The 61,615-nt window shown below is 39.8% G+C and overlaps 1 protein-coding gene across 5 annotated transcripts; it reads left to right on the forward strand.

The window, feature by feature from the left end:
* The first annotated feature begins 14,531 nt into the window (after positions 1 to 14,531).
* On the forward strand, positions 14,532 to 59,394 carry GRAMD2B (GRAM domain containing 2B). Of its 5 annotated transcripts, none has more exons than XR_011736393.1 (14): positions 14,532 to 14,726; positions 39,995 to 40,117; positions 42,265 to 42,352; positions 42,665 to 42,731; positions 43,699 to 43,802; positions 47,969 to 48,064; positions 49,031 to 49,102; positions 49,219 to 49,299; positions 49,990 to 50,101; positions 51,816 to 51,938; positions 52,132 to 52,219; positions 52,624 to 52,725; positions 54,463 to 58,040; positions 58,167 to 59,394. XR_011736393.1 is itself a non-coding variant. In XM_065861556.2 (14 exons), the coding sequence occupies exons 1-14, from the start codon at positions 14,602 to 14,604 to the stop codon at positions 58,206 to 58,208; spliced, it is 1,317 nt and encodes a 438-aa protein (XP_065717628.1). In that variant the 5' UTR covers positions 14,532 to 14,601; the 3' UTR covers positions 58,209 to 59,394. The 5 variants fall into 5 exon arrangements, 4 of the variants coding, with proteins under 4 accessions (XP_065717628.1, XP_065717629.1, XP_071658071.1 ...); XM_065861556.2 differs by having other exon boundaries at positions 54,463 to 54,556; XM_065861557.2 differs by lacking the exon at positions 14,532 to 14,726 and adding an exon at positions 27,540 to 27,711 and having other exon boundaries at positions 54,463 to 54,556.
* The last annotated feature ends 2,221 nt before the right edge of the window (positions 59,395 to 61,615 follow it).

Raw genomic sequence — 61,615 nt, forward strand, 5'->3', positions numbered from 1 at the left:
CACAAGCACATCCAGTTGTTACCATAAGAGCAAAAGACACAGGGGATTAGAAGGTATTTTCAATTCTGAAATATCTGAATAACTACTTTCCTCAGGAAAATAATCAAAAGGATACCAAATATTCTGTTCTTCAGTTGTGGTAGGATTGTAAGCTCCTACAATCTGAAAAGCTGCTTTCAAAGTGTCCCTGTGTAATTTCGGGTAGCACAAACAGGCACACACAAACACACAAAATCCCAAATAATCAAAATATTTAGAACTGTATAAGTGCACTTGCTTCAAAAAACCCACCTTTTTTACTTACTGAAAAAATCTTTTTTTTCCTCAAGTATTTGTACCCATCAGCTCTCAAAGCAACTGCTCTGCATGCTTTCAGGAGGTAAACTATTAAATATATGCTTTTCAATATAATCCCACCAGAAAATTAATTTGCTATTAGAGCTTAGCCCGCATGCAAGCCAGGAATTCCAGATAGGCCTTCAAGTACATGACAAACTAAATACATTCTTTATATCTCTAACATAACACTTAAGATCAAGTTAAATCACAAAACAAATCAGATGAGTGTCATGCATATATAATCTGTCTTTTCATCAGCCAGATAGTTAAAAAGCCCACCAAAGTGGTTCAGATTGATTTGAGAGCTTCTTCTCCCTCCACAGATGTTATATACTGATAGATTACAGACTGAAAAATGCTCTTTTTCAAATTGTTGCTATAATTCACTGACAAACATGTACATTTCTCCTGATGAATACAGCAGTTGCTCGTGTCAATGTTTTACATAAATTTCTAAATATTGCCAACACATTATGCTTTCAACCAAACCTGTGAAAAACTCAGAGAAGGGCAAAAAATACACTAATAGTCAGATTAAGAAAATACATAGCAAAGTTTTTGTTACCCTAAACACTCTTGCTGTGGTTGAGGTCAAAGGAACCATGCCAAGACATACTTAATGTCCACTAAAATTATGCTTGGTCCAATATCTGTGTCACTGAACCATGAAATTTAGTGCTTATGACAACACAGAATTCCAGCACATTAAATTATTTTAGGCTGTGCAGTGCTGTTTCTCTAGACCACATGGCTTGTTTTTATAAGCAAAGGTATAAAATGTTTAAGGTAAATACAATGCAAATACAGGCAGTAGTAATTCTAGCAATCTAGAGCCCTGACTATGGACTGTGTGGTTGTTTGTATGCAAGAGGCAGAGCTGCTCCCTACCTAGAGGAGAAACTGGGCAGAAAAATTCCATCTCCAGATCAGGAGATGAAGTTACACAGTGAAAAAGTCTTCAAAAGGCAGGGCTCCATAAACAGAGAGATGTAGATGAAGTAAAGGTAATCTAGAACACTTCAGCATATTTTATGGTGCAGGTGATATTTCTGATCCCTCTTCCATCTGTCCCCTTTGAGAAAGTGTAATTTATAAAATGTTGTTCAGAGATTTTTCGTTCCAAAGATACTAAAAGCAAGTTTGGGAATTTTTTTTTTTTTTATTTGTTTTGCTATGGGGCAAAGGGCTTTTTAAAATGCACAAAAGCTAAACCAAGAAATCACAGAAAATTTTTTTCCCCATAAATAATTCTAGTGCAAAGTTTCCATCAAATTTTCAGAATTCAAGATGCATACTCAGTTCCATGTGTAATTTCAAGTACTCAATGAGCAGCACTGCTTGCTAATATCAACCAGCATTGTAGGTAATTCTACATCAGCTTTAGGACCATGTCATCTCCTTCTCTGGCTTCAAGTGGACCTGTATTCAGCTACAAAAACTAAGTGTTTCCAGTGGAATATAGTTGTGAGATTGTTATGCAAGTTTACAGGCAGAGAATCAGTCTGTCAACATGTTCTACTACTACCATACTGCATCTTTTTGCATGATGTGGAACTAGGAAGGAAGGAAGTAATAACCAAAATAAACACATCTGTGTATAGGAAGACATCTAACATGGACATCCCACGTGTAAGAGGTGAAGAGCCTCACACTATTAGGTCTATTGCTACAGGAGAAAGAGCAACACAAGTCAGGCCACTCAGTTGCTCCCAGATACCTCTCAGCTCCATAAAGCAGGCTCTACATATCCTGTTCACATTTCTGTGCACCATCCTAGCACATGAAGCACTGTAATCAATGAGACTCCTCCAAATGCAAGCTTGGCAACAGCCTTCACACCGACTTTGATCCACTGTCAGATTATTGCATTATGTGTGTCTGCAAGCTTATACCATACAACACACAGTCTGGATTAGCATTCGTCTTTTTAACAAGTGTATTCCAGAAAGCAGACAAGCTAAGCATTACACAGTTATCATGAAGGGTTTGTGAATGAGCATAAATTCTCCAGCATACACAAAAACAATTATTTCTAAATTCAGACGCCAGAGCCAAACATCCTTTGATTACATTTTTTCCCCATCATATACAGGACATATTCAACTTCCATATTTCGCAAATAAATCAGATTAGGATCCATCAGGTGTCACTCTCCATAATTGACTTCAGATACATAATTTCATATATCAAACACCTAATATTTTAAAGCTCTGGCATATGAATTGGATCAAGAGAAATATACTCCCAGAGGACTGGGGAGGAGGGCAAAAAAAGCACAAGACAACTAAACCCTGCAAGCTGAAGAAGCTAAAGCAGAGCACAGACTCAGCAGTTCTGCAGCTAACTAGCCTTCTCAGAACTCTAAACTTTCCCAAGTGTTTGCTTTCCCTGCTTCCCTTTTTTTCTGAAGGCTTGAGCAATTAATTCACAGAAATTAGTTACTATTCACCACAACCACTACACAACGTACAATTTATTCACCCTAAGTTTTACAGCTTCCCTTATTATTAACAAACCACAAACATCCATATCACAAATGAGCTACAGCTGATATAGGAGGATCTCACTAATATTCACTTATCCCAGGTGGACACATGTTCTACCCTCAGATGCAGAAAATACTACATTGTCACAGAATGTAAACAATGTTGAATAAAAGGCAGCATAATAAACACACTTTTTCTACAGAGAAAAAAATATATATTACTTCCTTCAATTTGTAAATTTATTATTTTCTATGATTTTTGCTTTAAAACTAGCAAATAACTCAAGAGAAGTAACCTACCAAGCACCTGTTTTGACCTCTGGCTGCTTTCAGATCTCAGCTTTCTCATTTGTTCCATCATTCTTGGCTCAACCCCTTAGAGTAGCTTTAACTTCTGTTCTTGCAAAAATAAGCTGTATTTAGGCATTATTTTATGTGAGTCAGCAGGACTAATGGATCACAGTCACAAAAGTGTTCTTTGGAAGGAAGACCTCTGCTGAAAAGCTGTGTTAACTATTAATAAGTGCATTGCCAAGATAACGGCATTCTCAAATAGGGAATATCTAAAGGATGCTCCTTAACGGAAATGTTATCAGAATAGGTTTTAGAACAACTAAATTAATTATTAAATCGCAGAATGATTGGGATTGGAAGGGACCTCTGGAGATCATCTAGTCCAACCCACCTGCTAAAACAGGTTCACCCAGAGCAGACTGCTCAAAAATGTGTCCAGATGAGTTTTGAATGTCTCCAGAAAACGAGACTCCACAGCCCTTCTGAGCAGCCTGTTCCAGTGCTCTGACACCCTCAAAGTGAACAGGTTTCTCCTCAAATTCAGATGGAACCTCCTGTGCTTCAGTCTGTGCCCATTGCCCCTCATCCCATTGTTGGGCACCACTGAAAGGAATCTGGTCCATCCTCTTGACACCCACCCTTGAGATAAACATTGATGAGATCCCCTCTCAGCTTCTCTTCTCCAGGCTGAACAGACCCAGCTCTCTCAGTCTCTCTTCATAAGAAAGATGCTCCAGACCCCTCATCATCTTTGTATCCCACAGCTGGACACCCTCCAGTAATTCTTTGTCCTTCTTAAACTGGGGAGCCCAGAACTGGACACACTTCTTCAGATGTGGCCTCACCAAGGCAGAGTAGAGTGGGAGGATAACCTCCCTCGACCTGCTGTCGACACTCTTCTGTTAAGAAGGACCCCACATATATCCTGAACTCACTCCAGGCTGAGGAAAATCCATGCGCTAGGTTTTTTGCAGCACCGTTTTCAAAACCAACTGCCGCCTATCGCTTGTATGAGCCACCATCCCGAGCAGACGGGAGGCAGCAGCGGCTGCAGTAGCAGGAGCGGGGTCCCGGGCCGCGGCAGCAGGGAGCGGAACCCCCGGCAGGCACGCACTAGGTGGTGCTGTTCCTCCGGATAGGTGGCACATTTGGATTTTTTTTGGTTTTTTAACCCCAAAAACCATACGAATAGGAAAATATTCAAGTGGGGTGGGGGGAAGCGTGGCTTAAAAAAAAAACAAAACAAAACAAAAAAAAGCTTCAAAAGAATATTTTATCAGTTTTGCCCTTAACACCTGTGTGAGTGGTACTGGCTCCACCACATCCTTTTCTTGAGGAAACATTAGATCAGAAAATTAAACATTGTCCTGGTGTTACTAGCATGGAGAAGTATTTTCTCATTTGTAACTGTTGTTCGCTAAAATAATTCAAGGCCTACACTGCTCTAGTAATAATGTATATTATTCAACCAAATACTAAATTATTCCATGGGAGAGTCTTCTTATTTTATTAATTAAAAAACAGACAGACAAACAAACAAACAAAAACACTCAACATGTTTTAAAATAATTTACACAGAAAATATAATCTGCATTGTAGGGGGAAAAAAGAATTAGATTGTGAGGAAAAATAATTTAGATTGTAGGAAACAAAACCTGACCTTTTGTTTCATGAACTTTTTGCAGATTATACAGTGCTAAATGTCACAAGTTCACTACACAGAAAGAGAAAGACTGTTTTTTATAGATGGCCTATTCCATTTTGTCTTCACTTCAAAGTAATAGCCTATGCCTGTTCATAACCCTTGAGGGCATATAGGTGAATGGGTGAAGGGAGGGGTAGGAAAGATAGTATTTTCATAAAATTTTGGTGTAAAAATGGCAGCTGAACCACAAAAAAGAGGTAATTTTCTCCTGAGAGGAAAATAAAAAAAAATCTATATACGTACCCACACACAAAAACGAGCGTTACGAGGGGAGTGACAACCAGTTGAGTCACAGGGAAACTACTGAAGCAGGGGGGCAGAGAAGTGTGGAAAGTACTAAGCTGATGAAGCACAGCAAACTGTATCAGAAAAGATTCACAATAAAAAACAGTGGAGATTTAATCCTTAACAGTTTCAACAGGATTTAGAAAATAGGTGTCGTATTGCTGCAGGCCTAAATGAAGTTAGAGAAGTATTCATGACAGTAAATGCAGATGGTCAGTGAAGAATCACTTTACAATCTACCTTTCCTAGCTTCTAAGGGAAAGCTCAAAAAGTTAGGCTGAACATATGACAGGCAAAGAACAAACCCAGTGCTTGACTGAATAACAATAAACAGCAATCTCCTGATGAAAACTGCTATTATACATTGACAGTTACCATCACACCTCAAGAACCTACTACAAAACAGTTAGTTTTAACAGAATTGTTAAAGACACAGGATTCCAATTACATCATAATGGTTGAGGTAAAACCAAACTTCTTAAACTAAGCAATGATTCTGATTATAAACCAAACTTGATTCCAAGTATGACTGCAGAGGTTTAATTTAATCTTTTAAATACAAAACTCACAAAAATGTTAAAGATTACCAACAAAACTAGTAAGGCAGATAAAAACCCCTATTTATGATATTTTCTGTCTTTCCATAACACAAATAATTTACTGCCAGATTAGGTCACTCAGAAAGCAAATTAATACGTAATCTTTATTCTCATTTCAAATTGCTAGATGTCAAAAAGCCTAGTAGTATTGTTTCCAGTTTTTCTGGAACACTGGTCTATGTCTCCTCGTTAAGCATAAACTGACTTTTTTTCACTTATGGTACTAGTATATTATCAATAACAAATTGATAGCTGGGCATAGTGAACTAACCTACAAATCTATACTTAGGTTTAAATATGAAAGATTTTTCTGGACAGATCCACAAATTTTTTTGGCTTCTTATGCTATTAACTTACTAGGTAGCTTGTTACTTTTTTTCACTATAGAAAGTATTTTTCGATACAGAATAATACAGTAATGGTCTGGACAGAAATTCTAATTCCTCTAACTCTAAATTATAGCCTATGTAACCACTGGAAACTAAAAAATGCTTGCTGCATAATGCCAGATCTAGTACAGATTTTAAAAGCGCTTCTTTATATTTTCAAATGTTTCTGCATATACTAATGATTAGTACAAATGTCTGTCCTGCAAGTTGCCAACTTAGTTTCATGAATCTGTTTTATATTTTGTTCAGTCTCATTCAAGGATCAGGAAGAACTACCATAAGAATATTAAAACAGATATCTAAAGAAGGCTGCTAAAAACCTAGGCCCAGTCACCACCATCTGAGGACTGCATGAAGAGATGAGCGGACAAAAACTACCATGGTTCAGCTCCTTTACACGATGCTATTTACCGCAAGTTGAGCCACATAGTAGCTTTACGTAATTCATTTGAAGTATTACAGACCCCAAGGACACATTCCTATACTGCTGGTCAAACTGAGGAGCTGAAGCTTTGAAGGCTCCCCCTGCCTCACTTTCTGAATGACATGGGTGTCCTGAATGGGTTTTTCAAACACTCAGCATTAATTGGTTAACAGAGACTAGATCAAAATCACTCGCATTTCTTTAACCTTCTCCAAAAATCCTCACATCTTCAAGTTTCACTTAATGAAATTGTAAAAACAGGTGTACTGTTATTCAGCTCTCAAGGGTGGCATCAACTGCATTAGGTGCTGTTTGTACACTGTTTTAAGCTCCTCATTAGAACATGCACAAAGGTATTTTAAACTAATGAGGCACTACTGGTATAACCTATTGCTGCATAATTGCCATTTCTTTCTGAGTAGCTGATGCAGCGCGAACTGGTAAATCCTGGCACAGCAATCAGTTTTCATTGAAGTGCACTTTTCAATAAATCTTCCTGTTAGGCTGCTGAGTGCATGCCTACTAGCTTCAGACAAAAATATTTTTTAAAAAAGAAAAGAAAAAGGAAAAGAAAATAAGAAAAAGAAAGTTACACACATGTGACAAACATGTTGCCCATTTGCTCACGAGTGGTGCAGCCCGTCCTGCCTTCCCTGCTGGCTCAGCACACAGCCAGGCCTGCTGGCCGGGCACACGCAGCAGCACAAAGGCTTTACAGATACAGAGGTGGCAAAGTCCAGCTCACCCCACCCGTGTTTTTCAGCAGCACCTTCAATGGCACCCTCTGTTCAGGTATTTCGCTGGCTTCTCTCACGCTAGAAGAAAAAACATCTCTGGACAGACAGACTGGTCCACAAACTCGTGTCCTTGCAGTTGTGCTCTCGCAGGCAGGAGGGACCCATGGACTCGGTCCACTTGGCAAATGCAGCAACTAATGCTCTAGGCAGGATAGGTGGATACAGCAACTCACACACAACACATAAGAGTGTCTTGAAATGAAAGAAGTTAAGCAAATCAAGGGAGAAACAAAAGCAAAACCAACCCAATAAATATTCAGTATGCAAAACAGGAAGTTTGCTTCTGAAAACAGTTTGTTTCTGAACAATGTAATTTCTATGTTTTTCTTTGCCTTTCAAGAAGGAAAAACACGAGGCTTATGTGATTTAAATCATGTACGTAGCTAAATAAAATAAAATCTTCAAGGGAAAAAAGCTGCATCTAAACCTTAGTTCCCTTATTGCATGGACAAAGTTACTTGTAATTGCCATACCTGGCAAAAAAAGTCTTGCTTTCAGCAGTTGCACAGAAAAAGACAGAAGATTAAAACAGATGGATGGATAAGCAGAGACAGAAATTTATCTCTGAAAAGATATTCAAAAGGAAACCTTTTTTTTTAGGAAAAAAAATAGTATTTTTATTTAACTTTCAGGAAGCAGTCTACTGTGCAATCACATGATTAAACTTGTCTCTCCAACACTTCCTCCTATTGTTTGTGTTAAATATTATAAAAATATATGGTAAGAGGTAGGAAGGGAATGTAATATCTAGGCCCATATTTTGATCAGGACTACATCAGAGCAGTAAGTTGCCACTTTTCTTAAAAAGTACAGAAAAACAGGGTTGAAGTCCTTAAACTTGCTGATCTGTTTACTCTTCCTGAGGAAATCAAAGTAATCAAATCCCTGATTTGTTCAGACTATCTTTATTGATCACTATAAGCAAGTTTCTGTCAAGTGAGGTTTTTTTCCACACTTCCTACCTACAAATAAAGTTCACTGTTGCAGCACAGGGCTGTCTGACAGTAATCTGATCACATCTGATGAAGCTTCTGTTCACCTCAGTGGGGTTTTTGCATAATGTCTCAAACACCCCACTTTAACAATACGTTACACTGACATATTCCAGCTGGCCTCGTTGGAGTTTTATTCCTATTACCACCTTGTTGTTTTACTGACAACTCTATTACCAGCTTCTATGTCACCAACATTATTACTATCTATCTTGTGCATCTTCCCAGTGCTGCTACACTAGCTAAACTTTGCTGGAATTTCCTATTTTATTCACTGATGCCTTTCGCCATGCGGCCCTTGAGAGGGGGTGTCATTGCACAGCCAGCAATGGTATTTTACACTGTGCAGACCAGTACTTCATTTGCCAAGCAAAATGATTGGTAAAGCAGAGGTCTGGGTAGAAGACAGCTAGTATAAGCTTGCCTCAGAGAGATGACATCACTGTCGGTAAGCAGAAATTTTCAACATTTCACAATGCTGTTCACTGAATTTATTTCTTCCTTTCATGTCAGCAACCACCAGCTTGGTAAGATATTGTCACTCATTCTTAAAAACACTTTACTCCAGGCTTGGCTGTAATCCTCACTGTTACCACAGTGTTACCACAGAAAGTTTGAAAACACAACCTTGACAAACTTAACAGATTCAAATGCATAAATAAAACTTTTTTTCTTTTTTTAATTATCTTCTTATACTACTCACATAACAGAAACAAAATCAATTCACTTTTTTTTAATGCTTGGACAAATAGTACTGCTGGCCTCTAGATATCACTTCAAGAACGAGAAATGTAGCAATTTACAAAGCTGATATTTTTATCTTTTTAAAGCATATCCTGCAAACATCCATAAGGCAAAGAACGGGCAAATTCACTCAAATAAGTAGCACCCTGCAAAAATCAGATGTTACTAGCCTATTTGCTTTGCATGCTTATATTCTCTTTTTTACTACCACAAAGTCTATACTCTCATTCTCACCCAAACCACCCAGGCCAGGCATTATTAAAAGCTGGAGTTCTTCAATCAACCAGATTATGTACGTTTTTGTTGTTATTAACAACCCCAAATCTCTCACACCGGGAAAAAAACTCAGACACTTTTTCTCTTATATTTCTTTATTGGGTTCTGGTGCTCAAGCACTAAAGCTGTACATACACCAAATTTTTAGACTTCAGGCTTTCCTACTGCTACAAGAAAATTTTACAAAACCCTGTCTTCCAAGTCAGAGTTGCCTTTCATAACATGACCACATTACACTCTCATCTCCACCCCCATGGCTTTCTTCCAAGTTCATTGTGTGGGAGTTTGTTTTTCAAAAAACTCTTTTCCTGCCTGGAAGCAGAAGCTCCCAAACAGAGATAAGCCTGAATACTCCAAGTGGGTAAGTCTCATTTATGAGACTCCAGAAGCTGAGCATAAGGGAGCGTCAGATGGAGGGACGTGAGCATTCATACACTGGAGTAAGCACAACAACATCTATTGAGGTGACCACCATGCCAGGGACCAAAAAAGACATTGTTTTAAATGCATGTTCCTGCAAAAAGATTACTGAAGAGAAAAACAGTCACTGGCTTCCACACCATTCACTTCATTTGTATATACCTCTAGGTATCATTCTTCCTTGCTACATTTTCATCTACCTCTCACTGGACCTGACCAGTTGAGGCAGTTTTCTGTCCCTTTGCTTCATAAACGTTTTTGTGATTCTACCATTCTGCTTTCATCCAGCACTCAGAGCAGCAAAGAAGGAGCCACAGCAACCCTTGGTATCTGCCTGTAGCATCCACATACTCAACAAACTACAGGTGTAAGTTTTAGCAGAAACAGGCACAACTCAAAACTCAGTGCATACAGACCGAGTGTATCTCACGGTTGCAGACTAAGCATAGCGTGGAACGGACCCAACACAAGTTCCAGAGGAAAACCAAGAAATCTAAGATTAGAAAAGGAACAGAATATAGGAACCTAGATATAAAACTCAACTAAAAACACCTGAACTAGTTTTTACACAGGCTTGGTCCAGGCAACAAAAAAGAAAACAAAAACAGGTGGCAATCCTAACCACGAAAAACGTCAGATATGAATCAGAGCAGATGCTTCTTTATATACCACAGAAAACAAAAATTGTGCAAGCCAAACACATAAAGCAAGAACTCAGTACTTTAGGCTACTAGTTAAATGTTGCTGCTCCCCCTCAATTTTTCTAGGATCATACAGACCTGTGAATTCTGAGGCTCAGAACAAACAGATTAAACCCTCACTTATCCATGACCCTGCTCTTTGTTATGAAAACTATGAGCTTTTGTGGTTGCACTCCAGCCAAGACATAAACCTTCTAAGATTGTCCATAAAAACGTTCAAACATTCACCACCATCTCAAATCACTTGTATGACATTCTGCCGCAAGTACAATGGATGTTTTATTGTTGATTTGATTCATTCTTGGGTAATAATAAAACTGAATGTTTTCTCCAGAATGTATTTCCAGCCATCTCTTTACCTTCTTTTTTGTTTTTATAAAGTCTCCCATTATTATCAATTCAACTTGCAATCTTTATGCAGTTTCTTAGCAGTTACCTATCACAAGGCACAAAGGCTTTCCTAGCATAAATGAAACTTCTCACTCTGAATACCCAGAGTTCATCAATTTTTTCTTCCTATCAATAACATGAGATCATTTTAGTAAAGACATATGGACTTAAAATACGTGCAACACAACTTCATTCCTAATATATTTCCCAGTATCTCTTTCCTCAGAATTCAGGAATTGAGAATGCAAAAATAAACCACCAATTTTTTTCCTGGAGTAACTCACTTTGAAAACAAATTCACAGTAATCACGAGGATAAAAAAGAACTGTAAACTTTTCAGAACAATTTCTAACCTTTCAGTTGGTGATTGCAGATCGATAATAAAACTGTATGAGGTTCAAGGACACCTACAACTTTTTTTTTCCCTCTGTCTGCCTAACAGAAACAATTGCAAAAGTGCTAGCCTCCATAAGATATAGTCCAGCAGGTAAGCGATAACAGAGTGTCAGTGACAAAGGTCAGAATTAAAGGGCATAGTTTGATATCTGAGAAAAATAAGGATACACTTGGCCAAAAATGCATATGGAGTTGAAGTAAAATAGATTACAGGAAGAGAAACAAGATATAGAGAGAAAAAACTATTTTAATTATATGGGATAGGAAGAGACAGTAAAAAAAAAAATGTATTCAAGCTTACAAGCCACAGAGCTACCAATTTCTTTAGAAGATGAAGAACAATTCTCTGGGGAGAAGTCTGTGTACAGCAGATAGCCACACCATCAGGAGTATCAGCTTCTCCCCACACCTGATCCACTGCACCAGAAAAAGATATTGGTGTCTGTTAACTACTGCTAAGAGATCTGAAGCAAGGAGCCCAGTAAGTACTGCTACCACATGCCTCTATAGGCAAAATTTCTGTAAGTATCTAAATCTCCCCTGGAAATTGTATGGATATCTGAAACTGGAAAGACAGGGAGTGATTGCTGTAAATATTTGCATCGTGATTATAAACTTCAAGGTTGGTATATGCTTGCATCAAAATAGGGCAATCCCAAGGCTGATCAGACAGCTTAGATCCCCTTCCAACAAGAATGACATTAATTTGGGTCTTACATTACTATTTTACACAGGCACCATCAGGTCAGCCCTTTTGGGCTCCTAACTGCAATCTAGCACCTCCTTCTTTTTCAGCCTCAAAACAATCTCCAGGACATCTCGACATCACAGTTGTGTAGTCACTAGAAATGAATAGTAAACTCAGTTTGTCTGATCCCTTGGGCACATAATGACATCTATATCACCACTGTAACTCTCTGCTCCCACCAGAAACGCATCCTGTAGGCCTGCTCCTCTTCTCTCCATCAATTCAGGCAGTTACTGCTGCAACAGTCAAGAAAGGTGAGTCCTCTTAACAAGCAGCAGCAGTAAGAGTCTCAGGGCACCCTCACACAAGCCTCTTTTGCCACACATGACCATACATAACACCAGTGTCACTGCAACAAAGTTCACGTGGTGGCCTTGGCAGTGAGAGGTTTAAGGTTGGACTTGATGATCTTAAAGGTCTTTTCCAACCAAAATGATTCTATGTAGTCAGGCCCGAGCTATTCCTAAACTAGCTCAGTAATACCAGCTGTGTAGCCACAGGAGCATTTAACTCACCAGCTAAGTACCTGGCCTGGTTAGTGTAGCACTAGCATGGGCAAGCTTAGAAGCCCTTCAGTCCAGGCACACACGACGTGGTCACATAACTGAGAGCTAGAAAGCGTAGATGTACCGTGTGGTAGTGTGTGGCAACATACAGTAGTTTAGAGGGGGCCATGGTACTCTGTAAGTGAATGTCACTGCTTTGTGGACAACAGCAAAGATGCCTGAACTTGAAGGAAGGAAATCGTGTCATGGTTGCTACTCGCTAAAAATGTTCCTGCAATTACCCATTAAGGGAAAAATCAAATTACCTTCTCTCTGTACCTAATCTTTAACATACCAGAGGAACACAGTTGACATTCTGACTTTTAATGAAGGGTTTTCTTTACATTTTACTATACAAATAGATTGTTTTCAAATATAAATATTTCATATTAATGATTTACAAGCTCATTATGTCACTTAAATTTTCTAATCAGTTTTAGGGATGTTTGTTTCTTTAACAACAATAAAGACTTCCTATGCTAAGTGCATAGACATGAACAACACAACAGAGCCACGGCCAATTCTCCTTGTGACTAGAGGAGGAAAATAGCTTTTGTTTACTGTATTTTTGAAGGTTATATAGCCTGTTTTATGGAGAAGGAATAAAGTACAGAGACTTTGCCTAGACAGCCCGCCCTGTGTTTGTAGTCTATGATCACACAGGGTCAAGTAGAATCAAAGTAAGAAAAAAGCCCAGTCTATCTCAATTTCCAAGCAGCTTAAATACTGCTCCTAAGTACAAGTGCTCAATTTCTTCCATTTCACAAGGAATACCTAATATGATAAGGAGTGTGTATTTCCTTTTCAGTCTTTTAACTTTCAAGACTTCTCATGTTTATTCAGAATATTCTCTTCATGGAAATTGCTGTTTCATCTCTATCTTTGCTTCTCAGCTATTATGCTTATCCTGTATTTTAACAGTTACTGTTTCTGCTGTTGTTCCTGACATTTATAGATTTCATTACAGTTTGCTTACTACTGATCACAAAATAAATTTTATATTTAAATAAGCAAAGATGAGTTGTTTAGTCAGGCCAAGAAACCAGAGAGCCCCCCCCACAAAAAAAAGCAAACAGCAACCAACCAAAAAATCATGAAGAAACAAACTCATCACAGTTTGATTAGATGTCTTTGAGCTCACAAGTAAAACATGGGAACAGTCCAAATGCATTTATATGCCTTCACAATCTATTAATAGACGCTGAGAATAGAAAGAGAGCATTACATTCAGTGTGTTTGTTCAGTCTCATAGTCAAACCCTTATTACCATGCAGGTCCCAAATGAAGTTTAACAGTATATCTGGAGGCCTTGTGGTGCTAATTGGTATTATAAGAGGACTTGCAATCCAAAGAAACATCACTTATCATTTTCTTGACTAACCTAATCATTATTGCCATCTTTAACAAACAGAAAACTGGGCAAGCTTGCAGTTAATGTTTCTCAATTCCTATGGAAAAAAAAATAAAATAATTGTTAGGCAAACTGGTTTTGCTCAGTTTGGTTTCCGTGCATGAAGAATTAAAAGATTATCTATATTTAAGCTGAACTGTAATGACTTGACTTTATAGCAACTACATGAAAATAAGTGCACCAGTTTTTCACTGTGTCAGCACAGGTGGATATAGTCAATCCTGAAAGAGATACAATTATGGTATTAGGTCATGGGTAGTTATAGACAGGTTGATAATTCACAAAGTAGAATTTATGACAGACCATGTTACAGTTTTTGGTACAGACCTGTCAATGAAACATCATTTGGAGTTCTCGTTTTGCATTCCTTATTTTTCCTAATTAATCAAAACAAGTTATTGCTATTAACAATGATATTCCAAAGACACAGTGAACATAAATTTAATGATTTTTGATTCCAAGTAAAGCTATGAAGTGCTGCAGATGAAAAAGAAAACCACCTTATGATGTCTCATCAATGTGTTACTCATTAACAGGCTTTAAAAACTAGCCTGAGCTGCAGTCACTTGAGCACTGCACTTCCTATAGCAGTGAAAGGCTGTGTATGTGAAGAATCGGTCTAGAACTGAACTTGCCTAACTCTGTAGTTAACTCCATTAAAATGATGAGAAAAGGCAGCTCCTTGGAGGACTCAGTTTTTCACTCTGGAAGTCAGAGCAGCTTCCAAAAGCCAAGTAATAGCACACCAGCTAGCCCTGCAGAGAGCTCCGGATCAGTATTTATAAGGTAAATCCTGATGTGTTTGTATATTCTGTATGTACTTGATGTTGGGAGGTTCAGGGCAGCAACACAGGAGGGCACTGGGACAAGGGCACAAGGGCAAATATACCAGTGAAAATACCCTGAAGAGGAAGGTTAATATGAGAAGGTAGTGCATGCAGAGATGATAATTTTACTCATTGTACAGATTGCACTGGGAAGGGGAATGCTACTGTAAAGAAGAAATTTTCAAGGGAGGAGAGGGGAGTGTTGTTCTCTCTTTCCTTACCTGTTACACTGAAGTAGGGCTTTGAATGAGTATAGCACTGTACGCTAATACACTCAAGTCTTAAAATGACCTCTGCAAGGTCATTGAATACTATCTATGCTATTTGAGTGAATCTCTGTACAAAACAAAGGTAAATTTGGTTAAAACAGGAAATTTAACAAAATATTTTCATGTGTGTTTTGGGCTATATGAAACTTTACAATGCTTATTAAGTTATTTTTCAAGAAAAATGCTACCAGAATCACAAAGGAGCATTCATGCAAGCATTCAATGAACAAACACTACTAAAGGGTTTGCTGATAAAAAAATCACAAACAGTTTTTAAGGGGAAATCTATTTTCTTACTTTGGATTGTGGACTCACATTGAGGTGGAATTCATTTTAATGAAGAGGTCTGGATAAATCATGTGCATTTTACACAGCATAGACAAATGAGGGAAGGCAGTGTCAGAGGTTTACTTGCTCGTACCACCTACCCTTTCCCATCTACTGTAGAAGAGAGGCAAACATCCATAGAATTTATGTCAAGCCATTATGAATAAAATAGGTTTAAAAAGCTATTAAAAGTAGCTTTAGACACTTATTGTTTCCTAACCAACTTCAAAATTCTTTACCAAGCACTGTTCTTAATACCTGCTCAGCAACCAGCCACCCTAAAGAGTGATTTGGAAGGAGCACCTCTGCATATTCTTTCTGTGACTGAATGATATTTCTTTGTAGCTGTGCACTAATTTGTTATATGGGGTAATGGCTCATATCACTAATTGGGTCACAAGTATAAATAAGTTTGCTGGCCTCATTGTTTCTCTTTTGAAATGTTATTAGAGCTTTTTGATATTATATTTGCACAACATCCCTTCTTCCAACTCAAACATCAAAGAGATAAAGTCCAAATTGAACAGCAAATAAGGAATCAGAAAATTTAAGTTTTAATTAGAGTTCTCAAAGGCTCTTACCTAGAACTAATAACTTAGAACCTGTTTTTTAAAACAACATCCACATGTGGTTTTGTATGCCTCTCTTGATCTTATTTATTGATTAGGTATGGGACATGAGTACATACTGTGGCGTATGCAGGGTTCAACACAAGTAGGTGATGTTTAACCACTTCTAATTTGAGTAACAGAAAGTTTGCCCTCTTTCCTCTGTCCAGACTCGAACACTGGGCAGACAGATTTACCAACTCTTTTATTTATAATTAGATAACCAGTACACAAAAAGCTACCATATAAGTTCCGACAGCAACATAATCAGCCCATAGAAAGAACAATGTCCTTGCCTCAGATTTCTCAATAATCAACCTGCCTGCCAAGTAGCAAGCTGCAGGCGTGGGCCACCTAGAAACCCAGTTTACTCAACCGCTGTTGCAGTAAGAAGGATAATATGACTATAAAGCTGTGCTGCGAAACTATACCTCTATCAATAGCAAAGGTGGCATAGCAGGCTGCAAATACTAGACAATCTAACAAGAAGAATGTATGATTGCACACAACGAGCTAGCAGCTGGACTGAGCTCTCACCAAACTTGCTTTTCACATGTTTGTCATAGTCATGATACAATCAGCCAAAACCAGACACATGAAAAAACAGGGAAAATGCTTTCAGGAAAAAGAAATTCCAGGCTCTGTGGTTTTAGGTACTATTTTCAATACAGCCCTGTTTACTTAGGGCATATTTCCCATATATGAAGATACATCCACAGAGAAACTTTACTGAATTACTGATTGTTCTTGTTTATTCTAATTATTCATGCCTGAGGACAAAATCTGATGATATGCCTAAGTTTTTATATATCTCTGTTTTCACCTCACTGTAACTGGCACCATGTGGGTAAGCACAAATTTGCTTACAGAATCCAGGAGGTTATTAACATTTCAGACAGAGGAGCTTACAGTTTGTCACCATGGCAGCATGTTATTCCTGACACAGAGCGGAACTGATTTCAGAAGCAAATCAATACCCTGGATTTATAGCTGAGGTGTCAGCCATGCATAGCAGATAAAAGTATTGGCCGCATGTGTATGCACCGTTTTATCAGCATGAACATATAGAGTTGTTCTGACATTAGAACAAAACATTTTCCAGCAGTCCAGATCAAAATATTGGCAAAAACAATAGGGATCTCAGCCTTCCCTTTGGAGCCCATCTCTAAAATGTATGTGTAATCCCTGCATCCAGATCTTCTAAACTTTAGAAAACTCTCAAGCCTTATGGTTTTGACCACTCCTCAGAATGACCCTAAAAAAAAAAACATATTGAACACAAAAGAATGAAAAGTTTAAGCAATTTAGATCAAGACTACTGGCCACTAGCTCTTTGAATGTCATACTACTATGAATGTTAAAATCAACCTTAGCAATAATCAAATGCAGGTTGCGTATCAAATACTTGTTAAAAAAAAAAAAAAGAAAGGAAAAAAAGTGAATATTCATCATTTGACAGTAACATTATTAGGTAAAGTTTGTAAATAATTTTTAAAAATACAGAAAAAAATACAGTATGGAGAGGTATGTTTTCTAAATGCAAAGCCACGGAAGTGGAAGACGAAAGGGTCCTCAACTATAATCATTGCTTGGAAGCTCATACGGTGCATTGTCATATATAAATCACTTAAATATAATATTTGCATTTTCATCTGTGATCCAGTATTAATATTTACCTATCTTTTTCATGCAGCAGAATAAGAGAAAAACTGTGTAACAACTTGTAGCATAAACTGATTGTTTTATTACAGATGGATTTTTGTTTGGACACAGGAAAAGATACCTACATACAGGTTTTTTCCCTGAAGATTTTCAGGTGGGAATGTGAACCTTTTTAAGGAAACTTACAGGCCCCACTGGACCTGTTTGTGAACAGAGGACTCGTGGGTAATGTGTCAGTTGGAGGTGGCCTTGGCCATGGCAACCATGAAATTATCAAATTTTCTATTCTTGGAGAAGTAAGGAGGCTGAGCCAGAGAACTGCTGCCTCGGACTTCCGAAGGGCATACTTTGACCTGTTTAGGTTGGCAGAGTCCCTTGGGAGGGATTTCTGAAGGACAAAGGAGTCCAGGAAGGCTGGTCTCTTTTCAAGATGGAAATCTTAGAGGCACAAGAGCAGGCTCTCCCCATGTGCCAAAACATGAGCTGGTGGCAAAGAAGATCAGCCTGGCTGAGTAGAGAACTTTGGCTGGAATTCAGGAATAAAAGGAAAATTTATAAGCTTCGGAAGAAGGGGCTGGCAACTCAGGAGGATTACAAGGATGCTGTGCAGTTATGCAGGGAGAAGATTAGAAGGGCCAAAGCCCAACTAGAGCTGAGCATGGCTACTGCTTTAAAAGGGAACAAAAGTTTCCATACATACATTAGCAACAAAAGGAAGGCTAAGGAGAATCTCTGTCCTCTGGTGGATGCAGGGGGAAACATAGTTACAGAGGATGAGGGAAAGGCTGAGGTACTAAATGCCTTCTTCACCTCAGTCTTTAGCAGTAATACCAGTTGTGCTCCAGGCACCCAGTCTCCTGAGCCAGAAGACAGGCATGGGGAGCAAAAGCCCCAATAATCCAAGGGGAAATGGCGAGTGACCTGCTACACCACTTAGAGACACACTAGTTTATGGGGCCAGATGGAATCCACTCACGGGTACTGAGGGAACTGGCAAAGGTGATCACTGAGCCACTTTCAATTATTTATGAGCAGTCCTGGCTAACCAGGGAGGTCCCAGTTGACTGGAAGTTGGCAAATGTGACATCCATCTACAAGAACAGCCAGAAGGAGGATGCAGGGAACTACAGACCTGTCTGTCTGACCTCAGTGCTGGGCAGGGTCATGGAGCAGATCATCCTGAGTGACATCATGCAGCACATATAGGACAACCAGGTGATCAGGCCCACTTATGAAAGGCAGGTCCTGCTTGACCAGCCTGCTCTCCTTCTGTGACCAGGTGACCCACCAAGCAGACACGAGAAAGGCTGTGAATGTTGTGTACTTAGACTTCAGTAAAGCCTTCGACACCGTATCTCACAGCATTCTCCTGGAGAAGCTGTAGCTCATGGCCTGGACAGGTGTACTCTCCAAGGGATGAAGAACTGGCTGGGTGGCCAGGCCCAAAGAGTTGTGGTGAACAGAGACAAATCCAGTTGACGGCCGATCACAAGTGGTGCTTGCTGAGGCTCAGTACTGGGGCCAGTTCTGTTTAATCTCTTTATCAGTGATCTGCATGAGGGGATTGAGTGCAACCTCAGCAAGTCTGCAGATGACACCAAGTTGGGTGGGAGTGCTGATCTGCTACAAGGTAGGAAGGTTCTACAGAGGGATCTGGACTTACTGGATCATTGGGCTGAGGCCAAGTGTATGAAGTTCAATAAGGTCAAGTGCCAGGTCCTGCACTTGGGTCACCAACAAACCCATGCAATGCCACAGACTTAGGTAAAAGTCGCTAGAAAGCTACCTGGTGGAAAAGGACCTGGGTGTGTTGGTCAACAGTGGCTGAGCACGAACCAGCAGTGTGCCCAGGTGGCCAGATGGCCAACAGCATCCTGATTTGTATCAGGAACAGCGTGACCAGCAGGACTAGGGAAGCGATCATCCCCCTGTACTCAGCACTGGTGAGGCCGCACCTTGCATACTGTGTTTGGTTTTGGGCTTCTCACTACAAGACAGACATTGAGGTACTGGAGAACATTCAGAGAAGGGTGATGAAGCTGGTGAAGGGGCTGGAGCACAAGTCTCATGAGGAGCAGTTGAGGGAACTGTGTTTGTTTAGCCTGGAGAAAAAGAGGCTGGAGGGGAGACCTTCTCACTCTCTACAACTACTCGAAAGGAGGTTGTAGCATGGAGGGTGTTGGTCTCTTCTCCCAGGTAGCAAGTGATAAGGCAAGAGGAAACAGACTCAAGTTGCACCAGCGGAGGTCTAGATTGGATATTAGGAAAAAAATTCTTCACGGAAAGGGTTGGAACGGGCTGCCCAGGGAAGTGGTTGAGTCACCATCCCTGAAGGTGTTTAAAAGGCATATAGATGAAGTTCTTAGGGATATGGTTTAGTGCCAGAGTTAGGTTACAGTTGGAATCAATGATCTTGAGGGTCTCTTCCAACCTAAATTATTCTATGATCTTCTAAAGGGTATATTGTCTTTATAGCTCAATTACGAGCACCCCAAACACTGGCAACCACTTTGCTGCTCAAAGGCTTGCACCTGGGATTTGGCATTCACTCTGTGTGGCCTTGCTATGCAAAGCATATCTACATTGTTGTTTGTGTTTTGTTTTGTTTTCTCCCAGAGTAATGTAGTACCTATTTCTAAATGAGACAAAAGAGTAAGTCTACCCAGCTCAGTAGAATAGCTTATTATTCACAAGCCATGTGATGCAAAGACTGTGAGAGAACTGATAGCATGATTCATTCTTTCACATTATCTTCTGTCCCTCACTTTTACTTTCCTCTCCTCAGAGTAAGAACAATCCTTTCATAATCTCCAGGAAGTCCAGGCACTATCCTTTTCTTGTGGAAGATTCAACTTATCCTCAAAGAAGCTGTGGTTTCACTTTATTATATACTTAACACACTATACTGCTACTCTTCAGAGACTGCCAGATGACTAAAGGTTTCTCTCAAAAAAATGGTTATCATATTTAGACATACCATAAATGTTTGCATGCATGCGTGCATACCTGCTTCAAAGAGATATCCATGTATATTCCTTTATGACACACAGCTCAAATAATTACACACATGTTGTCAAGGTTTAATTGCAAGGCAACAATAAACCATGGCAGATACTCTCTGTTAATACCCCCTCCACCTTCCCCTTAGATAGGGAAAAGTGATAAGGATAAGAGGCTTCAAGTTGGAAAGGTTTTAAAGGCTTTACTAATGCTACTAATTAATAGAGAAAATATACAAAAAAAATCTTGAAATTCCCAGGGTAGCAGTTTTGCTCAATGCTGAGTTGGCATCACTCCAGCGGCTGCAGGGCTGGCACCCAGAAGTCCTGGGTGGGACATCACAGCAAACAAACTGGATTCAGGGGTGCTAGGTCTGGAGCCAGGCCCCAGATTTGCAGGCACAACAGGCAAGGTCCTCTTCAGATGCCGGCCATGGTTGAAGAGAGTGAGACCCTCGTGACCACCCTCTTTTATAGAGTGTATGACATGGATGGGATGGAATACTTGGTCAGTTTTAGCCACCTGTTCTGTCCACCCCTTCTTGCAAACACGACCCTCTCACTTATGGGACATGTGAAATCTTATCAGTCTTCTTGGTTGGTATAGCAATAAATCTAAACATGAGCTTCTTCTGCATTCCATTGTCACTCTTATCAGTTTCAGAGTACAGTGTCCAAAAAACGTGCAGTTACTTAGAAGAACTTAGTTGAAAGGAAAATTCACTAAAAGAGAACTGGTCTTGTTTTTAACAAAACCAGGACACGTGTATGCATATTATTAATGTGTCTGATGTCCTAAAAATACTGCTGCACCTCATTTAAAATTTTTGTCCACATAATTTGTACACAGAGATGTCACCCTTGGATGCCACTCAAGATTTCCTTTGGACATTTATAAGCAGAGGATGACAAATCAAGCTAAACTGATCCACCAGGATAGAACAAGTAATATATTTACTTATCTTTTCTTCCCTAGGTGGACAATATATTAAATGACAGTTATAAATACAGAAAAATTGATTTCACTGCCATGGAATTTGGTACTTTCATTATAAATGACAAGATCTAGGCATCACAGCATTCTACTAATGCCATCCATGAGGCATCCACGGCTTGGGAAGTATGGCATGACTGCTTTTTTTTTTTCATGAACCAAGAGGAGACACTGACTTGTGTTTTTCAGCAAAGTGCCAACTGGCTGAGTGTCACCTCATAGGTAGCAGAACTGAACTGTTACGTCACAGGTTGCTTTTTCAGAATATAAGAACGTTGCCATGAACAATCTGGAGAGAGATGAATGTTCCTTTATTTCACTAGTTCTACTGTGTTTTGTCATTAGCCCTCCTTCCCATACTGTTCTTTTGATCAGTATGACACACAGTAAGACACACCGGTTAGACGCACAGTATGCAGTGTGTCTTCTGTGACTCTACAGAGTAAGTTCTGTGAAGGTCATTGGTATGAAAATGGAAGTATATACACGTACAATGTGTTACACATTCACCATGAGGGAGGCTGACACCACATTACTAATACCGCAGAATTTTTGTGTGAGAATTTCTCTCCTTTTTCCTGCTGGTTGCTATAGCACGTAATCGTAGTGCTGTGTATTTCATCCAATTGGTTCAGTATTCAGCCATAACAAACAGTCTCAGCAGGCCTCACCATCTGTGGTGACACAGGCTCTACATAGCTTTCGTATGCCCTGTGCACTTCCCTGTCCAAAGAGGAGTTAAATGAATACAAGAATCCATGCTCGTTTAAACAAAAAACAGGAACAGATAGGCAGATAGGACTTCTAGCGAACAACTTAGAAGAAACCAATCACCTGACATAGGTGTCTATTAAGCAATCTCCTGTTTTTAAAACCAAGTAAATTACTAGACTCTTAATCCATGCAAGGAATGGGGATCAATTGGCCAAAACTGCTTTCCACTCCCTATACAATTACACCACTCACTGTGTTCTGGCCCTAGTTATATTCTACAGACTATTTAGGATCTTTATTCACTCCCTTAATTTTGAGCATACTTCAGGTTAAGTTGCCTGACTTGCAGATGTTTCTGAACATTCCTGCTTGAGGCAGGAGTATCACTGACCCCAGACCAGATCACGTCTTTGCCTAGTTGGGTCTTGTAACCTCCAAAGACAAGACTCTACAGCCTCTCTGGGCACCACTATTTTAATGCAGGGTTTGGGGACTTTTTGTCTCTTCTGTTCTGCACCTCCCAGGCGGTAAACCATTTCACTCTGGCTTGTGTCTGACTTACATGCATTCTAGAAATTGAAATTTTTCACTGTTTCAACATATTTCCAAATGTCTATGAGTTTGTGTCTCCTACTATCACAAATCCTATTTCTATGGTATCTGGCATAAGTCTGCTTTCCTATCATATTTCAATTGAGTAATATAAGGACATATTTAGTGGGTCTTTAATCACTGAATGCCTTTCAAGGCATTTGAGTAGCTTTCACAGAATCCTACCAATGCAGAATATCATACAGAAAACTGGAGACTAGACATATAATGACCTCTAATTCAAAAGTACCTGTATCCAGGTTGTTCAGGCTGTATCTCTTTCTAAGTTTTTGCACCTGAAAAGAAGTGCAGAAGATTCTCTACTGAGAAAGAATGTGACAGAAATCACTATACTAATCTTCTGCTTTGCTCCTTCCCAATGAAGTTCCCTCACATTTACAAGAGATGATACACACCATATAAGCCAAGAAATACTTTATGAACAACCTTACTGACTGTACTGAAATAAAACCCCAGGGCACAAAAATACTGCTGATTAAGACAATCTCTAGCCCTGTTTATTTCCAACTAGGTTGTAATTTTTTATCTTTCATCAGCAATATCCTATCCAAGAATCTCTAGGCCTTTCCAGCAAGTCTCATTAGGCTCCTTTACTCTTCCTTTGCTCATGTCATTCAAGACAGGATTCATAATTATTCCGATAATTGAAGAAACAGTCTGAAAACAAACAAAAAAAACAAACCACAAACAAGAAAACAAACAAACAAACAAAATAGTGAAATTCAAAAAGGATACGTAGAAGGTTATACTTAGTCAAATCTAACAATCAGCTGCTAATGTACTAGAGGAGGACACCTCAGTTGTCCTTTGTAAAACCTTCACTAGGTCATAGTGCTTCAACAATTAAACCTGAGCCAGCCTCACACTGCTGTGAAACACGTAAACACTTTACTACAAAACATAAACAATAGTAGTGTGCATAGCACAGATAAAGTAATCTTTTAATCTTGCTTCTCTTCAGCCTTTATACGGTTTCTCATGTCCAGCTTGGGCAACTGCACTTCCAAAAAGATCTGAACCTATTAGAGACACTTGACAAGAAAAACAGAAATCCAGAAAATACAATTTCTCTTTTATTTTAGGGTAAAGAGAATGGGGAAAAATGGGAGTCAGGTTTTCACTGTTCTTCATATTGAATAAATTAAGAAGCAATGACTTTAAACTTCAGCAGGAAGGATTCAGAATCATGTTAGAGATTAAGGAAGACTTCACCTTCCAGTAAACATTGGGACTGAGTTCCTGGATACACTGCTGACTTTTAAGAACAACTTAGACAAGTGTCTTGTCAGCAATGACACAATAGCAGGCCTTGCTTTGGGATAGGGAATGAACTCCATGACTCAGTGAGTCTCTCCCCATTCTACTTTTCTGTGATTTCATATGTATCTTAAATAATTTTTTACAATGAAAGTTTTTCCTATTTTTTCATCTCTAGTGTTTCATCATTTGCTGTGTTGTACAGAATATTGAAGGTCCTGATTATCCAAAACCCTCAACCCTCTCTGAGGCTTAATGTAGTCTCTTCAGAGCTGGGACATGTCAACTTTTGCCTACACAGCACCGTAGCACCACTGGTATGCAGACATTAAACAGTAATCAGTAATTTTGTAGTACACTGATTTATCTTTCTCTGCCTAATCTCCACCAGTTAGAGAAAAACACAGTCCAGATTTTCATACAACAATGGGTGTCTGTAGGTGACAGCTCGGTCTTCAAATACTTGCTTTATTGCACCTGTATTTGTGAGCGATTATAACTGTACAGTAAAATATCCTTTCCGGGTTTTTTTTGTTTACATATTTACGACTTGCCACATCATATCAAAGGAAAACATAAGGTTTTCAAGTAGATTGCACCCATATGAGCAGCTGCACATTTGACTGTTTAATCTAATGCACTCCGCATACATATTACTGCGAATCCTAGCATTCAGGACTTTTATCAGTTGAGAATGTGTCCTCTTGATCTGGAGTTGCTGCACTATGCACAGTCCAACAAATCTTGCCTACAGAATTTCTTTCTCAACTCCTCACAAAAACTTAAGCTGTAGTCATTGCTTATTACTTCCACTGCCTCTAACAGATTATAACAAAATGTACTAACGAGGCACATCTTGAAAATTTGCCAGAACCAAGTCCCTGTCAGAAGTTGAGATATCATGATATGGAGTGAAGTATTTAGTAAGTATTTTCATTTTTAGTGTCTAGGCTGCAGGCATCAATTTGTTTGAATGTTAAGCTTCTTCTACAGTTTGTATCTCAATTAATTGAAACAGAGAGTTTTGCATACCTTGAGAATGGAGCCAGACTAAACTAAAACAGAGACTGAGCTCCTGGGATCAAGCAGTTCCTTTCCAGTTCTTGCACTACTGTGGTAGAGGCAATAAACTCTGGAGGTGAGTGAAAAAGCAGTCAGTGGTAGCATTTATGTCCTCTAGCTAAACCTGCCAGAGACTGAAAATCTAAGCACTCAAAAATCAGCTGATTCTATTTGTTCAAATATCTAAAAGTCAGATTCTCATCTACTGTAAACTAGCATTGTTCTGCAGGAGTGGGTAAAGCTACATCAGAGTTATTCAACCACAAATCTGCTTCCAGCCTCAAAATTAGGACTAAAATAGCAACTGATGCCTTCCTAGTGCAATGAAAGGCCTCCAAAAATGAGACAATGTGTAGCCAGTCACTTTTCCCACTGATTCTGGACACACTGTACATGCCTGGGTAGTGCACACTGATGTGAGACCAATTCCCAGGGAACCCAAAACCTCACACAAGCTGCTACATCCTAGCAAAGGGTCCTGAGTCCAAACAGACACAGGTGCCAACTGAGCCTCCCCTGACTCTTTCAGTTCTGGTTCTGTTCACAGGCTAGACAGGTGAAATAGGGCCTGTTCTTTTATCCCTTGGATAAATGGGATGCTGCTATATAGTCACAGGTTGCATCTGGCATAAAGAGGTGGGAGAGGCTCTGCAATGCACTGCCAAACCTGGTCAGGTGCTTCACAGGGGAAGCGTAAGGCACAGTTTCACAGGCACAGGACCTAAGAGGTCTGAAGAATCTTTCTTGTAAATTACATCTAATTTCTTTTCCACATGTGCCTTGGTTTTGATGTTAAATAACACATTAGGTAATGCCGTCTCCCAGAAATACAGCCATTTAAAATGTCTTTTTTTTCCATGCAGCTTGGCACACAGTCTTTGAATTTTCTTGGACTGAAGCTAATTAAATCCACCTCGTCTAGCTAAGACCATACAGCAATCTCACATTTTCTGCAGGACCTGTGTGCCCAAGCAGCTATGGCAGTCCTGAGTCTTTTCATCATTAGCATCTCTTTTTACTGATTTCCTGCATATATTGCAACAATACCTAATACTTAGTTTTTGCACCTTCAAAATACTGTGTAAGTATCAACCAATCCTAACAATGCCACTGGAAGGTTGACGGATTTGCTTCATACACCTTTATCTGAAATGTACATTAGTATCTATCTCCCACCCCAATGTCCACTTAGACCACTCTCCTGTATGTATTCTCCCCCTGCCTCCTGTGAACAGCCCAGCAGGTAGGAAGAAAACTTAATAATATATTCTATTAGTAATTCTATTAATCTGTTCTAACACGTTAAGCCATGAAAATGGACCTTTTTCTAGACATGTTGATTTGAACTCTAATCTCAAATTTGGCCTTCCCTCGATTGTATCATTACAGCCACAGACTCCATCTTTGCTATGTGAAAACGTTTTTACCAAACTGAACCCCAACTAAGGCATTAACCAGGTGATGAAAACATTTTTCACACACACGTTGATCATTTGCATTTGTGTCTGCCACACCAGACGACTTGTGCCAAATTCTGCCATGTAACATTTCTGAGGGAATGCAGCTTCCCAAAGAGCTGCATTGGCAGAGGCCAGGGGAGGATGCGGTCACCCTGTCTCTTACACCACACTAGTCATTTCCGAGGCGCACAAACCAGTTTGGGGTGCTGCTGAAGAGAAAGGAAACAAAAAAACACCTGTGGCAGCCACCGGTGGAAATGTCAGCTAATCACCACAGGCGTTCACGTTAGTTCAGCTGCCCGGAGGCCACCACCGGTATTTGGACTGCTGCCCGCTACACACCGACACCAGTGAAACTCTCGCAGAGAATGGCCTTCAAGGTCATTTTCTGTCCGCTACCGCCGGCCCGCTAACTCCGTGCCAGTCTGCGCCAAGCCCGGGGCGGCTGCCCTCCCCTCCGGCTCACGGTCACGGCCACGTTTCCTCCTCAGGCCGTGTCTGTGTGAAACCGCATCTCCTATCCGCCCGTATGAAACATTAAGAGCGTCTTTTGTTCGAGCCGGCGGGAGAAAGCGGCTCACGCGACAGCGGCCCGACTGAATAATTTAAGGCGCGTAACGGATCGGACACGCGGGGGTCGCGTCTGTCACTTGGCGGCCGCAACCGGCACGGGCGCGCCCGCCGCGGCCCGGGCCGCCAGCCAGCTACCGCGGGCACGGGCGGAACCGGTTGCGAGCAGCTTCCCGTCGCGGGCCCGCGAGTCGGCCCCAGCCGGCCCAGGACGGCGGCGCCCGCCCCGGGGCGGGGCGGCCGGTGCGAGGGCGGGGCGGCCCGGCCCGGCCTGGCCCGGCGCTTGAGTGCCGTGCGTCGGCGTGCGGTGTAGTGCCGATGGTGCTCATGAGCGAGCAGCGGTGCGATGCGGAGGAGCCGAAGGCTGCGCGGGCCGCCGGCAGGCGGGAAAACAAGGGCGCCGTGCGGCTGTGAGTACTGCCCGCAGCGGGAGGGGCGGCCGGCAGCCCGTGGGGACCCGGCGCAGCGCTGCGGGGGCCGCGGGTCCCGCCCGGGCTGCCCCGCAGGGGAGGGGCGGCCGCGGAGCGACTCGGGGGAAGTCCCGGCGGGGGCAGCACCCTGGGCGGTGCGTGTGCAGCGCGGCGGGGGCTGCGCTGCTCTGGGCGTTGGCTTTGGTTTGGAGTTCGTGGGGAAGAGTTGCCGAGGGGTCTCTGCGTCCAGGCTGAAATTAAGCACGAATATCTCCGCTCAGCCGGGATCCACCCTCATCAGGAGGCGGCCCGAGCACAGCGCTAAACTCTGATGTCGTACTTTTAGGAGCAAGGCGTATAAATATTGCTTCTAATTTCACGCAACAGCATGGAAATCCTTCTTTGCCGTGGCACAGAAATCCAGCAGCCGTGCTTTATCACTCACAGTAGTGTACATGGGCTACACTGGGAAGCTGTGATCCCCTCTGAGTGCCAGGGAAACCCAGAATGTTGACAGAAGTTCACAAACTGTTTACTACAGTCAAATGGAAGTTCAGCCCGACTTCTGCTCCAGAGGTGGGACAAGCCACTCCGGCAAGGCGGTGGGCACTTGCCTGCCTTGGAGTGGTTCCCCACCACACTTCTCACCCAGCGCGGCCATATCCGCACCTGGCTTCGTTCTGCTTTTTAACCTGAGAGGTACTGTAAAAATTGAGCAGATGAAGAGATCAGAAGTACTTCCCTTGCTGGCTGGTAAAGGCTGCTATGGCTAACTGATGGAAAGTAGGGAAGTCAGAGGGCTTCCTCTTCCATGGCCAGGACTGGCTATGCACTGCCCTGAGGCCACTGACCTTCTTTCCCATCCTCTGATGGTGGCTGGGGTCAGGGGTTAAATGCTGTGTCTCCTGCAGTGATCTTTGGCTTCCTGTGGAGGTCTTAAGTGGTTTAGATGCTTGTATGCCATGGTACTGACCATGGCATGAAAATCTTGCTGGCATCAAGCAGCTGTCTAGTTCCATAGCTGGCTTCCAGTTCGTGTGGGACTTGACAGTTCCAAGGATGCTGTTTGAGAAGTTAAGCATCTGTGAAAGAAGAAACGAAAAAATCTGGGGCTTTCTCCTCAAAAGAAAAGAAGTTACTTTCTCCTAACCTAGAAAGATTACCGTCCCCAGAGCACTTTTCTTCACAAAGATTTAATCTTCAACAACCTCCAGGAGAAAGGAGAACAAGTTACCAGCAGCTAGCTCTTTCTCTGGAAAGAGTCTAAGAAGGTCTGGTTTTTGTGGTGGGTTTTTTTTGTTTGTTTGTTTGTTTTTTTGTTTTGTTTTGTTTTTTGTGGTATTTTTGTTTGTTTGTTGGGTTTTTTTTGTTTTTTTTTTTTTTTTGTTTGTTTGGTTTGTTTTGTTTTTTCGTTTTTCGTTTTTCGTTTCCCAATTCGTTTCTCTTATCTCTGAGCAGATGTATATTCTCAAAGTGTGTATCACAGTGAAATACGTTGCCAGAAACAACTTGCTTGTTAGAGAGCACTGTGAATCAAAGTATCTTGCAAGTGTCCTTTATCCGGTATGGTGTAGTCACATCAGCGACTTCACATTCCAGATGAGACATATTTCCCTGACCTTCTCTAGAGCCTTCTGATTTCAAGCCTTGGGTCCTGATCCCTCATGCAGAATTATGCCAATGTATTTAATGAAGTTCTTCAGGTATGCAAGATTTGTATCTGATTTTTCTCTTGAGAACAGAACTAAGCAGTTCATATTTGATGGCGGCATCCTTCTGCCTTCACGCACACTTGCTTCTGTAGAAGTCAATATAACGTTTTCTGGTTTCCACAGGCTAGTGCTGTTTGGCCTACTACCAGTACTATCTGACTGAATTAGGACAATGTGCTGAGTTACGGTATGGTAAGATACTGCTAACATTAAGTGGCACATTCTGTCCTCTGGCAGTGGCAGTATAAGGTAATGTCCTGTAACTGAGTGTAACTTAAAGAAAAGAGGAGGCTGGGAGTTAAGACTCTAAAAGATACGGAGAGGTTTTTTTGTTTGGGGTTTTTTTTGAGCAAAAATACAACTGCAGATACTGGGGAAAATATGCTACTAAAAGCAGTGGAAAATACTTAGGGGCAAATTATGTGCCTCTGGAAAAAGAGAGAAAGTGATTTTTATGGTTTGTTTGTCTGATGTGTTATGCTGCATAAGAGATGTTTCCTGATAATTGTGTACCAGTCTAACTTAAAAGACAATTTTCTGACCTGTGCATAATGATGACTCACTAGCTTTTTTTCCTAAACTGTCTTATTTGAGAGAAATACAAAATGCAGAGCAGAAAGGGAGGGTTATTTATTACTGATTCAGAGTTTCATTTCAGCTTTGATCTAGGTTAACTCCTTTCCAGCAGCCAGAGTTCTGAGGAAAAGAGATGTAGGTATGTGCATACATTATTCATGTTAGGTACTTTCAGTGGATGAAGATCTTAACACATCCTAAGTATAATGGTTTTTAATTCTTCCTCAGTAGTTCTTCCCTCCTCTTCCGGCAAAAGTTGTAGTGCATGATCTGAAAAGAAGGATAGGCTTGCAAAGTGAAACATTTAAATTTGATGTGTGACAGAAAAGAGATTTCCAATCTGGATGACCTGTATTTGCTCATAGTGATGTTTTTTTAATCACTCCTATTTTTTTTTTCCCTTTTTTTTCCAGTCATTCTTACTTTGTTCACTGTGTATACATACTTAAGTTTTAAAAGCAGCTTTTTAAAAATAAGTGCCTCAGTGGCAAACTTGAAATACGCACAAACATGTTGGCTTTACTGGTTATATGCAGTTTGTGAGAAATGTTTGTTAGGCAACATAATACTACAGATAAACTTTTGGCAGCAGGATTTGTTGCTGGTATTTGACAGATGATGCATAAACATAGTATCAGAGTATTGTATTCTTACCACCGTCTCCATAAATGTTGCAGTCATGTGGTTAGAAATTATGTGTTTATCTAGTCACACCACTGCTGGGAGGAATAATCTTCATGCTCTGTACATAGCTGTTGCCAAGTCCATATATATCCTTTCCAGTTAGCTTTTTTACACTTGTGTTACTGTTATGCCAGAGATCTTGCCTTTGGTCTAGCAATCGTTACAGATCTCTTTTGTAGTAGATATTTTAACCAAAATTCATGGTTAGACATCGGATCCAGCCAGGCCTATCACCAAAATTCTGTTCAAATACTGTCATCACAGAACAAATAGTTTCTCCACAGATAATAAGAATATGTCAGGACAAGTTTTCTTCCCTCTTTTTCCACTTCTCCTTGAAAGGAAACTTCTTGCTTGATATAGATCTCTGAGCTACCCAGAATTACAGCCAATTTCCTGCCAGAAAGCTGTAAACAAATATTTAAAACATCAATTTTTCAATAATGCGAGGGTCAGTGAGAGATTGCAGGGAGGACATGGGCAACCGTTTCCTACTAGCCCACTGTACAGGGCCCTTGTCTCTGTAAAATGGCATAGTGTGCTGTCTCATGCTGGGGTGATCGGCATAGTGATGGAATTAAGTACTGGGAGGCAGGACATTTGAATAAAAGGGAGAAACAGGGGTTGTAGGGTACGTACAAAGAGAACACAGTTGCTTCTTCTTGATTCCCTGGTAACTGAGCTTCAGTGCTTTACTGAAGTATTCACCTCCTTTAAGTAAACTTCTGCCTGGCTTCTGCCTCCATCCTTGAAAAACAGGACACTAAGGTGAGGAAGGTTAATAAGCTTCCAGAAATAGTGGCAGGAAATAATCTGGAGGTTGCAGGTAGGCAGCAGGGGAACTCAGCAGGGTAGAGGCTATAGAGGCAAACTGAAACATTCCTCTCTGTGGATAGGTGGGGTAAACCTTCTAGTTCCCTTACGATGAAGCAACAGTTCCTGGCATCACCCCCCCGAAAAAAAGGTAGCTAGGTATGTGTTCTACAAAGATCCATTCCTGTAGGCCTGTCAGTGGTTTAGAGCTCTGGGAGTCTTAGTTTAGGCTGTTTACAAAAGGTAGATCACCCAGGCGAAAGACTCTTGCTGGTAGTTTTGTAGCTACCATTTATGCTACATTAGTTCAAGAGCCATGTAGGTTTGGTCAGCCTTTTCCTGGACAAGAAGGAACATGATAGCACAAAAGTCCAGTAAATAACAAAATTATATCTATGTCTGTTTGGTTTTGTGAAATTTTACAGAACGTGTAAATGCACTATGGCCAGCATAGGAGAGAGTGGGTGTTGCAGTGGAGGGCAACCTATGGACAGTGGAAAGGCTCGTACTGAAGAAGATGGCTTACAGAGCATTCAGACTCCGTGTCCTGGTGACGCAGAAAATAAAAAGTCAAGCTGGCCCCAGCAGGGATCTGGCCACCACCTGTCACATCTGATTTTATTAAGAATATCTTTTTCCCAGACTTCAGAAGGAAAATGGTTCCTCATATTCAGTGTTTCAGTCAAAGGCATTCTTGTGGTTGGTGTCTGTTAGACTCGTTGGAAGCTAATATTTCCTACTGTGAAATAATAGCTTTTGTATTAGGTTATCTACATTGTTCTAGTCTTTTCCATGAACACTAGACAGGTCTGTAAAAAAAAAAAAAAAACCAAAAAAAAAACATTGCAAAGGTAATTACAGGAATTCAGTGTTATCAGACCCTTGGTGAACTGTGAACCTCCAACAGTGATTCCACTTTGATCTGCTTCTATCCCTGATGGAAGGTGTGATGAAACAGTGTGGATGAACACAGTTAGATGCATATTTTCATCTCAGGTAGTGTTTTGCATTAGGCCTTCTTGTGCAGTGTTCTTGTTGGGGACCCTAGAAAAAAACATTGTACTCGGGCATCTCTTAAAATATCTACTTTAAATTTTCTGTACTCAGTTAGTACTACCTTTTAAACAGGGAAACCTTGTTAGTAATTGTGGATTATCTGTTGTCAGTTCCAGTTCTTAAAGAAAGTGCTGTATGATCAAACAAAACTATCTCTCTCTTTGTGTATATCCTGTCTGAAGAACCAAAATTATTTTTCCCTCATTCATTGATTAAAACACTTTGCCACATACTGAGTCATTATTTCTATGCAAGATATTGAATCATTATTTCTGAAAGTGCCGTAAAACAGAAGCTTCTGATCACGTGGTTCGTGGCAATTTTTTTTTTTTTTTTATTAAGCAGTGGGAAAAGGAATAAGGGTGTTGATAGGACTGGTCCCAAACCTCTGCTCTCATCTATAACCCTTCTGCATTCTTAGTACCGGTTGTTAATATAATTGCTGGTGTCTGGGGGTTTTTGTTGTAGTTTGTTTTTTAAATGTTATAATTCAACTCTGATGTAACTACTCAATATTTTTCAAGAACACAAAGCTGGAATACTGACAGCCAAGTCTTGTATTGTGTGGAGGCATGTTGCTCTGGAGTTGTTCTTCCAAAGAAACAGACGTAGTTTCAACTAATGAGCACAAACCTTTATGCTTATACTCTGGTGGTTAGACATAATTTGTAAAGATGCTTGTGTTGTTCCAAGGAGAGATTTGTGTTGTTTCTGCCTGAGTTATGGAGCAGATCGGAGTGACAGATGCCTCTCAGGTCATGCTGAACACATGGATTGTGTACAGGTGCAGTATTTATATTTTTAAATTTCATTTATTTATTCAATTTATATCAATTTATTTGGTATAGAACAATTGGTAGACCTGTCTTTGCCTTCTTTTCTGCACCCTGAACAAGTAATGGATCAGGAATTCTTTCTTTTCCCTTTTTCCTGTTACCTCTAGAAGCTAAAGGTAAAATGTGATCTAAGGCTGCATGCTTCCTATTCAGTAGGAATTATGATCCTGTTTTTTGTCATGTTCTCAGTTAGAAGGCAGGCTAGAACTAGGAGATAGGAAAAACTTTCCTCTTAAAGGCTACCAGTGAGTTGGAGAATGAAAAGAACACATGCTCCAGTACAAAGTAGATGTGAATCAGTGTCTCCTGTAATATCTTTTGCTTCACGTTTTTTTCAGGAATGTGTCTGTCAAGATTCGTGTCATGTGCTAGATTTGACCATGCTTTGGTTGAGATAAATAGCTGCTGGTCACCCTGCTGAGACTACATGAATTGAAATATTGTGGGGTTGAATGAAGATATATGTGAGAGGGCTTTTGCTTTTTGAAGTGGATATCTGAAACGGAAACTGAAAAGACAAGAGAGCTAAATGGCTTATGTTCCTGTTCTCGTGTTAAGTTAATAAAATATCTTGTCATAGTGTCTCATGTTTCAGAGCACAGGGAATTCTTCTGTGTTCTTTTTTTTTTCTATGGAACTTGATAGCAACCTGGTTTTGATTAGACAGGGAATACAGCCAGTTAATAATAGATGGTATTTAGAGCAGAGAATTTACATACTTGCTAGTGACGTCTGCAGTGTCACAGTGATCTTGCTGATGTCCAAGTGGTGAGGTAGTGTGAAACTTGATCTGGTTGTTAAGAGAAATGTCTCTTCAGTTGGTGAAGAAAACCTAACTTCCTCTATCCCTAACAGTGTTGGAGGGGTTTCCATTCAATATTAACTTCAAAATTTTGTTCATCCTTTAAATAAAGATTTAGCAACACAGACATACGAAACTACTTGCGCATGAATAATTGTGTTCCAAGAGATAGCTGTGAAACGGAACACAGTAAATATTTCTGAAATTATTTATCTTGATATATAAAAGATTCACAATTTTTGAAAAGTCTTTAACAGTTGGATTTGTTCCTCTTTCAGTGCTGGCTGACATTGAGATTCCACCTGTGCCTACAGATGTGTTTGATCTTAGAAATCCATAGGGAAACATGTGGTGTATATGCATGTAAGGTCATCCATATGCATATGGTATCTAATTAATGTACATCTTTATAACTTTGACTCCATTATGCCATGTTTATCTGGGATCTCATGAGAAGAGCATTAGCCTGCTCCTTGAACAACCTGAAGTAGTTAAATCTCGGTCTGGTTCATACCTGTTCGTATTAATAAACTGACCCTTTCTCTTGTGCAGGGTTTTCCATCTCTGCTCCTTCATTAATGCTTTGCAGCTCTCCATGTTTGGTATAAATACGTCTGCTAGCTGTATATCTGTCATACAAAACTCATAAGAAATGCTGTGGTTTGGAATTAGCTGCTTTACTTCTTCACTTTCCAGACTTAAGTACATGCTGTGTACTAAGTATATGGAATTATACAAATACTAAATGCATGGCTATCCTTTACATCTGTTAGAGCAGTCATTAAGCAGCTCTTTGCTCCTTTGTGATGAGGGTAGCTGTAGGTTGTTTTTTGCCTGTTTTGATAGTTTCAGAATCTTAATGATAGTCAATATTTGGCTTTCCATTTGCACAGTAAAAATGGTATTTGGTCATAGCATTATTCTCAGGGTTGTTTCTTTGTTTTTGTTTTTGTTTTTTTTTTTTTTAGGAGATGCGTTTTCTCTCATGAGTAGTGCATTGTGCCACATAACACTGGAGTGTGGCTGTAGATCTACCAGAGGCATTTTGTCTCTGAGTGACCAGACTTTGTAGAACCAGACAACACCTAAATCCTTGACTTGAGCACTGTTGTTAGTCGATCCAGTACAGAGACCACTCTAATCTGCTGTGAAGAGGGCAGCAGCAGAGTTTACAGTGCAGGGATTAAATAATTCAGCTGGTTAAGGTATGAAAACAAGCTCATCAGTTAAAGCACTAAAGATTTTGATTGGACATCTGAAAAAGGTTTATTCAGACTGGTGTGACATAGAAAAGTTGTTTAGTGGAACAATGGGACATACCTTGTGAAAGAAGATTTAAGACTTCATGCTTAGCAAAAAGAAGGTTGAGGTGATTGCTCTGTGGCAGGTCAAGGAACGTCTGTAGTGAGGAGATGGCCTCTGGCCTGCAGCAAGCTTAGCAGGCTGTCCTTTCGAACATTGGCATATTTCATCTTACCCCCTTGCAGTCATCTCTGCTTAATGCATGTTGCTGGTATGACTTCTTGATGCTGCCTGGGTAAATCTCTTCATCCCTCTCCCTCTCCTCTGCTCTCTTTTTAAGCCTGGCAAAGTCGTCATCTTGATTGGGGATCTGGAAATGTTTTGAACCTCAGCCTTTGGGAGTCAGAATAGCTTAAATAACACCATCTCCCAGTATTTGGGCCTTTCACAGTACTTTGATTCCTTTGTCAAATCCTTTAGGTTTGCTTACAGCCACCCAGTAAATCTAGTAGCTACCCAACAGAACCAAAAGATACAGAATGTCATTGTATTTGTGACAGATATTTTCATACATGTTGTACCAAGCATGGTTGTAAACAGTAGGGGACAAGTTACTCCATGCTCTTTTGGTTGATCATTTGCAATAATACAGCAATCTAACTGCTGTTGCAAAATTAATCCTTTTTTTTTTTGTATAAAAGAAGAGAAGCGGGATAACAGGGCTTCCAAGGTAAAATGATAATCCCATATGTGTGCTCCATCCACAAGGAATGTTACAGCAATGTGACTCACGTTAAATCCTAGGCAAATACTGTTTTGGCTGCAGTTTTGCAGGCAATTGAACTTGTAGCTAGCATCTGTGGTTATTCAAGATGCCTTTTTCTTCCCATATAACTGATCTGTAGTATGTGGACTTGCATATTGGTTTGTTGCAACTTATTGTGGCTTCTGAACTTTTTAGATGTGTTATCATGTGGACCACGAAGTGTGGATCTCCTTTTAGGTGGATCTGAGCAAACTTTGTAGAAAGGCTTGTGCAATTGTGGGGAATTAAAGACAGTAACCACTTTACAGTTATTGAGTTTTTGATCTCTCTTATGTATGTCTGAGAAGTGTTCATGCCTGTTAAAGACTATATTGGGGCCACTAAAGACAACACTTGTTCTTTAAGGCTCACTTTCCAAAGTGTGGCCTGTTAGTATGTCACTCGTGTTATTTTTGTTCAGTGCTTCTTATATAAACTACTTCTGAAGGGAACAGATAAAAGATTTTTTTTTTTTCTCTTGAAAAATCCTCATTAGTGTGACACAGCCTAATTTTCACAGGAAGTCTGAATTTTTCAGGTGCTGCAGAAGATTAGTGCCAAACAGGAAAATATTTTTAAGTTCAGAAAACTTCCTGCAGTGTGAGAATCTTGACACACCTGTCTGTCAGAAAGGTTTTGTTTCACAGAAATCAAATCAGAAGAGATGAAAATCCTCAGTCTTTAAAACACATTAATGAATAGCATACTTCTAAACACGTCAATGGAATGAAACTTAGTCCACTGCCTTGATTAATGTATTTGATAGCACTTTCCCTTTCCTGTGATTTAATCTTAAATTACTTAGCTCAGTTATTGGTGTATATATAAAAAAGGAAAGGAAATATTTCTTGCAAAAAGTTTAGTTAAGAGTTCTTGCAATTAATGTTTATTTTAACTTGGCTAGATATATGATATGATCCTGTAGTAAGCACAAGCTTTGGCTTTGAAAATACTCCCCATGACAACTGTTCTTTATTTGGAAAATAAAGACAGCCTTTTTCTTTTAGCTGTTATTTTAAATAGGCTTGGTTGTAGTACCAAATACACTATATATGTTCAATTTGAAAAATGTTCATTGTCATATCAAGAAAATGCTGATTTTGCAAACTTTACCTGCTTTGCTGTGGTATTTGGAAATACAGTTCACTTACACACAGCTATTGCTAGCACTTGGAGTGAGGAGCACTTTTTCTGAAGTGTACTTGATCTGATTTTTTTTTTTCATGGATTACTGACTTTTGTGTTCTTTGTACAAAGCATTCACATATGAAAATGTAAGGAGTGCTTTAATTTGCTTGTGACTTGATTAGCAAAACTGTACTGTTTTTAGGTTATACCTATGAACTTTGCTTCTCCAGAAAGTCAGCTAAGATTCTTCTGAACTTTAAAGACACCTACTAGGAACTTAGCTGCTGTGTGGAGCTGTAGTTATCACAAATGTAAGGACAAATCCTTATGTAGTTTTTCATTATGTGAATGGGGCATATGAGAGGTAGGGTAAAGGACAGACACAGCAAGACCATATCAGCTAGTAGGAATTACACCCGATTGCACCTGGCAGTGACATGTGTTACATGGGTGCATCTCATCACGCCCAAGATGTTTTGGGGGAAACTCGTGCTGTGTTTCGGTACATTCTCACTGCTCTCTGCTGCACGAGATGATCCTGGAGAGGTGACCGGAGTGGCATGAGATAATTAAGCTTTTCCACACACAACAGTCAGTAGGGTCAGCATGTTGAGGTGCCGTAGCATTCTGCCATCTGAAAGCAACTAGAAGGAATGAGTTTGGATGGTAGAGGTTCAGAAGCAGTAGTGGTTAATAGGGAAGATGAACAGGACAGAACAGGCTTATAGGTTTAACTGCAAAATAGAGATTCATTTATGACTGGGAGCGGCAATATGAGTGGTAAGTAAGCAAAGCATTTAAGAGCAACAGAATATCTAGCCATGCTCACAGGCGTGAGTGAACACTAAAACCTATGTTATAGGTGTTTTTGAAACAAATTTGTGGTATGGAAGTGTGGGTGTGACATGGGCCACTTTGTATACTAGCATTGCCATGTAGGAACAGAAGGCTGCACAAGGCAATGACAGACACAAGTCAGGCTCCAGGCTCAAGCAACTCCATCTTAAAAATACTGCTGTGCTCTGTGGTCTTACTCACTTGGGAGGTTCCTTGCTGTGCTGCTCTTTTGAAATGCAGGTGTGATTGAACCTGACAATTTTGCCTCACCCTTTTCCTCATCCCACTCATGTCTGGTATTCTCTGACCTCCCTGGAAGCCCAGGAATTTGGAGGATGGAACAATAACAGATAGCAAGACTGCAGGATTTACAGATTTCTGGAATACAAGTTCCTGTATGCTGTGGGGAGCACCTTGGGTTGGCAGTTCTCCTTGCTTAAAATCTTGAACATAAAACTGCTTATTTGGGTTTTTCAGGCAAGAGATTGGGTTAATCTTAAATCTCTTGAATTGCCCATTTAATTATAGTTTTTACTGGCTGAAAATAAAAACTAGTGCCTTGTGGTCATGCAGGGCTGATCCAAGAATGAAGCAGTGGGAAAACAATTGTTTTTTTCCTCATTGACTTTATTAGTGTTGTAACCCTTCCAAGTACACAAGAAGTGCGACTTGGGAGGTGTAAATTCAGTGCCCCTGTGGTGGGCGGTGTGAAGAGTTGAGGAAGAGTTAGATAGGGCAGTTGTTGCTGTATGTAAGACTCCTTGAGAACAAGTCCCAGCACCACTAAAGCAAAATTCCATGGCTTTTGTCCTGTAACATAAGCTCTAGTTTAGCTGTGAGGTGGGATGCCACCCACTTAGATCTCAATTAAGATGTTGTGAGGTGTGTCTTCTGCTCTTATTCACCAAAATGTAATCAAATCAATGGATCTTTTTATGCCCTTCCAAAAAGAAAAATAGGATTGAATTAGTTTGGGAACCTCTGTCAGTAAAACTTTTGTCTTAGTAGGAAAATAAGCTGTTTCTTGTCGGGACACCCTCACACGATGGCGGTGGCCATGGTGTTGCTGTAAAATTGCAGAAATTCTGAAGGAAAGCTTCTTTAAATGGGGTAATTCAGGTCAGTCATTAAATTAATGGGCAACATAGACTGGGTTTCTTCTTTTATTTTAAAGTATTTTCATTCTTCAGATCCTGCTATTACTGACAGCTTTTTTCCCCCTAAATGTTCTGAGTTAACGTTTTGTTAGAAAGTTATGAAAAGGGAAGCACTTTTGATACTTTGAGAGAACCCTTTATTTTGAGAATCCTTCAGGTGGAGTTTCACAGAAGAGGTGAGTTAGAAGCATAATAGTAACCAGCTTCCTCTTGCAACATTGAGCTGCAGATCTGCTAACCACTAGGTACTGTCATGCAGGATGTTTGTCTCTCAACTTGCCAATCAAATTAATTTCCATTAGGCATCAGGTCTGAGTACTGAACATGGAATGCTCTTTGGAGCAGAAGCTTGAGCTACAAATGTTATGAGTGCTGAAATACACATGGCAGTATTTCAGTTTTCCTCTCTTCATTGCTGAAATTCCAGTACTGGAGCTCAGAATGCTGCTCAGATTTATAATAATGTCAAGTCAGTAGATGAAAACTCTGCATTACCTTAATATAAAAGATGTATAATAATTTTGTTCTTCAGTATGTGCTGTATTGTTCATGTGTTGCAGTGGAGTTGGACATTGATGTGAATCTTGCAATACACATTTCTAAAATACTTTTTTTTTTTTTTTTGGTCTTTGTAGTTCAGATGGAGAAAATGGAACAGATGAAAAAAGAAGGGCAGGAAAATTGCCTACTGTGTTGCTGCAAACCTCTGCCAATGAAATGGAATATTTTGATGACCGGAAAAAACTTGATGTTGCTAGGTAATGTGAGAAATGCTGTCAGTTTGCTTCTAGATAATCAGATAATCAGAGTTGTTACGACCCATTCAAGAAGCTATGCTGAGTAGCAAGATGTATCAGACATCCCTGTTGTGGATTAGCTTGCACACTATGCAGGTAAACAGGAATCAGAGCCACTCCAGGGCTTACTCTGTTACCCACCACAAGCGGTCACAGTAGTGAGAATTTTGACTTTGGGCTGGCTTAGCTTCCCTGTTCCAAGAAAAAAATACATGGCAGTTTTTGGTGCCACTGCTAGTTATATCCCTTTCACACTTGATTTGACAGACAGTCAAACTGAGCTTTCTTGCTGGATTATTCATTGTCCATGGTAAAGCTATGATGAAAGTTTTCATTTCAGACTCTCTGGTGTATATTGCATCAGATTATTGTAATGTCTCTACAAAACCAGTCATTCTTGCATTGTTGGGGAAATGGAATGCATGTGAAACTCTTCTAAAAGAAAAGTAAATAATACTAAAATGCTACTCAGAGGCCTTGAATACAAATTTTACATCCCTTTTACTTTGTGGATTAAGCAGCCAATGCAGAAGTCAGCAGTCAACCTGGCACTGTGGTTTTGGTCACAGGGAAGATATTTAGAAAACATCACTTAATTTCCTGAACCATCTTTGAGGAGAAAGTATTTGAAGAAATACGTGATTAATTTTTTTTTTTTTGGTGCAAATGCTCCTTCCAGTCTTACCTCTCACATACAATGTAATTAACTGTTCGTTGGTGAGCTGTTGGCAAAACGTTTTTCTAAGGCCCACTGTTCATTTCAGTTTGACCTGTACTTTACATAGGCACACAAATACATGTACACATGTGTTTTGTAGTTTTCTTCTATGAAGGGCCACTTGAGATATGCAACAACTCCCCCTGCTATCTAAACCGCTCCTGCTGTACAATCTCTTTCCTAAATCCAGCTATATCTCTGTTACACTTGGAGGTTCTCTTCCTCTCACACTTACAGTTTTTACTGGAAATCCTGAATCTCAAGTTTAGGAAAGTAAAGAATACTTATTGTGCAGGATGTAGAAATGGAAACTTTTGCAGCACCTTTCTTTCTCCATTGAATGTTTAGCACAACATGTTCATCAGATGATTCATTACAGGAGTCCTGTGTTGTATTTTTTCCTTCTGTTCTTCAGTATGCATCTGAGGGACTCTTAAAACACAGCTGCCTTATTTTTATAGCCTGTTTATATGCTTATGTTAAGTGCTAAATAGCTTTCAGGTATAATGTTCTTCTCTTCCTGATTTATGAAACACTGTTATCCTACCTCTGCTTTTGGTTTGGTGTTTTGTTTGTTTGTTTGTGGTTTTTTGGTTTGTTTGGTTTTTTTGGTTTTTTTTTGTATGTGTGTGTTGGTTGGTTGGTTTTTCTTGAACAGTCAATACCATTAATTTCTTCTGTGTAAAACAAGTACAATGTATTTTCCCAGCCACCCACAGGGGCTTTTCTCTGTACTTGTCCTACTCCAGATTTGTTGGCTTTTTGGTTAATTTTCTTTTTCCAATATGAATGGCTAGGGCTGTACAGATGCATCTTCCTGTATAACTGGCACCCACAATTCCCTTTCATCTCCTCGAGGATTACTGACTATCTTAATGATTTCATTAGACTACACAGTTCTTAGCCATCCTCTGACATGTGCACCTATGTGTCTTCTCTGTTGCACTTTCCAAATGAACTCCCATTTTTTAGTACAAGTTTGTAGCTTTCAGAACACTACCTTGCACTCTCAGCCACTGAGTTTTATTTTATCTCGCACTAGTAAGTAACATATTTAATGTTAGTATTTCGTATGTTACCCAGAAACAAAATGAACATGGAACTAAGCACTGTGATAATTCATTAAGGTGTAAGAATGTCTTCAACTTTTTTTCACTTCCTTACAACTAGTAATTTAGAATATTCCTTCTAAATTAAAAGAAGATACTCAGTGAGGGCTGGCATGATTTAAGAATAAGATATACTCCTCTTTATTGCTGCATAATCCTTGATGAATCAGGTAACTATTATTAAAGTATTAAGATGTTTCATGGAAAAGCACTCCTGTTGATGTTACTAAGACTAATGAATTGAGGCCAGGCTTATATGGGATGCCTTTTTTAATCTTCAGGACAAAGAGCAGCACAGATGGTCCACTCCTGACGATGGATATCAAGAGTGACCCCAAGATTGAAAGGAAAAAACATGCCTCAAATCAGGTAGAGCAGAGGTTGGACTTGTTTGTTTATATATAGTACAAGTAAATACATAACTACCATGAGAACCCCCTTGTTTAGCAATATTATAGTTCATGGTTGTATGAGGACATGGATTCCTTTTTCATCAGTGTGTCAGAGTCTGGGTGAAGCAGGATACAGACTTAATAGCCACATAGCAAAAATTAGGATTTTTTATAAATCAGGTGGGCAAAATGAGAAGGTTTTGGGAGGACAGTCAGTGGAATGGGTCACTTGATTGCAATAATATCTAATAAGGTATGTGTCTCTGGGTGTGGGGCTTTTGTTTTTTAGCTGAAGGCAAATGCACACTTTCATAAGCTGTTTCTAGATGTTCCTATTGATGAGCCACTAAAACAAAGTAAGTATTAACCCTGCTGTCATTGCTAGCTGTTGGTCTAAGATAATGTTGTTACCTGCCAACCGTGGTGTTATGCAAGAGGGACCATCTAAATTTTAAAAACCTTGAACCCCAGCTACCTGGAGCTATATGGCCTTCATCTGCATGCAGTGGGTGGTTTTTGTTATAATCTTGCAAGACTGAAGTCTTCAGATATTGGACATCTTTGGGAATTGTAGCCCCCTTTGCACTTCTTAGCAGAGTAACCTAAACATTTTTTTGGTACTGAAGCTTCCTTACTGAAAGCACTACTTAACTGGGACAGCACTGGTCAAGTAACTAGCTTGAGGTTTTTCTGTTGGTAATACTGTAAGATTTAAAAATACTGGTAGGAGAAAAACTTCAAATGTTTAAACATTCTACTGTTCTCTGTGGTAGCTATAACAAGTGAGTTCTACTTAGGTATATATAACAAATGTTTCTTGAAAGGAATACAAGGAATGCAGTTCATGAGTAAGAAATGGTTTGCTCGATGGCTGTGAAGTAAAAGCAGTATTGCTTTATGTGTTGTACCTGTGTTGGTCACCTAGTCCAGACAACTGCTATAGAGCTTAAAGTTTAAAGCTGAAACCTTTAATTAAGCTCTTTACATTTACATAACATAGTTACCTGAAAGCTAGTCAAAAAGTTTATAGGAAGCTAGGTGGTACTCTCTCGGAAAGGATTCTTGGCTTCTGGGAACCACTTTCATGTTATTATGCATTTCAGTCTTTGTCCTTCAGATATTTTGAGTCTAAACTTAGGCCTGTGAAATCTTCTGAGCTCATTAGTATTAGTTAAACTTGTTGAACATTTCAGAGTTTGATGATATTTGTCAAAACGTATAAACTGAAACATTATGGTTTTGAAAAAAGAGCAAAACAGAAGACAAACTGATAACAGTTGGCTTGGGTTCTGGTTACCTTTATAGAGTATCTATCTGTTACAGGTTTTACCTGTGCTCTGCAGAAAGAAATTCTGTACCAAGGAAAGTTATTCCTTTCTGAAAACTGGATTTGCTTCCATTCCAAGGTTTTTGGTAAAGACACTAAGGTTAGTAAAATCTTTGTGTACAGAACAGTAATGCCATTCCTAAACAATTTATTCATCACCAGAAGTTCACATTATTAGGCTATAATACTATTAATTGTTATACTTCCAGGTGTTATTGAATACAATCAATATTCAGAAACAATGCCCAAAAGTCACTCTAGAACTGGAGCATTATTATTATTATTATTATTATTATTATTATTATTATTATTATTATTATTATTATTATTATTAACTACGTTTCTCTCTTAAGGACTTCCTGTCTGAAAAAAAATAGATAAAAGGACCTGTCGTGCAGTGGTGAGGACATTGCCAAGCCCATGTAGCACAAACTGTAAAAAATTATTCTCTTGAATTAAGTATGGAAAGGAGGAGGAGGAAAGAAGGCTGAACAGTATAAGGACCACAAGACTGTAGTTGAGGAACCAGAGAGGAAGATCAAATGTATTGAGAGAGTTAAAGAGGAAGAACTAAAACTGGCTTCTGAGTTGAATGGCAAAGGTCTTTGAGGGATTCTTCTAGCACTCCTTGTGTTCTGCATAAACAGAGAATGGGGAAATTAAAAACAGTTTGCTAGATTTTTACTTGTAAGCCTAGTATGAAGAGCAGAAATGGGACATGAACAGTTGGGAAGATGCTAAATTACAAGATCATCATTTACTCTGTGCAGATATGACTCACCTAACTCTTCAGCCCCCTGTGGCGAACGATACACATACAGATAAAAATAAAGCCTTGCCAAGAAGATTTGTGTTCTGGTTCTGTTGATTCCAAGCTTTTGGAGTGGTTTTCTTTGTTTACATAAACTCAGCTTTGGTTTTGAGTTTTTATTGGGAAACAGCTTGATTTACTGTGGGGATTTCTTTGGCTTCTTTCTCAAGTACTTCCTTGAACAAAGTTCCTGGTTAGATCAAGGCTCTTTGTCAGTGAATTGGGTGCTGAAACCAGTTTAGGAGTTGACAGTATCTTATTTTTCTGCTGTCAACCATTTTGATGAAACACTGTCTGTCTTTTAAATGGCTTTTAAGAAGCTGGAATAGGTTTAAAGAATGCCTAATATTATTAACAACATATTGTTCATAGTGGCTGGTATGGGTTATTGTGTTTTACTGCTTGGCCCAAGAAACTGAGTTATTTTTAATTCCTAGGTAGTGGATTCTGTTAGTGATAGTAGTACGTTAAAGTGAATGGTATGTATGCCGGTGAAAGCCATGATGACACGAACAAGGAAACCAAAGATAACAAATTGTTGGATACTGTCATTCATAATTAGTAACAGCTGTCTTGACAATTAGCTTCATAAAAATTGAAGCTGCTGTACTACCAATCTCCCATTCATCACGAACAAGTGTGACTACTTCAAACCCTGGACAGTTTTCTAAATCCACGCTAAGCTAAATGTCTACAAAAACCCAGCAGATCTCCACCAAGTAGACTAGAAAGACCTGGGAAACAAATACTCAGAATGGTAATAATGTAGTACTAGGAAATTCTCCCTGTCAGCAAGGTTTTACATGCAGGAATATATACGTATTTGTGAATATGATGAAAAGGGAAAACATATTATAAGGTAGGGTAGAGTGGACAGTGTTTGTAAATGTGGTTATAGTGATAGTCCAGATTATTCAATTTTGGGTCACTGTTTTCAATATATGTTGGAGGGAAAATGAAGAATGAAGAGGATAGGCTTGATCATTTACTTCCACCTGTCTTCCCCTACCCCTGCAACACACGCTTAAAGCTTTGTTCAGTCACGTGCAGCAGGCACGAGCTTTATGATGCCATGAACGAAAAAGCAGGAAAATCAGGGATATAATGAACAGCAACGTAATGGGAGGGGGAGCAGGAAATCAAGTTTAACAGGAAGGGGAACCTTCCTAGCAGTGAGATACACTGGCAAAGTTTCCAAGACATAAAACCTTTCATTGCTTCAAACTTGTAAGACAATTTAAGCTTAGTGATAAAGTGTTTTATTGTGAAAAACAACAGGCCTTCATGTTGTAATAAATTTTTCAAAATGAATTCTTCTACCTGCAGATTGATTTTTTTTTTTTTTTTTTTTTTTTTTTTCCTATTGAAAGCTTTGTTGGAAGGAGTAGCCATTCAAGTCAGGAGGTTTTAATTCTTCAGGGTAAACACTATGCAAAGACACAAAAAAAAAAAAAAAAAAGCTTCAGTGGGATTGAATAGGCTTTGAAACATATCCCTGCCTTTCCAGATAGTTCTGTTTTGCCTGTATATATGGGCCTTGAGTCTTTACATTTTAGTTACTTTGCAAGTTGCCTGCAGGTAAACCTTTTTCCTGAAATAGTTATTACTCCAGATAGACATAAAGTGCTTTGCAGTGACTTTACCATTTTAATCTAATGCGGTGTTAACAGTGCAGTTAGCAAGTGCTTAATCCCGCTGAAGTACACTTCAGACTTGATTACAGTAATGTTATCCGTCAAAATAGCATGCAGTAGAATGCCATTAACATCTGTGATCTAAGGTTCTTTGAGGTGAACTGAACCAATTAGAAAACTTCTAAGTTGCTTTTTTGTCATTACTATTAGCAGAATTTCTGCTGAAAAATCTTCTGTTTTGGTTTGGATTGTTGTTTGTTTGGGTTTTTTTAAAGAAACGATGCAGAATCTATTCTGACTACCTGAGGATTCTGTGGTTTTCCTATCAAACACATATCATATTGGCTCCCCTCTCCCCACTCCCAGATAAAGATGCATTTAAGTGTTGCAAAAATTTTGTGGAACTGTGCAATATCTAGTTTAAGAAAAGGTATAGTTGAGGACCTGTTTAATTACCCATTGCCTAAAGCCATGGCTTCTGAAGCAGGACAAATAAAGCTTACATGTTAAAAAAACAGTAGAACAGATGATGCCCAGATTTACAGATTCTTAGACCCAGGCCTGGAACTAAGAATAATTAAAATTATATATGTTGGGTTGGGTGTTTTTTGCTTGGGAAGCGGAGGGGTTGGTTTTGTTGGGGTGGGGGGGGAGGGTTTGTTTTGTGGTGGTGTTGGTTTTGTCTGCTAGCACACTTTTTTAACTAAACTGAGTACCAACTAAAGAGTAAGTTTCTAGCCCATAGATGACAAGTGGATACTTGACTAGGCATTCTTGAACAGTGGCTGGCAATCTTGTACCCAGACTAACGTACACAAGTACATTTTTGTTACCTGGCAGAATTTTTCGTTTCATGACTTCGTGTTGCTGTTCTGAACAAAAGTTAACAAGATTTTATGAAACTGTGCATGAAGTAAATTCATTCTGCCTCTGCACTGACATATGCTGTGATCACTTGTTGAACAATCTTCAGACATTTTGAATCTTGCTTCCAAATTTCTCAGATAGTTGTGACAGTGTGTGCCAAAGGCATTTTTAACGGAAGCTGCCTTGTAATCATATGTATCCAGAATTATTGTATTTGTCTAACTAACTTGCTAAGTTGTGGGCTTTTCAACTGAAAGTCAAACCTGGTATTCAGTCCTTCGTAATATGGGGTTTACCAGAAGAGGCCATACAGAATCTGAAGTACTCTGAAACTGAACAGGCATTAAGCTAATGGGGTTGGATGTAAACACAAAGCAGGAAGGAAAATTGAGAACTTTTCAGTGTAAGTGTAGACTGTCTGGATGGCACACACCAGAATCAGTTTTAAGTCAGTAGGTGTGTGGTTATTGGATCTTTCAACATTGCTAAAAGATGAGTTGTTTACTCAGCTGCTTGTTGCAAACTGAAGGATCTATAAGTGGTGAGAATACTTTTGTTCATTCTTCAGCAACCCTCTCTTGTCTGATGTGTTCTGAAATGTTTTGTTTCTAAACTAAGAAGCCTGGTTTTAAGACTGATTTCTTCTGCAGATATATAATGAACTAAGACTGTAGCCTTGCCAGAGCCAGAACAAATGAGGAAAGGAAGACTCAAGCAAAAGCCTGGATTGGCATTTCATTAAAATAGAAGTAAAAATAGTTAAGAAATAGTAATAATCTGAAACCATATCTGTTCTGCATGACATTAGTAATCAGAGACATAATGGAGAAATCTTCATATGAAGAGTGTAGAAGGTCTGGCTTATCACAGCTGGTAAATTGGCTCTTTCTGAGAGAGCATGCAGATTTGTATGCTTCTATTAGGATTCTTAATGCTACCCTGATCTTGTTTCAGATTAGTATACCTGTGCTCTCAGTGACACTTTTGAAGAAAACAAAAACTGCTCTTCTTGTGCCAAATGCTTTGATCATAGCAACAGTCACAGATAGGGTAAGTACTGGTAGAGGGCAAAGCTATTGCACTCCATCTGCTTTTCTTTTTTTTCTGCCCTTTTTTTTTGTCTCCCTACTTATTGGTAGTAATATGAGGGATCCTTGAAGGTGCTGAGTGGCTGTTTAAACAGCTATAGGAATTGGTTGCATATGGGCATTTAAACTTGGGACCCTGGAGGATGTGTTTTCTTAAGAGATGATTTTGTCATCTTCTGTCTCCTCTCTTGTCAAGGACCATTTTTATTCTCCCTGTATTTTCTCTTTGGATCTGCAGTAAACAAAGCTATGTAGAACTCGGTAAGAAAATAAGAGACAGAATCTCTGGTTGCCACCTGTTCTTTGTAACCTATCATTCCAGATTCTCCAAGATTGCTGTGTGGTGGCTCTGGGGGAACCAGAACAGCTGGGTCAGGAAGTGCCTGCACAGGGAGTTATGTGCCCTGTTGTGGCAGCTTTGAGAGTACTGTTTCTTTTACTTGGGTCTCTTACCTGACCAGCAATACCTTAGATGACAAAATACAGATACTTACAGTAATGTTCCGGACTAGTAATTGTATCGATCAGTAGAAAATATGGTTATCCTACAAGCAGCTTTAGAACCAGTCCATTTTCATTGCACAAATATTTTGTGGATGCAGGAGACTGTAAAAAAAAAAAGTGAGTTCTGTTTTTTTGTATGTGTTTGTTTGTTTGTTTGTTTGTTTTATTTTAAAGGGGTGGGTGAAACATAGTATGCGAAGTCTGCTCGGGTTCCTGCAGCAGAACATGGTAACTTTTAATGTACAAGTTCTGTATTACTTGTGATTAGCTGCAGGGTTAGAAGGGGTGGGGATTTTTACTGCTCTATTAAAGTTCTTGAAAGTAGTTACTTGATGTGCAAAACCAGCTGTCAATTGCATTTTGATAAAAGGAAGCTTGTACTGTATGTTTTTTCTCAAACAGTTTTGAAACTTCTGTTTTTCAGTACATGTTTGTCTCCTTACTCTCCAGAGATACCACTTACAAGCTATTAAAATCTATCTGTAGACATCTTGAGGTAAGTACTAATGGGAGTGAAGTACATAGCTTTGTGTTCATTATTACTGCTTTCCTACTGTTAAATGCTAGGCGGTTCCTGAGTGTGTTCCTTGTTAACACTGCTGCTTCTTTCAGGATACAAGCACAGGCAACAGTCCAAATCCCTCTTCTCTAGAAAACAGCTTCAGGGCTGATCATCCTACAACTCTGCCCTTGGTAAATGGCTTAGATGTTTGTTCTTTCGTGGCATGGCACCTTTCATTGCAAGTACTGCTTACAATGTCTGAAGAAAGGCAACTGAAGGAAATAGTGACATCTATTTCTAAAATTTCCGTGGGTTTTTTAACATCAGGAAGCAATGGGGAAGGATTGTCATAGATGTAAGTTGATCTGATCACATGCAGTATATATATATACATGTGTGTGCTTTGGATATACTCCAAAGTTTGCATGCTCTGCATATCTCTTGTTAGCAGTCAGATTTCACAGAACTCTGTACTGACTTCAAGTTGCCTCTTCCTCTGCCATAAACAGTTTTTGAAGTGTTTCTAGTTGCCTCTGTGAGGCATTTCAGACGTCTGAAAGAGTTCTGTAGCCACATGTGATGACCAGAGTCTAATTCTAGTAATGCCTGTCCTGGACTTGTGAGTTTGTCTAACTTGACAGTCTTAAAAGACTTAATCTCTTCACTTAAATGAAGGCAGGGGATGACGCTTCAGTTCCAGTGATCATACAGGGTTTATTTTGCTGACTTGATCTCAACATCTTGATACCAGAGATTGTTCCTGGTTGAGCAGTTTTAAATCTGTAATTGTTGGTTCAGTTTCTAGAGGGAGGTCACAGGAAATAAGATTGATTAGATTTAGAACAGGCCTGAGCTTTCTCATGACTTTTTCTCCCTGTCAGGATTTCAACGAAGACTATTCTGACTTAGATGGAATAGTGCAGCAGCGGAGACAAGAGATGGAAGAGTCCAGCAGCACAGGCTCACACACCCCGGAGCTGGAATGCTTCCAAGGTGCGTGAGATCATGAGGCTCCAAGAAAATGAGAAGGGCTTAACTCTCAGTTTTGGTTCTCCAATACTCTTCTGATGTGGAATCTGCATTCTCCACAGTCCTGGAGAATTCCATGGTTTTTAAGGTGTTCCTCAAAGCCACAATAGCTGTGTTTCTGTTATTGTAATCCTTTGCATTCCAGACTCAGGCAGTTACTTGGTCAGCAGCAGATCTGATTTGTCACTAGTGCCTCCAGCTGCTTATCCATGTGCTGTCTGCTCCCTACATCACCCATCAGCTATGCTGGCAGAGGTACAATGCAGGAGGTATTCCTCCTTCCAAAAAAAAATAAAAAAAAAGGGGGAAAAAACAAACAAAACCCCATATTTTATAGTATTTCAGACACAGTGTAACTTCTGATCTATACAAATAATGCTCTGCCCCGTGGTGGCTTTTGATCATCAAAAAAAACCACAAAAACATGTGAAAAAGCTTTTGTTTTTTAAACCCTCATTTTACTCTTTGCAGTTATTAACACATTTGAAGATACTGTCCAAAGTTATTTTTTCTTAACACTACTGTTTGTAGTCTCATATGCCTCAAGTTCTTCACCTAATTAGCAGGAATGCTGTGTAGAAACAGCAGAACTAGTTTTATGTAGATAATGGTGAATGTTATTAGCAGAACCTAGGGTATTATTCTGCTGTACAATTAATACATATTAACAGCATAACCATACATTGGTATATTATTACTCCTGGTTCCATCTTGACTCTAAAATATATTATAAGAAACTTTTACCATTACTTTTAAATGAAGTACTGTCATTTCTTTATAAGAGTTTTCTGTCTTGTTAATTTAATCTTCTTTTTTTCTACTCGTCTTTTGTTCGGTGGTATGATTTGGGGCTGTTTGCTTTCATTGGTCTTTGATGTTTTCTGTATGTGTATTTTTAATTGTTTGGTGGTGTTCATGAAGCAGTGACTAAATTAACGTGTCGTCACTTGCCACATGAATGCTTCTGAATAACAACGTACTCTCTTACTTCTTCACAGGTAATAACTGCTTCAAACCTATCCATTTTCCTTTTCACAATTAAAAACCAATATCCAGTTAAAGAATCACCTTAGAAAAATAAGTGGAGGGGTAGGGTAAAACACATCTGTCACTTGTCGTTCCATTTCTTGTGCATTATTAGAGCAGTCCAAGATGTGAAAGTAAAACATGAACAAAACTGAGTGTGACTGGATATTTCTGTCCCACTCCTTTCAAGACATCATCTGAATTTAAAGAACAGTCAGGAAATGGAGCTACAGTATTTTCTTTAATGTATCAATGCCATTTCTCAATTTGATGTTGCTATTAAAGTAATTTGGAATCATCAGCATATTCGGCCCTTTAGAGAGATGTATTTTGTGTCTATATAATCTTGTGACTGGAAACTGAGTGATAACCTTCGAAGTTTGCACAGGTTGCCATCTTTCAAATTATCTGGGAACGTAAGTGCAGAATAAATCATCCTCTTCCAGTCCAAGTGCTTCTTTATATTTCCCGATGATGCGGAGTTACTGTGCAAACTGTTTTAAGGCTACTAAACCAGCTGCTGCTTTCTGTCCAAGTCCAGAAATTCACCTTTTAAAATTCTCCTCTTCCCCTCCTCCTTAACTATCTTAAGCTACCAAGAGCTTCCTTTGACTTCATAGTTCAGCTTTATTAAAAATCTTGCTTTTGACAGATTATCATCTTGTTGAGACACAGACTCACCTAAAAGTTTCCAAGACTGATGCAAAGTCTGTCTGTTCAGATGTACACAATAAACATGTACCCGATGGAAAAGCGCAAAACAGTCCTCGAAATGGTAAGGAGTCAAGGGCAGATCTTCAGCTGGAGTTAGTTGACATAAGTTTGCATACTTACGTCAGTTCATCTAGTTTGAAAGATCTTTTTCTTGTTTATCCCTCTGTTCATATTATCTGTTGCATGCTTCAAAACACGATTTGTGTGCCATGGTGTGCTTTGATAAAAGTAACATTTGGTGCTTTTCCTTGCAGGCCATTCTAAAACCTTCAGGTTCTTCCACAAAGTGAAGTCTCAGAAGCTCTTATCTCTCAACCATGTACTTATATTTTACGCAATTCTGTAAGTTAGCAATTAATACCAAGATTTTCAAAATACTAAGATTTTCTTATGCTTACATAGATTAATAATTGCGGCTTTTATGCTTTTCAGAAGTAGAAATACTGGGGCAGGCTTACTTTACAGGTCTTTTGCTTTTAAAAGCAAAGGGTCTTTTGGTTCAGGAATGTTAAAAGAGTTTAACTACTTGCAAGTTAATTTTACATGTGACTTAGCAAAGCTATACTCAAGGCTGAGATTTTCATAACTGTCTTAATGCCACTGCTGAGTATTCCTGAGGTGTTTCTAAGAATGATACCTTTACTGGTCAACATGTACAAGTAACAATTTAAGGCTTTTAACATTAAATTTGCCACATATCTCTAAAGTTTCCATTAACTGACATACCTTATTTTTCTTTCTTACAGTGTTTGTGTATTAATCTTTTCTACGTTCTACATGAGATATAAAATCAGTGTCCTGGAGGAACGTCTTGTTTCCATCACATCCTTTGGTTCACATATTAAGGCGTAAGATACACTCTGTAAAATTTAAGGGGTTTAAAATCTTTTTCCAGTATCCATCATGTTTATCTATTTTCTTAGAAAGCACTGAGATACTGTACTGCCTTTGTGATACTTTCATGTCCTGTAGTTCTTGTAGTTGTACTAGCCTCATCTCACCGCTTTCTGTTTAAGACTTTTAGTACAAATGTGATATATTATGGTGTACTACTGTCTTGAGAATGTTTCAGGTAGCTGCAACTTCAGTGTAAACTGCTGAACTGAGCAATTCCTTTCCAGAGCAATGATTCTGTAGAAAAGGTATAACTTCAGCCTTAATGTCATTTGATTAGCCTGAGATGAAAGACGGTTCTTTATAATCTTTAGGTGAATACATCTGACTTGCTGTTATGTTTTCTAAAGCTTTGGGCTGCCTATATTCTCTTTAGAAACTGATACCCTGTCTTGCTAAAATAAGATTTTAAAACACACTACAAAACAAAGCAGAAAAAAAAAATAAATCCAGACATACCAAGGGAAGTTCTTTTGTGTATTTGAAAAGAATATAGGGAAACAGGCCATAGTTCCTTAGCGCATTTTATAGTTAGAGTCATGGATGTCATCTGCCCCTGCGTTTTTTTTTAATCTCCATGCTGCATGGATAGGAAATACACAGACAACAAATGGAGAGGCATTGCAGAGGCATACATCACAGCAATATGCTCCTGGAGGTTTTATCAGCTTCCTGCTCCAGAAGGCAGTTAACTAGGTACCGCTGAGAATACTGATCAGTTTATTTAGCATTAAATTTTGCATTAACTTTTCTCTCCTTATAAGTGATTTCTTCTTGAGCTGCTCCGAAAAACATGGCTTCAAAAGTTGTTTATAAATGTCAGTGCACAACAAGCAGCCACATGCAGTATGGGTGGGAATGCTGACAGCTGGAGAAGCACCATCGGAAAAACAGGACAAACAAAATTCAAGACAGAGCTATTCCCACACTGGGTGAAACTGTCTGAAAAGTGTTTCAGACCTGTAGCAAGCTCTTGAATAAGCGTGCTTGTTGATTCAGCTTTCTCTGATGACCTGTCCATGTCAAACAGGTCATTCTGACAATGTGCTTGAGGTCATACTGAACAATGACTGTGCTCCTTAGGACCCAGCTGCTCTCAGCTGTCTTCTGTGGAAGGCAGCAGGACTTCTATGCTTGTGTCAGAAGACTGAGCTAGGTTGTTGATAAGAAATGAACAGGAAGAAAATGGCTTGCATTTTTATTTTACCAATAGTGCAAGGAAAGGGGTAAACCTACCTCTAATAGTAGGCAATATCAAAAGCCATTTTCCCCACTTTTGACATGTTTTTATTAGCAGGACGCTATGTCCCTCTTCTGAAGCACTCTTACACAAGAAAGTCCTGTTTTCTGTTGCTCTGATCCCAAATGGTACAAGATGCAGGATGATCTATTGTACAATTCTACAATAACAAGGGTTTGGGATTTTTTATTTCCTCCAAGTCACAGAACAAGGAACTTATGCAACTTTTCAACTTGCTTCCAGTGGAAATAGCTGTAAAGTTTTCCATCCAACATTCTGGAGAATAAGACCACATAAAGAATGTACCCAAGACTGCAGAAACAACTCAGGCCTTTGTTTCTGTAAACAAGTACAGTTCACAGTGTCACCACTGTATTCCTATCTGCATGTATCTCTCAGTTCTGTTTTCCCCTATTTTGCTTCTGTCACACTTCTTCATTCTGTTTGACAGACATCCAGTGCGCCAAGGCATGGGATCTCATCTGCAAATTAATGCTGATGCCCTTTGTGATGAGTTAACTGCTAATCTTATAAAATTGGAAAAGGTAACTTCTTGTGATATAATGCAAATGCTGATACACTAACCAGGTTGTTGCTGAATTTCTGTGGTCTGTTATTTTGAAAAGTGCCAAGTTACCCCCTAGATTTGATACCAGGAGCTGGCATGTTTTCCTAGACAAAGGACTGCTTTTTGGACTATAAATTAGCCCAAGTGCAAGCATTGATATGTGCAAATATTTTGTCTTGAGCTGAGGCTTACAATCAGAAGTACTAATAAACTAGATACTTCAGGGGTGATTACTGCGTGTAAGAACTCTTTTTTTTTTTTTTTTTCCCCCATCAAAACTAAGGATTCTGAACTTAACCTTTATTACTATTTGATGAACTTTTCTGAGACTTTTGAGTTTTGATTTTTTGATTAAGAAAAACAGTGCTGACTTACATATGTAGTCAGCCTCTTCATGTGAAGTGTCTGGAATCTGCCTGTTTCACTTTAGTAACACAAATATTGCTGCACCAGTTGTGTAATTCCCTATACCTGACATTTACTTTTTACCACTCTCTAATTGCAAAGCTAAATGTACTTGCTGACTGAAATTGGAAACCTGTGCAAAACAAGAGCAGGTGTGCAGACCTTGTTTCCACTTTAGGTGTTGTGGTAGGCTAACCTTGGCCAGTAGTCAGATGCCCACACAGCTGCTCTCCCAGTCCCCCTTCCTACCAGGGCAGGGGGAGAAAATAGGATGAGAAAGTTTGTGGGTCAAGATAAAGACAGGGAGGTTGCTTACCAGTTACTGTTGCAGGCAAACCAGACTTCACCTGGGGAAAAACACTTAAATATAGTGGCAGTTAAAATAGGCTTGGTTAGTGAGAAACAAGGACAAATGATACAACAAAATGTTTCCTGCCCCTGTCCCAGGCTCAACTTCACTCCTTTGTTTCTGACTCCTTATGCCACTCCCTGGCCTCCAAGTGCAACTGGGGGGGGGCTTATAGTCAGTACATAACAACTTTCCCTCTGATCATTTCTTCCCCCATTTACCCCTTGCTGCAACAAGTGCTCCTTTAAGGGCTCCGATTCTTCAGGAAATAACCACCTGCTCTGACATGGGTTCTCCATGGTCTGTGGTGTGGACATCTTCTCTGCCACAGAGCACCTTTTCCCCCTCCTCCTTTTCAGACCTTGATGTTCCTTCTGTTGTTTCTCACCCTCTTACTCTCCTCCTCTCTCTGTTTGGTGTTTTTCACTGTTCTTAGATACACCCTCCCAGAGGGTTCACCACTGGTGTGGCTGGGGGACTTGGCTGTGCCCTGTGGTGGGTCCTTTGGGGTCTTCTGTAATGGCTGTGTCCTGCACAGGGACACAACAGCTGCCCCTGCAGCCCCCTGTCCCACCCCTGCCCCCAAACCTTGACACCTGCACCCAGTACAGGTGTATGTAATGTTATGTGTTGTGAACACATTTACTGCCCAAGCATGGAAAAAAGTATCCGTGAAGTGAAAACGAAAGTTGCTTGAATTCCTTTGTGCTTAAGTCACATGCAATATTTTTGCCTCTGTTTCTAAAACTGGGTGCCTGTCAAGGTCTTGCAACACCTTTTTTTTTTTTTTCCCCAGGCCAGTTTCTCAAATAGCATAAAGCTAAGATTATATAATATCACTGTTTGCCTGTGTGGCATAGGTTTTAGAAAGACTGCCAAAAAGAGGTTTCCCCCCCTACATCTCCACCTCCTTGACTGTGGAAGTCTAGAGTAATGCTAGCATAACCCCTCTGTGTTCTGTGGATAATAATATGAATGCAAGGGGAAAATGCTCACCAGGTGATTACCTGATAGAATCTTTAGCCAAATTAGGTAATTTAAGAGGTTACTGCTTTCCAGTTCCCTGAAACAGGCTGGCAAGATGGTTCATGGGAGACCTCATTTCCTTTCAGTGGGAAGCCAGCCAGGCAGCCCTTTGCAGCAGCAGGAGGCACTTTCCCACTCCCTTATATAGTCTGCTTGGAGTCACAGCAAAAGGTGGATGGATGATCAGATCATTCAGCTATTCCCAGAGAAATGGCCCTCTGTCCTGAATTAGAGTCTTAAGTTGTGTGCTTTTTTTTCAGTTACTGTCTACAGGATTGGATCCTTAAAGTCTTACATTGTATTTTCCAGTCACTCAAGACACAATCGCTGCTGTGCATACAAGTTAAATGAGTATCACCTGCAGCTGCACATGGCCACATCCCGGTCCTCTCTAATCTAGACGAGAAGTGTTTAGAACAGGATCTTTGACCCTACTCTTGTACTGCAAAACTGGCAGAAATCGAAGAGCTGTATGTTCTCTGAGCAGAGTTACTGCAGTTGCTTAACTGTTTCATATGCCGTAGTTGAAAGTGCTGGCAACCGGCTGCAGCTGGCTTCAGCTGCTAAGGAAGCATAAAAGTTCCAGTGTAACTTCTCACCTCTTCCCTTGCTTCCAGTGTGACCGCAGCACGGTAAACTAGAGCACAGAAATTATCTAGGTTAAAAACTACTCTCCAGTTTAAAAATGTTCAGTGCAAGAGTATGTTGCAATGCCTTTTTCAGTGTCACCTTATGATTTTTGCAAGCTCTGCTTTACACTTGGCACCAAGGAATTACTATGGCTTATCAGAATTTTGCTTTGGCATTTAAGTGTATTTAACAGGTTGTTAAAATGCACCATGTCTATCAGAGGATGAAGCATTAAATTGAGGGAGGGAAAACATGACCTAATGTTACTGATTCCCTTATTCTAATGTAGCTCATTGAAAGGAAATTCCTTTGTTAAGTGACTCTTACAAAATTAGGTGCTTCTTACTGTTTTCCTTTACCCAAAATGCATCTCTTGAAAAAGGTGTGCATCTGGACTAGAAATAATGGGACAAGATTAAGAAATTGTATCCTTGAACAGGAAGTACAATGACCCCTCAAACTAAAGCCTGAAAATAGCTATGACTAAAGCTTCTGTAGCCAGTGACTGCTAGTTACTAAGTGTGCCAGGGGATGTGACCCACTATATTCCTCACTTTCTGTTTTTAAGGACAAGGAGATGAAAGGTGGATAAATAGGCTGTGTAAAACAGGTCTGTGCAAGTCATCCTTGAGGATGTAACTGGCTGACTTTGCCTTCAGTGCAACTAAGGGAAGATAACCCACAATCAGTATGTTAAATCTGGCAAATGGGACATGTCTGCTAATGATTAGAAGACCTTATTTTGCTGTACATATGTAAGCTGAAGCTGATAAAAATATTTGAATTATCCACCTAAACCTGGGAGCTGCAACTTTGAGGCTTTTACTCGATTTTGATCAAGTTCAAAATAATTGGGTTCCTTGTCTCTTTCTTTCTAGTTTTTTTTTTTTTTGTGTGTGTCTTATTTTCTCATACCCAATATAGGAGAGCATCTACAGGAGGAAACTGCAGCAGTTACTCATAGTACAGAAGCTAGATGTGCTGCTGGCTGATTGTATCCAGATGTTTCCTTTGACTCTAGTGCAGAAGGCATTTAACGTGAATGTCATTGGTATGAATAGTTGTGACAGAATTACTATGCACACAAAGAGTATGTTGAAGAGTATGTCTTGATTTTTTGTTTTAAATGCAGTGTAACACTTCCTGCAACTCAATTATTTTTCTCTCTTTTTCTAAGATACAGGACAACTTACAAAAACTACTTGAAGATGGTGAATGAAACGTCGATGTTCTGGGACTGCTTTAGACCTCATTCTTCTCTCTTGAGAAACAGTTCCAAAGGAGCTCTGCTGGCCAGAGTTCAAGCTTCTTTAGTCCAGGCCAAGCTTAAACTACTGTAAAGCTCATGTCAAAATACAGAAAGTTTATTCTTGAGCATGTGTCTATATGTTTTGAAAACATATCTTTTGATCTATATGTATCTATATGTTTTGAAAATAAGGGGATTTTTCCTTCTCTGCTGAGTGTGAATTAATGGATTCTAGCCTTGCTTTTACAGCAGTGCAAACCTTGTGCAACTCCTTTTACCTCAGCATTTGCTTTCTTCATGTTGTCACTGAAGCGTGAATGGGAAGAATTTCAGTCATGACTCATGTGCTGAAGTGTTGTGTGAATGAGCTAATATCTGTCTCAGCTATGGCTATGGATTGGTGCTGTGCTCTTCATTTTTACTTCGTCGTGCCCTAGTATCCCAAAGATCGGAAAACAGGCACTTCTGGATTTGGTTATGTGAAGTTTTGAATGTTTGAGTTGTGCTCAGTTCTCAGGTGCTGTAAAAAGGCTCAATTCTACTTTCTGTGGCATTGCATCACCGCTGAGGGTAAGATCTGTTTCTACAGGGCATCCAGTTTCCATTGAAGCCAAGCTTGAAATATGAATGAACTCACCAACTTACAATCAAGTTGCTTATGAATAGCAGTAAGGGTGACATGTCTGCACAACTTTGAACTGCTAGGTTTTTTGTCCACTCATATGGTCTCTGTCCATTAAGTTAATTGACGTTAAGACCCTCAGTCGCCTTTTCTTGGAGTTGCATGGGGTTTTGGTTGGCTGAGGAGGCACAATTTGTGTTCAAGTTGATGGAAGTCTTGTCTTGGTATGTGACTCCAGAGACCAGATCTTTCCATATAATGGAAACTTGTGAATTAATAATGCAGCAATCAATCAGTGGAGTGAATGAAAAAGTGGACTCCTTTGTTATATCATACTATTGTTTTCACAGTGCCTAAGATGGGCTATATGGGGATTTTAGCTTTCTCATTTCTGGTTAGTTTTAAAAAAGCAATATTTAACATAATAACAACTAGTATCTATAAAGTAACAGTATTGTTTATAATATGCTATGCATTTTATAACCATTTCTGTGAAATGTACCTACTTTGTTTAAATAAACCTTTTTAAACCAAGCAATTCAGTGCTATAATTCGGATGAACCCAATTCCATCCATCCGTTTTAGTCAGACATGATGTTCATGATCTGAGGAGGCTTCTACCTCACAGTACCAATTTTGCACAACACCTGGTACCCAACACAGGGGGTTAGGAACTGCATATTCCTGATGTGCTTCCTTTTACTTGGCTGTACTCGGGGTCTTCCTCGGTTGCAACAGCGGAGGAAATTTGGACCCCAGATTTTTGAGTCGTTTTCTCTGTTGATCAGTCCTCAAAGGATGTTGGATGAGTTGTAATGTTCAGACAGCTGAGAAAGCCCAGTGTGCTCTCTAATGTGCCTTCCTGGCTCAAGTTTCCAGGCTACCTGTTGCAGCCTCTGTCTTTTCTTCCTCAGCTATTGTAAGATTATTTTAATCCTTGGTTTCACAGGAAAACTACTGAAATAAGTTATTTTTTCTTATTTTTCCGTCATTTTCTGTACTCTTTCCACAATTACACACTTATGCAACAGTTTGGATTCTGGCCTCATCCTCTCCCTTCTCTACTTCACTCCCTTTAATTTTGTAGCAGTAACATAAGTCCGTAGTTCTGTTTATGGTTTAAAAATTTATGCCACAAGTCACCTTTATCAAAGGAACTTCAAGGAAACCTGATCGTATCCAGCAGCTGAACTGAGTTGGCCTGTTACTCCATTGCATCAGCAAGGACATGCTTTGCTATAAGAAAACAAGGGGAGAGCGATAATATTTAGCATGTGCCTTATGTAAAACAGGCTGGCTAAACCCTTATCATTAGCCGTAAGTGAACAGAGTAATTACCAGAGTAAATGAGTAATCAGAAGTGGGTGCATGCCCTTTAGCCTGGTGGAGCAGGTGAGTCTGGACAGAGGTGCAACAGCCTCTTTCAGGCGGAGGAGAAGTAAATTACCCTCCAAAGAAAGAAGTGGCGTGTGGTGCATGTGACTCTGTGGTCACATCAGTTTCCTGGTGCAATTCAGCGTGGCAACATCTTCTCTGCTCTTCACCTGGTACCCTCGCTCCTTGTTTTCTGAGAGGAGGAGGAGGGTGTCTCGAGGAGTCTGCACAGTGGGGCAGTGTATGGTACTGTGTTACATGCAGACCAGGAGATACAGGGCACAGGAGACCCTGTGAGGGCGAAGTTTAAAAGTGTGAGTGCAGCAGTTTCCAATCCTGCAATACAGTCTGGTGATTTAAGGGGAGGAAAGTAACAGCAGCAGTGACAAGCAAGAAAAACCTTCTTCCTGCAAGGGTGGGAGCCAGGCAAAGAGTGAGGGGGCTTTTCCTCCCAGCATCTGCAGTGGGTAGTGTCAACAAAGGCCACAAGGAAGCATTTTGCTGTTTGGCGAAGGTGATGTGGTAGTTTGCAGAACTAAGTGGCAAAGACGTGCAACTTTAAGGCAGTGGGCAATCTGCAGCAAATGCTTAACACGTGGTGTTAGTAACTTTTTCTATAGTGTGCTGCATAGGCTGCCTGGAAATCTGATTTTAAAAGCTGATTTTCTTATTTCTTCTTGGTTCTGTTTTTCAAATTTAAGTTTTGTCTGTCGTCGCTTATAGCACAGAGGCTGGAAAAAAAACAGGGTTCTGCCAGCTGTGAAGGATGTAGAAGTATCAGTTTCTGGAAAGATGCTTTGAAACTGCAGATGTATGTAAGGCAACAGAGGCAGATCACGAATGTTTTTTTCTAGTTGGAGTTGATGAGTTGGTGACTGAATTGTTTTTTCTTGACAGTCTTAACCCAACCATCTGCATTTCGTGTGAGTGCTTATTCTAAGAGAGTTTAAAAAAAAAAAAAGTGTTTTAATTTATTTCTCAGAAAATTAATTTTGAGGAAGCTCCCAAATCACTTTGGTAGTTGTGGGTAGGAGTTATACACATGACCAAAGTTATCCACGGACATGGGGCCAATATGCAGCAAGTGGAGGCCTTTTGTCCTGGTGTGGTGAGACTCATTTAAAGTGTTGTTTTCCACCTTGCTGGTATGAATGTGTACCAAATAGCTTATAGTTTCAAGGTGAGGGGTGCGGAGGGGTGAGCAAACAAGGAAGTATATTATAGGTATGATATTCTGGTGTTTGGTAACTCATCTATCTTAAGGCTTTTGGCAAGACCAAGAGTGCTTTCCATTTCTCCTTTCTTCCATATCAGAGAGTTACAGAATGGTTGGGGTTGAAAGGGACCTCTGGACATCATCTACTCCAACTCACCTGCTAAA

Source organism: Patagioenas fasciata, chromosome Z, assembly GCF_037038585.1.
Source record: "Patagioenas fasciata isolate bPatFas1 chromosome Z, bPatFas1.hap1, whole genome shotgun sequence".
NCBI classification, from domain to species: domain Eukaryota; kingdom Metazoa; phylum Chordata; class Aves; order Columbiformes; family Columbidae; genus Patagioenas; species Patagioenas fasciata.

Excerpts from the sequence above, each read along its gene's own strand:
- GRAMD2B (XM_065861556.2), top strand. The coding sequence starts at position 14,602 with ATGATGAGAAAAGGCAGCTCCTTGGAGGACTCAGTTTTTCACTCTGGA. Across the intron at positions 42,732-43,698 it reads TGATGAGCCACTAAAACAAA|GTTTTACCTGTGCTCTGCAG; the intron begins GTAAGTATTAAC and ends TATCTGTTACAG. Across the intron at positions 51,939-52,131 it reads GCAAAACAGTCCTCGAAATG|GCCATTCTAAAACCTTCAGG; the intron begins GTAAGGAGTCAA and ends TTTTCCTTGCAG.